Here is a 72089-nt window from a genome sequence, read left to right as displayed (position 1 = left end):
GCTTATCAATAACCTAAAATAATGTCAAGAATGAGGAGCTGTCCTAAATTAAAGGTGACCAAATAATAACTAATGCCATAGGAATCCTGGTTTGGGATGACCTGTGGGGAAGTTGTAAGTGGAATTGGGAACTGTAAGAAACATTGTAGGGCAGTTGACATTCAAATATGGCATATGAAAGAACTTCAATACCCCGATTTTGATATTATATTGTGGTGTTGTAACAAAACTTGCTCTTAGGAAAAGCACAGCAAAGTACTTGGTGGTAAAGGCTCAGATTTTTATCAACTTAACCTCAAATGATGGAGGAAAAGGCAGATGTAAGAAAGAATCAAAAGGAGGGAGATAGATTGATAAAGATGAGAGAAGTGGGGAGAGATAGGATGGAAGAGGAGAGGAAGAGAGAATGCAGAGCACAGTCTGGTAATGGATCTGGGTAAATGGCATATGATCCTTACAACTCTGGTCCTGACTCACCACCTCTCTTTGGTATACTAAGCTTACCAACCCAGGATGGTTATTCTCACCTTTTAATGCAAACAGGTAGGCATGCTACTAGATAGGATATTGCTAAGATGCAGAATCTGATTCAGTAAGCATGGGGCAGACCCTGATGCTTTTCATTTCTGACAAGCTTCCAGGTAACATTGATGAAAATTGTTCTGTGGACCCTAGAAGAGTATCATGGTGCTAGGAAATAGAATCACAATAACTAGGATCTATGTACTGGATATTCTTCTTCAGTATCCAGGCTTTCATTTAGGTACTGCCTTGTCAGCACTGTCATTCTTCCTGGGGATGCAAGAATATCTATTACTTCTTGCTGTACACCTATCTATTTACCAACTGAGCTAGACTCACATCCAAGTTCATACCATACCTAACACTGTGTCTGGAAGAAGGTATGCCAATATGTGAGCAGAGATCATTTATTCATGGTGGAAGTCAGGATGTTTAATGTTATTTATATATTTCAGTTTACAAACTTCTCTTCATTGAAACTTCAATTTTCTAACTAAAATGTTGTATATTATAAACATTTAAGCTTGATATACTGGTGGAAACCAATAATCACAGGTACTCCAAAGGATGAATCAGGGAGATTTCAAGTTTGAGGTCAGCCTGGACAATTTAGGGAGACACTGTCCCAAAATAAAAATAAGAAGGACTGGACTGGGGGTGTAGCTCAGTAATAGAGTACCCTGGGTTCAATCCCTTGTATAAATAAATAAATAAATAAATAAATAAATAAATAAATAAAATAAACAAATGAATAAAAATAAATGTTTAGAAAATTTTATATAAATATATCCATGAAAATAAATAAATAAATAAATAAATAAATAGATCAAGTCATGTTTAAAAAAAAATATCATTTTGATGACATTGGTTGGAAAAAGTGAGAACAAAAAACCTAGCTATTGAGGAAGCAAAATAATCTTTTAACAAAAGTATTTAAAACAATTCATAATTTTGTGTTTATCACTATAATAAAAATCAACTAATATCTCAAAAACACTTTTTCCAATAGATGATATGATTCTCAAGAGTATATGATTTAACTTTTCACCTTATACACTGTACATATTTAGTAGGCAAAATTGCTAGGTCATATATGCTTAGTGAATGAATGAATAAATAAATTAAAATTTTTATTTAGTATTCTTGGCAACAACCAACATAATCAATAATATTAGTGACCCCATTAAAATGACTGAAAATTCCGGGTTTATTTTACAGGTTGTTACCATGACCTGAAAGACAACAACATGCTATTCATTCCAACTCCTAAAGATCTTTGGCACATAAACTTACACAATCTGTCTTTGGGGATCTCCAACACTGACCCAAAGTTTATTTTTATAAATTTTTTAAACTTAAAACACTGCTCATGAAATATGCTCAGTTTATCTGAAAACATAAAGTAATATTACTCCACTTTTTCCATGAAATCTTAATGGAAATTCTTTTTATCACCTCAATTTATTACAGAGTGGTGATATTTTCTCCATTAACTCATATTTTAACTTTCAGTATGTGTATATTTTTTCCTAAGTCTTTATCCGATCATCCATCAGGCTTTGATAGTTATAAATGCTAGCTTAAATCCAAATAATTTGAACAGAAAAGAAAATAAAAATCCATAATTTTAGACCGGACAAATATATTTTGCTTAGCACCCAAGATCACATGTAACTGAATACTATAGTATGTCATCACAACAAAAAATGCTGTGTGTGTGTATATGTACACATATATATGCATACATATATATAAAACAACTTTGAAGTTTTTGAAGTTTTAATGTTCTCTTTGTGCTATGCCTTTAAAAAATTTATTTATAACCAGTATATGACATATAAACAATGGAAAGCTTTCAAAGTTGAATTCATTACAGGTATTAAATGCACCCATAATTATACCTTTCTCCATTCACTTGAGGTGACCTGTTATTTGGCACTTTTTGGATGGAAATATTCTCATTCAATTCATGGAATGTTTTCAACTATATTAGTGCTAGTATGTAGTAACTGCCTTATCCAGACATATAATTCTTACAGAAATACTGGAATGGAACACCATGAAAATTAATATTCTGCGTTTCCCCTGCAGACCCTTAGAAAGAGGAATTTTATATGATTTTTGTAGAAACCTGATATAAGCCTGTATAACTTAAGGATCACATTCACGTTATTTCCCATAATTACTTAGCACCAGGCCAACACCCTGTATACAATACAATATTTATTTTAGGTGAACTATAGTTTTGAGGTTTTATAATTTCTTTGCGTAATGTGTATATTTAGAAAATATATACATACGGTTGACAGACGTTATAACCATTCCTGCTGTACAATATAGCCATTGAGCCTTTGTCTTGGAGTCATATAAACATAATCTTATGAACTGTTTTAAACTTCAGGAAATAGATTACTTTATCCTGTATTTTAAATTTAAATTTTTTTATGGCCATATGTACATATACTATATTTATGTACGTGAAAGTGATTCATAATTGCCTATGTAAGTCTGTCTCAATTAATTTATTCACATATTTCCCCTGAAAATCTCCATGACTATTCCCTGAGTGATGAGAAATATGATGTCATAGAGTGCCTGTGACCTGACTACTAAGAATAAAATCATTTTATACAATTAAATCATTTAAAAATGCAGTGTTTTAAAAAATTATGTAAAATTTGAAATGTAAAAAGAACATATGAAACATATATCTAAGTTATGAAAAATAAAAGGAGATCCTTGTGATTCTACCACCCAACTTAAGAATTAGAATATTACTGGTAGAGTTTCATCAATTTGCATGTTCTTATTTCTCTTTCTCCCCAGGTGAAATCACTATTCTGAATTTTATACTTATCTTTCTAATTCTTTCAAAAATAATTTTGTCACCAAATATATGCTATTTAGATTTGTTGATTTGTTTGCTTTTGAGTTTACCCCCCCAAAAAATAAATTATAGCATCTGATCACCACTGATCATCAGATTTTATGTTACGTAGCAGGAATTGGCAGCCTAGCCTGATGGTGCACACTTTCATGCCTTTAATCCCAGCTACTCAGGAGGCTGAGACAGGAGGGTTTAGAGTTCAAAGCCAGCCTCAGCAATGGTGAGGTGCTAAGCAACTCAGTGAGACCCTGTCTCTCAATAAAATACAAAATAAAGTGGGGGATGTTGCTCAGCGATTGAGTACCCTGGGTTCAATCCCTAGTACAAAAAAACAAAAAACAAGCAAACAAAAAAGGATTTGGCAGTTTATGGCTCATGGATCAAATCAGACTCCTGGTTATATCCAACAACCCACCTGTTTTTGTAAGGTCCATGTTATGGTTAACATATGAGGTGTCCCCCAAAAGCTAATGTGTGAGATGATGCAAAAACATTTGGAAGTAAAATTAATGCAGTGGGTTAATGCACTCATGTGTGGTGAGAGGAAAGTGGGTCCCTGGGAGTGTGCTTTTAGGGTTTGTATTTTGTATCTAGCAGGGCTCTCTATTTCTGCTTCCTGGTTGCCATGTCCTGCTTTTCTTCACCAGGCTCCTCCCCCATGATATTTTGCTTGACCTTGTGCCCAAAGCTATAAAGTCAGTGGACCATGGACCAAACCTCTGAAACCACCAGCCAAAATAAACTTTCCTCCCTTAAGTTGTTCTTATCAGGCATTTTGGTCATAGGAATGGAAAACTAACTAAAACAGCCTATAACAATTACATTTTATATCTTAAAACTGTAAATATATATATATATATATATATATATGTATATATACATATATATATATATGATACACAAGCCTAAATTAATTCATATCTGAACCTTTACAGAAAATATTTGCCAAATCCTACTCTAGATTATTCACAATTTATCACTTTTCCTGACCATGGATTTGGCCTCTCATTTTCCAAGTTTTTTGCCATTTTAGGTGATGCTACTGTAAATTCTGTCCTGGTATATATTTTCAAGAATTTCTTTTGTATTAGTCTAGGAATGCTGGGTCATAATTTGTTATATTTCTTGGCTTTGTAAGTCACACAATCTCTTTACCATACAATTCAACCATTGTAGCACACACTAGATATGTGAGTTGGATCTGTAATATTTTTGTTCTAAGATGGTAAAACACATATAGTTCTAAGATAATTGGAATTACATTGACTTATATCTCTATGCTTATATAAATAAATGATTAAAATTTTATCTCATTAAAACTTTTTTCCCAAGAGCAGGAATCAGACCTTTGAGCACAGTCTGTAGACGCTTGCTTTAATCTTTCAAAAAATGCTTTTTGCATTTGTTTTGAGGTATGTTATGATTTGGATATGAAGTATCCCCTAAAGACTCATGTCTCAAAGACTTGGTTCCCAGTGCAGCAAGTTTTAATGGTAGGCCTTTGGGGAAGTGATTGGGTCATAAGATCTCTGAACTCATCCATGGACTAATCCATTGAGGGATACATAGATGTTAATATGATTGGGAGATGGTAGAAACTATAGGAGGACCCAGTTAGAGGGAGTGAGATCTTCGGGGTGTTCCCATGATACTTTATCTTCTCCTGGACACCCTACTGTCTCTTTTTCTCTTCTTTCTCTTCTTCTCCTTCTCTTCCCTCCCCTCCCTATCTTTCTTTCTCATCACTGGCTGTCATGAGGTGAACTTCTTTCCTCTGCCATGCCCTTCTGCTATGAGTTCTGTCTTATGTCAGGCCCAAAGCAATGGAGTTAAACAACCATGGAGTGAAACCTCTGAAACTGCAAGCAAAAATAAATCTTTTCTCTTCCAAGGTATTTTTTTCTCTGGTATTTTGTCCTAGTGATGAAATACTAATACAAGGTGGAAATATAATTTCATTTTCCTTTGTTCTCTTTTAAAATCTTCTACCTATAAATTTGCTTTTTCTTTTTCTAAATCACATGCTGTAACTTCCCATGCTGAAAGTAGCAGAGATTAATGGTCATCCTGTTCTTGCTTTGCACGTTACAGTATTAAGAAGGATATTTTCTGTAAGGTTTTGAAAATTAACCTTCATTCACATTTTTATACATATTAAACTTTGTATTTTAAATCATTTTATTTTTGCATGTAATATAATTCTTACATTTAATTATTTTTTTAGGTACCAGAAATGGAACCACTTTACTCCTGATCCACATTCCCAGTCCTTTTTATTTTTTATTTTGAGACAGGGTGTTACTAAGTTACTCAGGGACTCTAAGTTGCAGAGGCTGGTTTGGACTTTCAATCCTCCTGCCTCAGACATCTGAGCTGCTGGTATTACAGACATGCACCACTGCGCAAAGGTCATTCCTAGAATTTTCTTAAGAGAGATGCTCTTGCTAGAAAATTGGCTATCCCAGTTTTTCTTTGTCTAATGATTGTTTGTGTTTTGCCTTTATTATTGAACGAATTTTATTGTGAATAGATTTGATGGTTGTTTTCCCTTTGTTACTCTATAGATATCATTGCACTCACTGTCTTTTGGGTTGAGTTGTTGCTATTTAGAAATCTGCTCAGTATTCTGGTTGTTCTTCAGTAGGAGATCATTTTTTTCCTCCATACGATGTCTCTTTGCTTTGGGAACACTTCAGTGTGGTTAAATGCTGGTAGGCGTAGATTTCTTTAGAGTGGGATTGATATGTGTTGTTATTTGCATTTCTGTGAATTAATATTTCAATTCTGGAAAACATTTAAGGATTGATATCTTCTCTTCCATTTTCCCAGTACTTTTATGTTGAGATGTTAACTTAAACCCATGCTAGGCACTCTCAATTCCAAGTCTATTAGGCAAGATAAATAAAATAAGGTGCTAGAACAACTCCAAAATATCAGGGGTGTATCTTTATGAAAGTTTTTTTTTTCCCCCCTTTGGCTAAGTCAAGTGTGGACAGCCCTATGTGGTTGCACTACTGGACTGCTTTACTGTAAGTATTGCTTCAGGGATCCAGGCTACCTTCTCTGTGACACCTCAATTTTGTGTCTTTAAGGATGATATCCTGGAATCATCCACTCAAAAGGAAGAGAGAATGTGTAAGTGACACAGAACACTTCTGGACTTCTATCCACATTTATTTTCCATAAAACTGCCATATGCACAGGCCAGAACATATATTCTCATTAAATACAAGGGAGAAAATAAGATGAGGAGGCTAGAAATATAGTTACTGAATGCCTGGGAGGAACGAATTCTCCTTTTGCAAAAAGTTTCTCCTTATTTTTTATTTTCTTAATTCTCTGTGAAGCAATTGGTCAGTTTATTCAGATATACATTCAAGTTCAGAGATTATCTTCATAAGTGTATTTTATATACTGATTAACTCTACCTTAGTCTGTTCATACTACTATACCAGTGCCACACTGGTTAATGCATAAAGAACAAAATCTATCTCTCTGACTTCTAGAGATTGGGAAGTTCAAGATCAGGGAAATGGTATTATCCTGTCTGAAGAAGATTTTTTTTTTCTTCCTATATCCACACATGGCAGAAGAGTGAATCATAGGAGAATCAACCTATTTTAAAAGTCTTTTTAATAATAGTAACAGCAGAGCCCCCATGCTATACATACCTTCCTAAAGAACTCACTTCCCAACACTGTTATGAAGATTAAGTTTACAGCACATGAATTTGTGGTGGGAGACTTTGAGATCATACCAAATCCAATTTATTTATTTATTTATTATTTTAAAATTATGAATATTATGTTGTTATGTTTTTAGATCAGATTGTTTTTAAAATAATGTATTTGGCCTTTTTTCTTATTTAATCTATTATTTACTCAAATATTTCATAGAAATACTTTTTAGTTTAAAGATAATCATCCCAGTGTATGAAGGTTTGCTCTCTAAATATATTGCTAGTTCTTCTACTGTTAGTTATGGTGCCTCACCCCTTGGGTATCATGGCCCACAGTTAAGAGCTCATATTTAATTGATCTTTAGCTATGAAAAAAATCATGAGACAATTTTATCAAAAGAGTTCATGATCATTTTTTCTCCTTGGATTCAAAGGGAGCTACATAAATAAACATGTCAGTCTCTCTGTGGCTTAGTCTAGGGGTCTCAGTTTTAGCCCCCACCCCTCCTGTCCCTTACAGTTCTCAGTGCTGACATTAACATGGTAGGTTGTGTAAATCCACCTTCAGGGACTCCTTATCACTCACTATTTAGGTTTCAGCTTACAGGGTGATAGTGGTCAAAGGAAAGTGGTGGAAACATCAAGCTTTTCTTACTGCCTATGAACCAAGAATACCACAAGCATTATATTTTATGCAAGATCTAGTTCTAGTCTGGGAAAGAAGTCTGTCAGAATATCTAGTGTGCCTTACAGTCAGGAACAGGCTCCAATAATTGCTTAAATTATCAGAAACTAGTAATTTGGTAATTATGTCATAAAACTCTAAAGGACTAAAAATGTCTTCTAAATTTTTTAAAAAATTTTTGCTTTAAGGAACATTTATTTTATGAAAGAGTATGTTAAATAAATTAATTCTGTAAAAGAGATTTCCTGGGGAAATTTAAAGTGGTAATTCCCAAATCTTGCTGATCATCAGACTCTTCTAAATTCCTTTAAAATGAAAAAAAGAAGTTGTTTCAGACTTATTGTCAGTTTCTAGAACAAAATACCACAGAACAGGAACTTCACGTGATAGAATTTGTTTTTCTCACAGTACTAAAAGCTGGAAAGTTCAAGACTCAAAGTGTAGGTGTGATTGGCATTTAAGTCAGCTTTCTGTTATGATAAATAAATAACTGAGATAATTAAAATTTTAAAAAGGTTTATTTTGGGCTCACTCTTTTGGGGATTTCTGTGCAAGATCCAGTGGCCTGGTTGCACTGGGCCTATAGTGAAGTAGCACATTATAGTGAGAGCAGGTGCAAAACACAGCTGTTCACCTCCTCACCAAGTGGTGAAAAAGAGAAAGAGGAAGGAACCAGGGTTCTGTATTCTCCTTCAATGGCACACCCCACAGTGACCTAAAGAACCCTCAGGAGGAACTACCTAATACTTTGCTCAACTTCCCAACAGCGCCACCTTGAGGACCAAGCCTTTACTACATGGACCCATGGGGCACATGGTGTTTGGTGAGGGCATTCTTCTTGGTTAATAGACAGCTTCTTTCTCACTGTGTCCTCACGGGCTGGAAGAGAGAACAAGCTCTCTGATATCTCTTCTTACTTGGGCACTAGTTCTATCGTGCCCTTACCAAAGGATTTGACATTCCCTCACCTATACCTTATTATCTCTCAAATATCTTGTATACCATATTTTGAAGGGTTAGTGCTTCAATATATGAATTTGGAGGAGAATATTCCCCTCAAAATATAGTGTGCCTAATATATATTTTCCAAAGCAGTGCAATCTATTGAATATTTTTAACTAATAATCTTATCCTTAGTAGCAAACTGGAAGTCAAAAATAATCACCTTATGTCATGAAATGCTTTTTGCCAAATGCCAATGTCTCGGCTTGGCACAGAATCAGGAGCCACCACACAGCTTTGTAGGTTCAAACATCAATTCTTTATTCCCGATCTCACACCGCCTCCACACAGGTTCAGGGGCAATCCCCATCCTCTGCACAATTCTTGTCCTAAATACTTTCTCTCCAGGAGAACTCAGCGGGAACTCAGGCAGCAGGCACGCCCTACTCCCAGCAGGAATAACCTCCAACTTCCCAAAAACTCCTATTGTCACGCCCTAAACCCAAGGACGGGGATACTTCCTGCAGGATACACCCTAATCCTGGATCCACCCTGGTCATTGAGCAGGGTCACCTTTCTCAAACATACAAGCAAGGTCGCAGCAAATTTCCAAGGCAAGTCCATTTAACATGGGGTACGCTGGCAAGGATTACGATGCGTCATTCCTACTTGGTAATGGCTCTCAGCAGCTTTTCACAATATTTTATTCATGATTAACTCTGCTATGGTGGTGGGGTAGCAGTCATGAAAAATGCCTTTTTCTGTGTCAAGTATTTTTGTTTAATTTAGAAACAGAAGCAATTATCTCTGGGATCCCATATGTTTATAATAAGTAACTGAGTTTATGTTCTTTTACCCCTTTATCACGTCATTTATCACTTTCCCTATCAAGTAGGGGAATGGCCCTCAATTTTTAAACTCTTTCCTCTATTAATTAATTCAGGAACTTAATGAAGTTTCCTTTGACCAAATCATTCATCTCATAATAATTTGCCCCATTAACACTAAAAATTGTGTGACATAAATGTTTCTAATTGTCATTTTCACCTATGTATTTGACTTACCCTTATCTAATGTACAATTTAATTAATTAACATAAAGGTATTGATGCTCATTTAAAAGTTATGCAAAAAGTAAGGGTGAATTAATTAATGGAATATAAACATCATCTGTTAAAAAATGAATTTCTTACCTCTACAGGAAAATCTTTCCCCATTTTTACCACCAGAATATGTAATATCATAGAGAAATACATTTTGATGTTCCATCTCCTAAGAAGATTAAACCATCCTAAGAAAATAAAAAGAGTCTATACAAATTTTAATTTACAAAGCTATTATTGACACAGAACTTTCAGGGAATTTTTAAAAATTCCATTTTTATGTGTCCCTAATATAGTCTCCAACAATATAAACTTTAGTAACTGCTAGAAGCATGACTAGAAGTAAACTCTTTTAACATTTTCCCTCTGGTCACCAAACACTTTAGTTTGCTCATCTGTAATATGAAGATCTTGGATCAAAACCCCAAATATTGAAAGTAAGTTTTGATTCATGCAAGAGAAAGCAAAGAATTATATTTTTTTCTTTGAAATGTTTACATGCCAGATAGAACCAGAATTTTTTGTTAAAAATTAATGAGCTAGTTGGTGAAAAAGAGCCTCCCAAGTGTTTCGTACTTTCCTGAACCAACTAAATTCTTAAAGTCATGCTAGCTTTACTCTGGAAGAAACAGTTTGGCTCCTAGACAGTATAGAATTTTACTATATTTCTTCTGATTATTTTGGATTAGAAAACAGGAATAACATGGGAATAAAATTATTCAAGGCACTTAAAATCCGCTGCAAAATCTATTTTTCTATCAGTTTGTAAACCCCACTAGGATGCATGTTAACTGAAGTATAGAAATGCATTAAAATATTAGAGATGGGAGTGGTTCATCTAACAACTGTATCGTGTCTCATTTTCCATTCCTTTGTTTCTAGTTGCTATTGGAAAGCAGAAGTACTACAAAGATACAAGTTGAAAGAAACAGGGAAGAAACCAAACTGTGTGTAGGTCTCCAGTTGGACAAATAGATTTTAATTTATCACAGAAGAATCTGGACCCATTTCCCAATATATACAAAAATCACTCTAATATATATATATATATATATATATATATATATATATATATATATATGGAGAAAGAGAGAGAAAGAAAGAGAGAATATTGTGGAAAATTATTTCTAATAAGTTCCCAAATAATGCTGATGCGGCTGCTTTGAGGAGGACCACTCTAAAGAACACTTTTTCAAGTCTTCTTGTTTTTTTTCATAAACCAAATGATTTCCATGAAATAATCCAAGTCACAAAAAGTAACCAAATGTTGTGTTTATTGTTGGTGGTGTAGCATTCATGAAAATGCCTTTTTCTGTGTCAAGTATTTTTGTTTCATCTAGAAACAGAAGCAATTAATCCTGGGATCCCCATATGTTTACTATAAATAACTGAGCTTATGTCCTTTTACCCCCTTTGTCACTTCCCCTATCAAGTACTTATGCCACCAGGCCATATTGATATATTTTAAGAAAGTAAATGAATCTGTTTTAGATTTATTTTAGGAATGTTGGCGGCACATGATCTGCATTGATAGGCCACATTTCTGTCTATACTATATGGGATCTTTCTGCACATAAGAACACAGCAGAGAAATTTCATTCAATCATTAAGATTGTTTGTATTTTTTAAATTGTTTGTTCAGTCACTGACCATGTTTCTCTTTGCACTGGTTCCTAGGAAGCTCAGAGGAAAATTTACAGTCAAATTGCAGCAGAGTATATGAGCGATTATATTTGGTACCTGTGTATTAATTTTACACTTGGCTTTTTCTTATGTTATTTACTTTAAGTTTTCCTACCCATTCCATCAATAATAATAGATACATTTTGATTTATTATCCTTTTGAATCTGTTATTTTTCTATAAAGAAGGTGGCAGTAAAATTAAATGGCTAAGTAAGCAAACAGATATGTACAAAACAGCACCAAGGATTTTAAAATGAAGTTCTAACAAATTCATTTAGTATAACAGAATAGATTTGGGAATATGTTGTATGCATTTCTTGTGTTACAGTGTTATACTTATGAACTGGTTATATTTCCATTTATTATTTAACAGAGTCAAGTCAGTTATATGTCACTGTTAACTAAGGTTCAGCATGAGCTTCACACAACATAAGCAACAATTGTTTAAATATGAAAACATAGCCCACCAGGTCCAGAGCTTATTCTTTGCAAAGAAAATAGGAGAATACTTCATAAATCTACATGATTCTATTTCCTGTTATACATCTGGAAAGTTGTATTTATTATTGTACAGAAAACCAGAAAAAGTGCGGGGGGGGGGGCGCTATTTACAGTAGATTTTTTTTTTTTTTTTACTTGTTCAAGTGTACCATGTTTAAATAGCAGAAGGAAAAATTGCCAAGACAAACAATGAAAAGGATTCATTTTTGTCGTTGTTGTTCAAGGTCTTCTTGTTCACCACAGTGTCAGTGAAATATTCTCCACATATTTCTCCCGTCTTGTTGATTCTTTTAAATAAACATTGAATCCGACAGAGGGAAATCATTTCCATATTTCATGCAGAAAATACATATGTTTTCTATTAAAATTTTGGAAGGTTTTTTGTTTTAATTGAGGAGATTAATTTACTAAAATGTTCAATGTTTCTCTACATTGTAATTTGTTTTTAATTACACATGAATACCATATGTAGTTCATTGACACTCTTTATTAATTCTTGAAAGTAAATTTACTCACCACTCATGTCATTTGTATCATGGGGTGTGTGTTCCTTGTTAAGTGATTCCTTTATAATTTCTAAATAATTAGCTAATTAAGGGCATGATCCTGGGGTTCTTATGCAAGGATAACACCCACCGGCTTAAAGACAGCAGGGTTTGCTTTTATTGTGGATCACAGGGCTGAGTATCTCCATCATGTTGCTTTTCCTAATTAAAGTAGTATTCGTGTTCATGAATGTTCACCTGTTAATATAATCTTGCTAAACAAGTTTGCTGATTTCTGTATTGCAAAGTGGATAGCTCCATGACGATGGATTCTTGAGCAGCTCTGTGGATTCCAACCAGCAGCACTATGATATGCAGTCATCTCTCTATCCAACACTGTGGCAAATATCTGTTGCAAAATCACAAGAGGTGCTGTGTTAAAGAGCAGTGTCTGACCAGACCAAACATCTCAGCCCAGGGGCCTAACACTACTAATAATAAGAATAATAATGATGATAGCTAATATTTCTCTGGCACTTCATATTTGCCACATACCACTACAAAAAAAAAAGAGGGGGCTCCATCAATCGTCGTCATTAAAACCTTTCAAAATTTGTTCACATCTTAGTGATAGGGTATTCTACCAACAGCTCCAATCCAAGCAAGCAGTTCCTCATAGAACTGCCATAGCTTTCAAGTGGAGATCCCACGCATTACTGACACGTTCAGACACCTTCCCAGCTTGGATTTCACTGACCCATTTGATTTTTATCTCCCACTCTTCACCTTTACTTACAATTCTTCACCACATTCCCCTTCAATTCATCTGCACAAGAATCTATGGAGTTCACTGAAGTTAACCTGGATAATCCATCTCTTTGACTCTAAATTTGCTTCTGCTCTGAACTTCCTCTTGCTCAGGTCACTGCATGGTGTAGTGCTACCACCTCTACATCTAATACATTGTCCCCACCACCATGAAGTTCTTCCAGAATACCAGCCTTAGCAAAATTCTTCATGTCTATGATTCTATTGTACTTTTAAAAATGTGTAGTATTTAATTTATTGTTTAAGCTATACACATCTAAGATTAGTTAGAAATATTGTTTTTTTCCTAATTCCCCATTTCATAGAATAATTTTATTCCATTACTTTCTTTGCTCAGTATGCTTATTACCTCTGAAGATGGTTCCTATGTAAACTAGATCACTTTCTGGATCACATAATCTTTATTTTCGTCTCAAATGTTGGTGATATAGCACTTCGTGAGCTTATATGATGCTGTTGCAAGACATTTTATCCATGAGGTCCCTTTTCACTAAATGGTACAGCAGATGGTTTTCCCTTTTGTCCTATAAGTTTGTGTTCATGATCACAATACCCTAACATGTAATGTATTATTTATTTATTGACAAATAAAAATTACATATACTAATGGTGTACATATTGATATTTTCATCTACACATACTTCATAGCATGGCTATATAGAGCTAATTAACATACATTACTTGGTATACATATTTATTGCACTTTAATTTATTGATCCCAGTACTTATTCTAATCTCTGATGTTTTTATTTATTTATGTGAATGACTTATTATCAGATTAGAAATTCATTGAGGACAGGAAGTGGCCCCAACCCTCCCACACCCACAGAAGCACATGCCTCTACCTAACTTTACATGGCTTCATCCCAACAGAGGTTCCACAGTCATCTGTGGGTTAGCATCATTGTCTTCCATTTAGACAGGATCTTTTATCTGTATTTTTTCAAAATATTTTTGTCTTCTTTCATCTTCTAACATTACTATTTTACTTATAAGCAATTCTTAAGTATTACATTAGTAGTAATGAATTCTTCTGCTTTTAGATAACATCCTCTCAAATATAAACTTCTTAAACATAGAGTCCTTGTCTTTTCTATCATATATTTATTTTGTGTTCTCTGCATACCAGAAGGCTAAAGAGTGCTATGGAGCCAGACTGTCTGGCTTCACGTCTCCACTCCTCTGGCACCTAACTTTGTAGCCCTGGGCAAGTTCTTTAACCTCTGTGGCCTCTACATGACATCTGTAAACTGAAGAAAATACCCATCTATACTTCCCAGGGTTGTGAGAATTACATAGTTACATAGTGCTGCTGTAGAATTATGCCTGGTTTGGAGCGAACCCTTGGTAAGTAGCAATTATTGTTATTATGACTTGTCCCTCCCCCAGAGAGTAACTTGTCTTAGATTCCTTCTGGTCCCAAGGTAATGGAAACCTCGTAAAGACTGGATTAGATGCTCCTCTAAGACAATTCTTGATCAGTTTTGGTGAAATGCATCGGTCTGTTAAATAGACCTGTGTGAATGTTCAAAAGTGATTTTTCTTATAATTATTTCTTAAAATTCCTCTATCCCATCTCACTACAACCCTTCTGTGTTGCTCAGGCTCCAAGGAAAGCCTGAGCAAACAGGTAGGCCTTTCAACTTGTACCCTGAATGCACAACTAAATCCAAAGCTAATGAAGTTCATTCAGATTAAAAGCACTTCATATGCCTACGACAGCTCTTTATATAATGCAGTTAGGGGTAGAAAATTCATGGTATTTCATGCCTACTTATATGCTTTTCATGTGAAAAGATACAGTATAATAAAAGTCGAGGATTACTCATGTTAATTTATTATATTTTGCTGATATAGTCACATCAAGGGCTTAAGAAATATACTTCAACAGCAGTACAAACGCGGGAAGGGTGGTTTAAGACATGGTGCATCAACGCTCTCTTTCCTGCCGCTTTTAATGACACTTCATTTAGAAATACAGCCTCTTTCATTTGTATAACACTCTATTTTAGAGTTAGACTTCTTTAAGTGAAGAAACTATGAAATTCACAAGGCAGATTGTTTAGTAAAAAAAAAAAAAAATCCAGTAAAATCGTTTCCTTTTACGTGTATTGAAATGTACCGAAAATGAAAGGTGGGTGCCCCATAATTCTCAGGAGCAGTAACTTTTAGAGAAAATGTATTATGCATACCAATTTCTTTTACCTAATACATTTTGCATAGCATGTGACTAAGAAGTGCTTTATTTAATTTTAATTGAGTAGGTTTAGTGTTTTTGAAAGTACAATTGGAACAATTTATAATTAAATAAAACAATAAAATCTGTGCCGTCTTTTTAAAATATCTTTTCATTTGTAGATGGAACAATACCTTTTTTATTTATTTATTTTTATATGGTGCTGAGGATAGAACCCAATGCCTAACAAGTGCTAGGAAAGCACTCTACTACTGAGCCACAACCCCAGCCAAAACCCAGTTGTCTTTTTAATAAAAAAAGATGATGGTAATATCATACTTGATAGAAATCAACAAATAAATACTGTATACCTATGTACATAAAACATTCAAATACCCAGGGAATTTGTAATCAAATGAGGCATTTTATAAACTACAGAGGCATGTCAACTTAAGTAATTATATATAAATATGTAACACAGACTAAGTGAGGTGTGCTAATGATAAGCATTAGAAGAATAAGCAGAGAAAAAGGAAATCATACAGCAAATTCAATGATTTAGAGGGCCAAGGTGAATTTACGGGAATCAAGGAAAGCATAAAGGGCATGGGTTCTTCCAAAGTCTATCACTACATTATATTTACAATATTCCATCCTCCCTGATTCCTCCCTTCCTTCCTTTCTTCCAAATGTGCAAGTTGCACTGTGAATTCACACTTAAAGTCACATAAATGTGCAATCCCTCAAAATCTCAATGTTTATCTGGTAAGAAACCAAAATTAATCAAAGGAAATGATTTACTGCTAGGACAATAAATGAATAAGTCTGGATTGAACATAGGGTTCATGATAACGTGATTCAGGGGATCCAGTGGAAGGGTAGATCAGGACAAATTGCACAGGTCATTCCTCTTCACATGAATGTTTTAAATCATTTGAAAATTTAGTCCTATATATTGTAGAAAAACCACCAAAACATTTTAAGTGAGTATTTATTGAGCTCTTACTATATATCCCAGAGACGGGGAATTACATATCACATGTAAGACAGACACAGTATTCTAATTTTAAGGACTTGAGGTTCAAAGAAGCTTCTCCAAGGTCATGAAGTAAGTAAATGATGGATCTGGGAATTTGGAAAGACATCCTTCTGCCTCTAATAATAAGCCTTCTTTCTCTCCATGTAACCGAGGAGTGGGAAGATGAATAAGTTGCATAAGAGAAGAGGAAAGAAGGAAGAAACAGGAAGCACAAGAACAAGAATGGGAGCTAGAGAATAGGAATGTCAACAGCTATGTGACATTGGTGCTTCACCTGTTGTTTGCAACATGATAAAATAGGAAGAAGAAAGAAAAGCTTTCAGAAAAACAACATTTCATAGTTGTAAAAACCATTCTGGGTTAAATCTGAACATATCACTGCAGTACACAACAAAAAGAATCAAAAAGAAGAAAAGGAGCAAAAAAAAGGTGAAGATTAATTTTTATTTCTATCTAATATAGTTACTTCATTTTTCCATGTTTTTAAATATGGAAAATGTGACAGTTTCTTTTTAATAATATAACATTACTTCCAATTATGATTTGATATTTTTAATATTTACTTGTATTATAATTATTTTGAACATATTTTATTAGATTATAACATCCTTGAGGGAAAGACCTGTTACTAATATGTTTAATAGACATGAACTCATCACACCATGTTAGCATCTGCTGAAATATCCTCTCTCTTATACATACTCATATACACACAACACACACACACAATATCATTAGATATTTTATGTCTAAAAAATTACTTTCTTTCTTTTTTTGGGGGGAAAAGGTACCCAGGAGCATGTGACCACTGAGCCCCATCTCCAGCCCTATTTTTTAATCTTATTTAGAGACAGTATGTCACTGAGTTGCTTAGAGCCTTGTCTTTGCTGAGGTTGGTTTTGAACTTGTGATCTTCCTGTCTCAGCCTCCAGGGCTGCTGGGATTATAGGCATGCACCACAGCACCTGACCAAAAATAACTTACTTCCATTGTTTTTGAATACTGGAGTGCTAGGAAGAAATGGAAGAACAAGAAAATAGGATTATATGCAATCATTCATCAAGGAAGATAGTTACAGGGAAACAAAGCACACTTGTTTGGCTGAAAAGAAGCCATTTAACAGTCAAATGACATGCAGTTGTCAAATGGCACCATTTGGCTAGGAGGGGTGTGCTCTTATTTATTTTTTAATCAAAATAATTTTTAAAAACTCACTGGTTTCCAAGATATAGCTCATTTTCATGAGGATGTATCTTCCTAATACTAAGATTAAATTTTAGTATCCCCATTTGACTATTTTTTATTGGTCCCAGAAACTTTTATTCTAAGCAAGTAGTATAGTGATTAAGAGGGAAGGCCTTGGCATTACACAAAATGAGGATTGATTCACAGCTCAACCTCTATTAACCATGCTAAGTCAGTCTTAATTTTTATTTTATCTGTTTTGGTTTCTGTTTGTACTTCATTGATATGAATATGATTGTACTGAAGTGATAATGAGGAAAAAGTCAAATGAGCCATGAGATTGTGTTCCGTACAGCTCATACCTGCAATGTGTTAGTCTTAGTTATCAGTAAGAGTTTTACATGGAAACAAACCAGTAGAAGAAGAAAGAAGAAGAAGAAGAAGAGAGAGAGAGAGAAACAGATAGAGACAGAATGAAAGAGACAGGCACACTGAAAGAGACATACTTTAAGGAACTGATTATGGAGGCTGAGAAGAAATTTGTAGGACAACCAGGTATATTGGAGACCGAGGCAGAATTTCCTAGTGTTGAGGCAGTATTATATTTTCTTTGGGAAGTCTCAGTTTGGGCTCTTAAGGTCTTCATCTGATTGGTTGAAACTCATCACCTTACAGAGAGTAATCAAATGAAAATACTTTTGCAGGAACATTAAGACTAGAGTTTGACCAAAAACTGGGCCCCATAGCCCATCAAAGTCAGCACATAAAATTAACTATACTTATACATTACTAAGGAAAAGACCAGACATGCTTATCATTAGTCAATAGCACACAGATTTTCATGCCTCTGTGTCTTCTTCATATGCTATCTCCCTCCTTATTATTGAACAGTCCTCCAATTTCTCTACATGATAAACTGATTTCTAATCTTACTGGTCTTAGGTAGTTCCATAACTTTTCTGCTATATTTTTTATACCACTTCAAGCAAATTTTCATGCATTTCTTATATTCATACAGTGCTTTATACACATCCTCTTGAATATAACTTTATGTTAGGAATACATAAATACATGTGACATTCTGTTTGCATGTTCTTGGTACCTACAACTGGTATATAGCAGAGATTTGAATGTTTGAATGAAGTTTCCAAAGATAATTTGAATAACAAATGATAAAAAGAACAAAAGAGGGATGGAAGAAAGCAAAGAAAGGAGGAAAACGAAGCAAGCAAAGTCATGTTGATTTTCTTCTACAGTCTACTTTGAACATCTTTAGGTGCCTACAATAATATTTATGCTGCCTATTAATTTAACTCAAGCGGCTGGAACAAGGTAAAATATTTGCCTATAGTCTTCTTAAACTTGAAAGCCAGCAATATACACTTATGTATACACATATACATGCATATTTATATTTATGTATGTAACATATAAACATATATATGATCCATGTTTATATGTACCATAAGCATTTTACATAAAAGTAGATCTCATGATTGTGTGAGAGAATTGGAGATGAGTAAAAAGCTGACTGAGTCTTAAAGGGTTTTTTTTTAAAACAAGTTTTTATGAAAAATTAGGTGACTCTAATATATTTTATTGGATATCCCATCATGTGTTACATGTCTTTATTATGTTGATGTGAGAATCAAGTTCAGACCACCATTCTATCTTCTCATCAATGCCTTCATGCAGATAATTCCTGCATATCCTACAAAGAAGAGGTCATGAAAACCATTTTCTGGAAGGATGTTATTATTTCTCAAATGAAAAGACATCACTTATGGGTAGATAATTCATGCTACTGCCTTCTGAACAGATTTTTCAGCCTGTTTAAACCTTGGTCACCTCTTCTTCAAAGATGTGATTTTTATATTTAACCCCACATAGTTGACAATGACACATGGGAAATCAAAATCACTGATATCATTTATACTTTCAGAGTAGTGGCAATATCTTTTATACTTCCAGAGCAGATGACATGATTTCCATAACAGGGACTGTTCAGTAGGAAAGCTTAGGGTACCTTTGTTTTAAATTGTTATTACACATCTGTAGACAGGCCATGGGCAAAACACTTTAAGATTATATAAATCACAATATAATTCAAGATTTAACCTTGTCCTCAAAACAAGAAATAAATGAGGCTAATCATTAAGTCAAAAAAGAAGTAGAACTCTTTTTTCTTTTTTGAGGAGGGAGATATTCGATTTAGAATTAGACTTTATTTTCAAGCCTTAATTTCATCTCCGTTTGCTATTTCAGAAAAATAATGCCCTCTTTTTTAGATATTATGGTAAAATATTTGTTATTATTACTGAATTCTGATTAGGTGATATCATAGAATCATTATGTAGAGTTATGATACATATATAAGAATCCTGAGCAGGACCTTGGAGAATGTGTGATGGTTATTAAGGGTAGGGTAGGGAGAGCAAGACTGAGACAGAGATCATTTTACTTTCTAGGCCTGTGGAATTAGCATAATAAACATGTTGTGACCTCCTTTCTATTATTTTTATCGGAAGTGTATTCATGTTTTAATTGTTGATTATTTTGGCTGTCCTTCTTTGCATGAGATTTTCTCATGCATTTCAGATTAAAAGTATGTAGGTCATTTGGAGTGAGAACTTTTTGGCTTGGTGGGTTGGTTTGAGTAAGATTTTGCTTTGATTTTTTTTTTCCTTTTTCTTGGCTTAGTTCTTGATTACAAGATGTTTCTTTGTCCTTCTGCCTGCCTAAGCTCATAATTTGCATAGAACCATAATTTGGATCCTTGAATAACAACTTCGTTCATGAGCCCAGAGGCCTGGCCAACACCTTTTTCAAGTGGTGTTAGACCCAGGATCTGGGACTCTACGCCTAATTCCAGCTTTTGGTTCAAAGTCACATATATTCAGTCACACTTTACAATTTGAATTCATCTTCCTTTTCTAGTCCAAAGATATATTGGTTTGATTTTTAAGCCTGGTCTTGTGTTGTTCGATTTTTGTTTCTTTTTATGTTTTATCTTTCAATGTTAAATGTTTGGAGCAGAATGTGCTTCAAAACAGCTACTAATGGAGACAATGTGACCTCATGTATCCAGGATACTTACATTGTTAAGGGCTCTTTGATATTGAACCACAGATTGCAAATAGTTCAAATATACTTAAATATCCTTCAGTGAGTCCATATTTCTCAGGTTTTAATATGCCTAAGAGTCAATATGGGCCTTTGTTATAAAACACATACCCAAACTCCACCTCGAGACTGGGATTCTATGGTGGGGGTGGGACAGAGCCCAAACATCCAGTGTTGGAATAATCCATCCAACTGAATAGTTGGTTCCAACAAAAGACAGCTGAGAGTTGCTTAGAAACCAATAGCCAGAACACATTATAATTCTAGCATAAAGAAGGCTGGTCATGGTGGTAGAGATTTCTTTGATGTGCATTGTTTAACTATTTGTTCGACCTTCCAAGATTCAGGGCATTCAATGACGAAAAAGAAAAAGTAAAGAAGAGATATAACTGAATGCTGGTCCAATGTGAGCCATAGAGAGGCAAAGCCAGCCATTCAGTTGAGTCCTATGTAGCACAGGTACCACAAGGAAATCTCTGATCAGAGATGCAACACAAAGGGAAAAAACTCTGTGGGCTTAATGTAATGTTTCATATTAATTAAACATCTTAATATAACTTTGTAGTAAGAGTGTTTGTCCTATATTCCAGAAATTCCCATGACTACTGGGAAAGGCCGGAAAGGAATATGCCACTCAAAAATATTCTGAGAAATAATCACCTGTGGGAATTCATTAAAAAATGGATGGATTAAAGTATTAAATTTACACTGAAAAGAACTTGACTAATAAGTGGCTTAATGACAGTGTTATGAAACAATGAAAAAATAGTAGATAACAGGCAGCTGATGAATTCTTTTTTTTTTTTTTTTTAAAGAGAGAGTGAGAGGGGAGAGAGAGAGAGAGAGAGAGAGAGAGAGAGAGAGAGAGAGAGAGAGAGAGAGAGAGAGAGAATTTTTAATCTTTATTTTTTTTTTTTTAGTTCTCGGCGGACACAACATCTTTGTTGGTATGTGGTGCTGAGGATCGAACCCGGGCCGCACGCATGCCAGGCGAGCGCGCTACCGCTTGAGCCACATCCCCAGCCCAGCTGATGAATTCTTAACTGTATTGATGTGGAAGTTCTTAACCACCAAAAAAGAAAAAGCCTTCTTTATCCATTTTCATGTCACTCCATTTTGTACATTATAAAATGAGTAAATAACAAGTGTGTCAGGATGTTGTTTAGAGTGGTAAATAGATCTGATCCCATATGATGAGATATTAGTATAAAAGAACAGTACTCAACCCTGAGAATCCAAAATTAGATATTTCTGCCCCCCCTCTCTTTTTCTCTCTCTCTCCACCTTCCTTGCATATTTTTGCCAAAAGATATACCAAAGAGCTCTAAAACTGAGCAAATTGTGATTTTTATATAAAATAGACATTTATACTTGCTAATCAAAAATAATTTTAGAATATAAATGAGATAAAGATCTCAAAATTTGCTTACCGTTTCTGTTGCTGTCTTTAAATGGGCCAGGATTGATGGGTGGACATTAACTTGTGGAAAATTAGAGAACTTTCTTCCAACGCTGCAGTTGGAGTCTCCACTGGAGCATAGACACACTCTGAACACATCTGTTGTCATTTCCTGAAAATTTTGATAGGAAAAGACAGAATAACAGGTGTTTTAAAACTGGTGTTTATAATTTTTTTAGGTTGAGATAATAGCAGCTGAAAGAGAAACTAAGGATGATTATGTATAATAGAATATCTGACCAAATGTAAGGGCCTACATGGGGGAATTTCAATTTCATAGAAGTGTTATATTTTAAAGACTACTTTTCAGAAATGTATTGTCAAGAAAAAGATACAAAAAGATGTCAAACCTTTTAGTAAAGTCGGCACAGTGCTTGAGACTGAAATTTACCTGCAGTATTAAGAAATGCAAATCATCTTTTACGGGCAGATACTACATACACTCCAGTGCTTCACTCCTTTTTAAAATAGCAATACACATCTGATAACTATTGTCCCCCCATTTTTTTTTTACAAATGTGGCCAGATATTGTAAAAATATCTGCTGATTAACCAAGGAAGTGAAAAGTCAAGTTAGATAATATATAATGTCTTTTGATAGATTGGTCCTAAAATTATGGTGCCAATATATGAAAGGTCCCAAGAAAAATATTGATTTTTATGGATGTAATATTTGAGTGACTTGGTATGAAGACAATACAGTTCTGTGACTAAGGTATGCAATTTACAGAACTTAGACCATTTGAGTTTAAGCTCAATGTAATTCAAATGGCCAATAGACATATGAAATAAATGTTCAAAATTATTAATCAGAAAAATAATGACTTATTAAAAATGGGATGACTTATTAAAAACATGAATGATAATAAGTGTTGAAGAAGGCATGGAGAAAAAGGAACTCTTGTATACTTTTAACAAAAAGACAAATTAGTATGATCATATGGAAAATAGTATGGAGTTTTCAAAAAAATAAAAATAGAATTACCATATCATCCAACAATCTGGCTATTGGGACTATATCCAAAGAAATTGAAATCAGAAATATGATTTCTGCACTCACATGTTTGTTTCTATGACTTTCCAATAGACAAGATATAGGATCAAAATAAATGTCTAATAACATACAAATGGATTAAAACTGATGTAAGTAGACAATAAAATATTATTATTTTTCAGCCTTAAAAAAAGGAAGTTCTGCTATCTATAAGGACACAGATGAATCAGAGAACATTTTGTTAAGTGAAATAAACCAAGAACAGACATATGTGATCTTACTCATATGAAGAATCTAAATTGAACTCATGGAAGTAAAGTGTAAAATCGTAGATACCAGTGGTCATTAATAGATAGATTGGGGAGAGGTTGGTCAAAGGACTTAAGATTTCAGTAAAAAGTGAAGAATAAATTCAAAAGATCAGTTGTACAATGTGGTGACTGTAATTATTAACAATATATTTTATACTTGAAAATGCTAAGAGATTAGATTTTAAGTGTTTTCAATTAAAAAAAAGATAAGTGTGTGAAATAATGCACCTGTTTATTAGCTTGACTAAGCCTTCTATATTGCACATGTATTTCATAGCAACATGTGTATGAAAAATAAATAATATTTGAATTTTTGATTAGTAGATAAATAAAATTTTAAATGGAAAATAAGCACTGAGAGAATAGTGATGACACACATTCAAAAGAAGGGCATATAGGGGTTTATAAATGATATGGTGTACCAAACTCTTGTGAATGCTTGTCTATGTGTGGAGCAGAACCACCACAAAGTTATGTCTCTTTAGTCAGCTTATGTAGATAGTGGCTAGGTTCATAAACAAAGGGTCACCATGAAACAAAGATAAATGGGAACTATTGTAGGGCAATCATTTTGAGAAATCTTTTTCCCAATAGCAGTGATAGATTTGCATCTATTCATTGTGTTCTTTTTCTTTTTTGTCTTCTGAATTGCATTTTTTTTCTTTTCCTTCTGTTTTCAAGTATAGACACTTGGTAGATTCCATTCTGCATTGGGGCTATGATCTCTGATCAAGGAACAGTTGATGACCTCCATCAGTCATTGGGTGATTATTTTTCTAGGTGGGCTGTATGACTCCACTGATCACTTTTTGGGGGAGCTTCTCTGACAGTCCTTTCGTAGAACAGAGTGAATGTTGTTATTTTATAAATTATAAAAGATGTAATAAAACATTTGTGTATCCATATTATAAAGTTAACCAAGAGGATTTGGACTTCTGTTTGTTTAGTACAGCAGAATTAATTGAAGTCAGAGTGTACTATAGAGTCATGGGTATCAAGGTAAATCATCAACTATCAGAAGGGAAGGTGGGGTTTCAGGCTGGGTTTGGCAGACGAAGATCATGTTCTTACTGAACAGAAGATAAATTTAGAAGGAATCGAAGTAATGAAGGTAATAACTAAATAACTAAATTTGGTCAATGAATCTAATTTGAAGTTGGGAAACTAGAGAGAGAGATCAAAGAAGGGTAACTATATTATATGTTCACAGATAGGTCAATGTAGTCATAATGAATGACAATGACAATAATGACATTGAATAAGTATCTAGTATGTGCTGTTCACCAGGATAAGCACCGAACATGGATGATATAACTGTTATTATTAATGCTGTTTCACTGGGCTTGGAGAGGCTAATTGATTTGTTCAGTGACCCAGCTAATACGTGGAAACTGGATTCTAACTGGTGAATATATTCTAGGACCCATATGCACCAGTGCTTCTCCATAGAGCACTCTGAGAAATTGTTCACCAGGAGAGTGAAGATGTAAACATTTTAGGGGACTTTCAATAACCAACTCTACGTGGCAGTGATATTTGTTACTCAACAGATTTTCATTACACAAAATTGTTGCTTAACTGGTCCCACTCCAAATCACTTGCTATGTTTCTAGGTAAATAGTTATTTTTTGATGTAGTAGGATAAATCATTTATAGCTAATGTATTATGCTTCATGAAGTTAATAATACATTAGCTATAAATGATTTATCCTACTACATCAAAAAATAACTATTTACCACCCATTTTACAATTACTACAAACAACTGTAATTTAAATTACTTAGATTAAATCATGTTCTATGATGAACCTCCCATACCAAAAGGTATAAAACCACACACCAAATTTAGTTTTTTTTTTTTTTGGAATCCATCCTAGATTCCCAATTCTAGCTCTGGTCCAAATGAATGGTCCAACCACCAGTCAGCTAAACACTCACATAAAATATAAAAGAACATTTAAAGACCATCTTACCTCAGGTTTATGATGCTCATATGATCCATTCCATTCCACAGACTCTTTGTGTGTGTGCATGTGCTCATGTGCCATGTGCAGACACATATAAACATTGGGGGTGGAAATAAATATTGAGGGCTGTGTCCCCTATTCCATTCCATTCAATTCATTCTCTCAACTTCTATTTGGACTTTGAATGTCTGGGTCCCTTGAGTGACTACATCTTGCAATCTCAGACAAGCCTCTCCAGTTCTTATTTTCCTCCCTGGTCTCTTGGTCTGTTTAAGTCATGGGCATACTCCCATCCCCATTCCTCATCCCTCTGTCCTCTCACACAGACACACCTTTTTAATTTTTCCTCAGTTACAGCTTTCTTGTCTTCTATTGCCACTGAGCCACAGTGGTTCCAGATCCTGATGGACAGTTCTCTGGGTAAATTAATTAAGACCTAAGCAAATAATGTAGCTTTCATGAGTAGTAGTGAAAGAGTCCCTATCTTACCATCATACCCGGAGCAGGTTCCCAAGTCTCTGCCTGAGCTACAGCAATAACAAGGGCATCTTATGTCTTTTGTTGAGTCTATGCCCTAAGTGGGCTCTCCATTAAGCAGAAACATTGGCTCTTGTAACACCTGTTAAAAAACCAAACCAAATAATGAGCAACCTCTATGCATATAAAATATTAGGGAGATCACTGTTTAAACATTTTATATTCACTCTTTTAAGGAGGGGAAGGTGGATGTGAAGCTAACGCTTGTTCTACACAAATTGCTTCAATCAAACCTTTAAAAAAGATTTAAAAAGGAAAATGATGGGTTTAAAACCTTATATTAATAGAATTTCTTCTTGTGAAAAAGTATTTTTAATCACTTTCTATGGGTTCACTCATTTGCAAAATGGAGAGGAAAAAGGAAAAGTTGGTATGAGGTCATGGTTCTATCTAGTGCTAAGACCCTGTGATAATAAAACACCTTGTGAGTGTTGCTGAAACACTAGCAAAAAATTCAGAACTCAATGAACTTCTTCTATTCACTTTTTAAAATCATTTTACATTTGAACTGTTGAGATGAATTACTAGGTAATACCTTTTTGTATTATGTAATCACTGACTTTATTAGAAACCACCGTATGGGTTCTGGTGAACATGTGCCCATATTGTGAAGTCATCATACAATTTGGCACAGTGGACACTTTATACTAGAAGAAATTTAGGAATGCAACCATATTTCAGGCCATAACTAATATATTTTGGCAAATATATGTTTAAATATTTAATCTTATTTTATTAAAAAATCACAGATTTACAGTAGGCCAGAAAGGTGCTGAGTCTATATTTGTTTTGTAACAAAAAGTCATTATACTACCATGCTTTTCTCAAACTAGTATACTAAAGTTCTCTGAATTAGAAAGTTGTATCCAAAGGACTTACATAAATATTTTTTAAGTGATTTCTAGTGGAAATATACATATAGGAAGAATTTTGGTTTTTTTGCCTACCAGTATGATACTCTCTCTTGTTACAATCAAATATGGTGAAAAACACTCATGCATTCTCTGTCTCACTCCCTCTCTCTCTCACACACACACAAACACACACACACACACACACACACACACACACACACACACACGCGCGCACACACACAGGCCATATCTCCATAGCATCCATTGTAAATTGAGTCTTCTTGCATGCAAGAAGCTAGTGATTGCATGGTTTTGATTAACTGAAAAAGTTCATAAGTATGCTGGTATAAACATGATTATATTTATGTGTCTAGAAAGAATATGTGCCATTTTATTACTTATAAGGGGTAGTGGCAGAACAATTAGAGATATATTTTGAAAGAGTATATGTGAGGCTAGCAGCATGACTCCCATTAAAGTCAATGAGAATCACACCGTTAAAACACCACACCATTTTGAAAAATTATCTCAGAAGGCTCTAACATGGCTTTTATGAGTTACACACACAAATCCTTTTATTTTCCAATAGATCTTCTCAGTGGCAGAATAAAGCAGATGAATGTGGAGCATTAATCTTTAAAAAACAAAACCTACCCCTTTAAGAATCTCTGAGACAGCTGAGTTATGGTGAGACTCTTTTTATCCTGGATTTCTAATATGAGAGAAGTAATTTTTCATATACTTTAATTAGAACAAAATGCTTCATTCAATTGATGAGAACGAGAATGGCTAAGGTATTTTAGAAATGTGAATCGTGTTTGTCAATTTAATTCAATCCTGTCTATTCTTTCTGAGCTTATGCCAAAGTATTGTTTTAATGCTGAATTTGACTATAAAACAAAGTCCCTGCTCTCTTAAGTAGCTTATATTATAATGTGGGGGGTGAGCTATAATAAATGAAGTAAAAAGAAAAATTGATATTGTTTGAGTATTCTATTTGTCATAAAATCATGAATTTCCTATTCAAAAGAGATTTGTTTTTGGCAGTGCCTTGAATTAGATTCAGGGCTTTGTGCATGCTAGGCTACATCCCTGAACAACATCCCCAGCCCTTTTTATTTTATTTTGAGATAGAGTCTTGGGAAGTAGCCCAAGTTAGCCTGGAACTTGGAGTTCTCCTGCCTCAGCTTCCCAAATAGCTGGGATTAGAAGCATATGCCCCTGGGCCCAGCTTTCCAAAAGGGAATCAATGGCTACCTTTTTAACAAAATCTATTTTTTAATACTCAAATATTATTTTAATATTTAGACAAAACATTCTTATTTTATAACAGAAGTACTATAGTCCAGTCAAGTTAACATATTTGACCAGAATCAAATGCAAGTCTGGGCTTATTTTCACCTAATATCACCTAATATGTAGTGTGAGACTGGTGTTTTCAAAGCAATTTTGAGAGAGTACATTAAAAAAGTAATTTACATGTAAGAACTTAAAAAAGAAAATTTCATGAATGTTATGGTTAAGGACAAGGTCGAGGTAAATATTAACAAATTCAACCACCAATATCTGCAAGGGGAGAGGAAGAAGTAAAATACAACAGTGGAATATAAGAAACACGTACTGTGTAGAAAATAGAATGATTTTATTTAAGTGAAACTTTTGACTCACGATTTTTCCTTGTATTCTTATTGTCCAGAAATTACTTGGGATAGTGAAACTTTCCACATCAGGGCTGTGTTTGTTTAATGCTTTGCATATTCTCATTTTTAGAGGACTTTACAGAGTCCCTGATGGCAGTTGCTTCCCACAGGGGGGAAAAAAAACTGGAAGAATTAAACACCAGCAACAGCTAAAAGGAAACAAAAAAATAGATCACAAAAATGTGATCAATCTAATTCAATGGGTGAAGATAAACAATTATTATGAAGAAAATCATAGAGATATTTGGTAACAAATAGGAATTAAAGTAACTTATATAAGAAGCATCATCTTGGTTTACTACTGAATGAGTCAAATTACTGGTCTAAGATGAACCAAAAACTTTCAGATTTTATTTTTTTTATTATTCCCTATAACTGAGGGCAAATTTTGGTAGAGCAAAGAGGTTGTACATTGCATACATTTATCAGGGTTTTTTTTTTCTTTTTTTGGTGTGACTTTCTTTTCTTTTCTTTTTTTTTTTATTTAGTTCATTGCCAATTCTTAAATGATTGATAAAAAATGTTAAATAAGGCAAATACTGTACATGCTGCAGTGTAATGAGGCCTATCAAGCAGGGGAATACTACTCATCATGATATTAAAATTAAATGTAGCATTTTTAAAATCCTTGACATAAATAAAGAAGTTATTTCTCTGGACCAATGCTTTTTCCATAAACTCAATGTTCTGTATAAGTCACTGTTATAGGATATATTTTATTTTGAGGCAACCCAGTCATTTTATCCCATAAATAAGTATCAAATCAAGTATCATTTATATAAAAATGTTTTCTGAGGTCTATGATATGTCAAAGATACTAGTTAGGAGGGCTGAGTTAGGTTGTGGTAAAGTATACATACCTTTTAAGCTGACACTAATTCCTTCAGAAATGCATGTGATATATCCAGTTTGAAGGCTAATTGAGACAGCATATCAGAACATCTGACGAACAACTCAGTTATTGTTTGAAACTCAGGCTCCTGGCTAGGTTATCTATAAAGTTTTTTCTTTGGAAATGTGTGAAAAGGGTGAAAATGAATGAGGATTTCAGTCAAGAAATCAGTGAGCAATTGTGATAGAGGGAAAACAGTCCTGCATCTTACCAATCAGGTAAAATTCTCTTCCGTATGCTTTTAAATGTTGGTCGCTTGTTAAAGAAATGTTTTTAATTGAGTGATGGAGACAAAGTCTAGTCTTAATTCTTCTAGTTCCCAGCCTAGAATGTTTTGGATTGAACTCTCTAGTTGAGGAACTTTGTAATCAGAATGTTTGGTCATGCTAGAATTTAAAAACACCAAATATTAAAAATAGCATGATAAAGAGATTTAAAAAAATCAAATCACTATTCTCAGTTGTTGAAAAGTATCCAGTGTGTAGAAACCTTGCAGAATCACAGTTACAATTAATTTTGTTCATCTGCCTTTAAAAGCTAATTAAAATTGCATTTATTTAGTTTTCCCCAAAGACAAAAGTACTATAAATTCAAATTTGGAGAATATAAAAGTATGAAATAAAACATAAGATATAATTCCATTGATGTGAAATTATAATTTAATCTTTGTTACATGATTTTTCTTTTTTCTACACATCTCTATATATACATGCATACTTTAATACTAGAAAATTTATTATTCAAATACAGGGAAGATAAGACAATTTTAAAAACTTTAATATAGTCTATTATATCAATATTTTATTGTAATACCTTTTTCCTTTAGAAATTCCATTTATAAACTGAAAAACAAAAATTTACCATATATAGTCAAAAATTAATATTTTTACTATACCAAGCCCATTTATGAGCCTACAAGAAAAGTGAGAACACAGAAGTTAAAGAATGAGTAAACATCATAGCTAATTCACAGATGAATAAAAATACATGTTTAATAATGATATATGTTAAATATATTTTGTTAACAAAGGAAGGTTGACTAATACAATAGTGTTTAATAAAAGCAAAACAAGAGTGAAGTAAAAGTAATGGCAAGAGCAAGAGAGATGACCAATGCAAGAAGCATTAATGAGAACATCATGAAGGAGGCAGCTTGATTTGCTGCTAGTTGGAGTTCCTGAACAATTACATTGGATTGGTGACTGTGAAGATAAATGGGAAAAATATAAAGCCCAGAGTGATATTATCAGGAAACTCATTCAGGACAGCAGCAGTAGGAGCAGAAAGGAATGACAATATTGCTCATTAATTTCATATTAAATGACAGATATTGTATTGCATTTTCCCCATTAATGTTTTCTTATTTAATCTTCATAAGGACTTTTTGAAAATTTTTCATTTTAAATGATAGAAAATTCAGACTCAGAAATAGAAGTTGCCTAATGTAATGCTGCTAAAACAAAGCAAAGCCAGGACTGCAGTGAATTTTTTTTTTTAATTTCGAATTTATTTTGTACTGTCTGTTCTGTTTTATCAGGTAGGATGTAACATATAATAGCATGAAAAATAAACTATATGGGTAAGGATAAACAAAGAAATTGTTTCTTAGAATTTATTTTCTTAAAAATTCTTCTGTTTCTACATCTGTGAACATCAATTTGGGAGCCTGAAAGCCTGGAAGAATAGTAGCTCAAACAGAATCTAGTGTTTCAGAGGACATTGGAAGCAAATGTACAGTAACTAGTTTGGATTTAGGGTCTTGAATTAAGAAGAGCAGAGAGGTCTGGAAGAGCTTCCTAGTGTTGATAATAAACACATAAGAATATACACGATAGCTAAGGGAAAGAGTAGGAAAAAGGGGCAGAGCAGAGCTTAGAAAGTTCACATTTAAGGAATTGCAATTTTTTTAAAAAAAATGAAAGAAAACCTTGGTTAAATAGTGTAAGGACGTTTTTCATGACTTTATTGCCACCTCTTCCATCATCACTCAAATCTCACAGTTTCATCCCTTCTAAGGTTCAGGGTGCTGACTCATCTCGCTATTCCTTGCATTCCTTTTCTCAGTTTCATATCTCTTTCATACAACCAGATAGTCATCTTGAATTCTCCTCTGACATGTAGTGCTTATGGGAAATTAGAGCAGTTAGCCTCAAGCAGGAGGGACATATACCATCAAGGAATGCTTCTTAATGTCTAGAGACTGTTTTGGTTGTCACAGTTCAGGAGAGCAAGGTGTCTCCACTGAAACCTGGTGAAAAGAAGCCAAGGATGCTGCAAAACATTCTATAATAGACAAAAATACCTTGCTAATTTTTCCTATAACAAAGAATTGTGTGTTCAAAGGTAAGAAAAGACCCAAGGTTAAGAATTGTTGGTTTAGATTAAGATAGGCCACATAGCTCCCAGCTCGAGTGCTGTTTTCTAGGAACAGAGGAGATGATAGGTTAATAGGTGAGGACATCCCTATGTATAGATTCAGTTCTTACATTTAATAGTAGAAGAGCCCAATAGTGAGACCCATTTAGCAAATTCATGAGAACCACAGAAATGCTTGACATAACGATGCATTATCTCATGTCTTCTTGTGAAGCCAACTTGTCCAGGGTTTTCTTTTACTCTCTCTCTTTTTTTTTTTTTTGTTTTACACATTAAAAAAAAAAACTAAGCAGGATTGACTTTGAAATAAAACCCACCATGTTTTTGAGTTGATTTTGATTTAAACGAGGCCTTTGGTAGAGTGCCTCGGGGTGTACTGGCTATGGCTATTTATCTTTATCCTGGGTAGTTTATATATTTTAAGAAAATGATGAATGGAAGCTTTAAAAAAACTCATTATGGTAATTGATTATTATAGAAAAACCTTGGGAACTTTACAAAAGAGAACTGTATTCTCTTGGTATCTTAGTTTGAAACCAGACATGTAATTAGAAGAATCCATAAACATTTGTCACAGTAAGAGAAGCCTGGTCACTAAGTTTAGAAGGAAACTCTAGAGTCACTTTATTGTCCTGTATAGAGATGACACACAGTAGTGGCTGTCATGTATAACAGGAGATTAATATGCCCTGTGAAATAAAAGGCCACCCACATGGAACCAATGTAAAAAGTAGAGCTAGAAAAACTGGGTTCATTTCTACAGAAAGATTCAATGTGAGCCTTCCCTTGCAGTAATTCAGCATTCATGAACCAAGAAAAATATTTAGTCAAAAGACTATTGCCATTTAAAAAATAATTTTTTAATTTTTGTTTTTACTTTCCCCACACCTTAAAGAAACAATAGAAATATTAAATAAGAAAATCATGTAAATATACCTATTTTCACATGCTCATCTACACACACACACACACACACACACACACACACACACACACAATTGCACCAAGGAAATAGAAATCCATTTACCATCTAAATAGAGAACAAAGTGGATGTTTCTTATTCTTATATGTACAGTACAATGTTAATACTTCTGAAAGATTAACAAATGAGTATAGAAAAGCCCAAGTAAGTTCAACATTAGAAAAGGAAAAGCAAAGCTGCAAACAATGGTTATGATTGTGAAATGTGATTATATAGGAGTGGATCATTTTTAGTCTTTAAAACTTACACTTGGCTAAGGTGGGTGGAAAAACCTGGCTTTTGCTTCTTGACCCTCTTGAGCTAATATGACTTCTAAAGGGAGGGTGCCTAGGTCCCATCCATCAATCCTGCCCCTAAGTCACAGGACGAAATTTTTCACATCTTTTTCAGGAAAGCCTCAAGTCTTGTCTCCACCACCTATTCCAGGTAGAAAGCACGTACAACCTCTACAAGTTTCATCTCTTACCAGTTGAGGAGAACTCCACCCAATGTGCATTTTATCCTGGATCTAAGAAACATCTCAAGTTATAGCCCAGAGCCATATGCTGCCCACCATATTCTGAGCATGGGGCTAGAGTAGATCATTCTGAAATCCCCATAATCTTCCAAACAGAAAAATCACATGAGGACTCAGCCTCCAAGATTCACAGAAATTATTATGGATTAGGGGAATTGTCTCCAAAAGATGTTAGAAAACTTTCTCAGGAACATGCTTTTCTGAGTGTTGAGCAGCTAATCTGGGGCTCATAAATTATTCTTCAACCCAATAGCTTCCAAAAAGTAACCACAACCACACTCTTAAACCTGTCACTTTGGCTACTTTTCCAAATGCAAAACCTATTGGTTACCTATCATATCAGGTACTGATTAAATTCCTTCTAAAAGTGCCAAATAAAGATAATATGACTCAGTACAGAAAGTTAGACAACAGGAGAAATATATAAAAGAAAACATTCACTAAGTCCCAGCAGCTGGGAAACCCTATTCAGGGTGGTTTTGGTCAATTTTCTTCTCCTACTCTTTCCCAATTAATTCTTTAATTTGCTTCCTCTTCTATTGCTTCCTCTTCTATTTCAATGCCTATTTCCACTGACCTTCCTAAATTATCATTTCAATAAAACCAAACTCTCCTATCTCCCATGTCTGTTGTTTCTATTCTCCCATGTCTTTTCTTTTAAAATTAAGATTTGGGTCTAAGTCAGGACACTACTTTCTCTGAAACCTCTCTATTTCTCTCTTTGATAATTCTGTTGTTTAAAATTTAAATGTGTTTTTTAAACTGAAACAGAACAACATAAAAATTGTAAATATTTATGGGGGGCCATGTGATGCTTTGAAATATCTATGTATTGCAAAGTGTGTCTCTTAGAATATTCAAACTCTTTCTTCTAGCTTTTTGAGATATAGCATGCACTGTCATTATCTAAAGTACCCTTCTGGCCACTCTAGAACTTCTTACTCCAATCTTGAGCATAGACTGATCATTGCCTCAAAACCTACATTTTGTGGATCTTGTGGGTGCCAAAGACAATATCCTAACTTTATTGTCATCAAGCTTGTTGCTGCCTTGTGAATGCTCCAAACCTTCATAAGCTTCAAGAGTTTTAATCAAGGTACAAAATTTGCATTTGCTATTGAGTTTGCTTTTTGTAATAGCAGTTTCTGTGAGACTTTTGAGAGCCATTAGGATTTGTGGTTTAGTGCATGGTACAACTTTCAATCATTCATACAATTGGTATTGATTAAATGGCTATTATATTTGAGGCAGTGTTATAGGTATTGAGGATATATTGGAAGTAGGAGAAAAACAAAACAAAACAACAAAAAAAAAACCTCCTGCCCTCATGTAATTTATAGTTTGAGGAACTGGTAGAGAAGTAAGCCTGACATCTATGTTCCCTTCCTCCCTACCTCACATGCAGACTAGAAAAAACATGCAGAGGGAAGGAAAGGTTTTGTTCCTGTAATAAGGAGTGTTGAAGGGAAAGCAAGGGGGATTCTGGATGCTTCCATTAGCATTGAGATAAGGCTGTGCAAAAGATAGTCATTTTGTATAATCTCTTAGTCCCTTCAAGTCTGCTGCCAAAATTTTTGGATTTGAAAGTGGGTCAAGAACAACCAAAAAGTTGAGAACCACTACCCTAGCTCATTATTTTTTTTAATTTTTAATACTTGATCATTTTATTTCCACTCAAGAAAGAGCTAAGAAAAAATTGATTTTTTTCCCTTCCCCTAACTCTGATTCTCCATTATTATCCATCTTAATAAGAGGTGGCATAATCCATATAGCTACTCAGACCAGAAACCTGTGAATCATCCTTGACTCTTCTCTTTTCCTCAGCTATCACTTCAAATCCTTCAACAAAACTTGTTGATCTTCCATTTTAGGTTCCATGTCTGAGAGCTTCTCTATTGCTGTCATCCCAGTATCATTCCTTGCCAAGGACTTCTACAATTTTCACCAAACCAATTTTAACAGGTCTTGTTTTTCCCTGCTTTCACTCATGGGCTTGTACACTAATTAGACATTCAGAACAATCTTTTAAAGAAAATATATATATATATATATATATATATATATATATATATATATATATATATATGTATATATATATTCACATCCTTCTCCAAAACCTTGTGATGCCTTCCAGTTACACTAAAAAAACCCCTAAATACTTGCATAGCTTTTTTGTTTCAGAATTTTATTTCTGATAAATTTTAACAAAGTACCTATTAGTGGCAAAAGGTCTTATTCTGAAAACCTCTTTGAATTTGCATTCTCTAATATCACTATGATGTCTATTTATTTTCATCTATTGTCCCTAGGACTTAACACTTCTCAAGTCTGATGAGTCATTTTTAATGGGGAAAATATTCTGTTATTATCTCTGAATAGGGATAATATTTTTTAGAGGCACATTTAAGAAAGGACAGAACTACTAATTAGTATCTGTGTTTCAACTCTTTAAGCTTTTTATCTTTTTATTTTTTCTGTATTGCTTTGTGAGTTATTTGTGCTTAGAAACATTTTTTTAGTACATAATCTCTCTCTTCACATGTGCCCAATCTATTGTTAATGCATACTTTAAATTTTAAAATTCCTGTAAATATATTTATTCTTTCTAGAAATTCCAACTGGTTATTTTAAACATCAATGCTCCCTGTTCTTCACCCATAGAGCCTTACTCTTTTCTTGTGATTTGATTACTTTTATTACTATTTTAAACACATTAGTATTATTTTTGCATTTTCCTACTAGATCTACTAAGTTCTTGGAGTCTAATTCTGCGAGTATGTTTTCTGTGCTACATTCACGTGTTTTGTAATTTCAGGTTATGAGTATATATTCAGTGGAGCATTCATGAAGTAATATCATGAATCACTGAAAACTCATTAGGTTGCTTCTGCTAAGGTCACTGGGATTCAGTGGGCCCTTTTTTATACTAGGAGTTGAAGACAATGCAAGTAATACAAAACAAAACAAAAGCCATCAGAGGTATAGTTCTATTCTTACACTCTCAGGCCAATATTTTGTGCCAATCTGAGGTCAGTTTAAAACAGAATTCTTGTCTCCCTATGTTGTTGACTACTTTTTCAATATACTATTTTATCAGGCAGGTAGAGCTTACTTAGTGTCAGTGGTCTTGGTCATAATGCACTTTGATTTTTGCAGGCCTAAGGTGTTATCACTCATCCTTTTCTGGACGCTAGAACCCAGTCCTCTGGGTCCCCATGTGCAGAATACTGTCCAAAGATGCCTCAGTCACAGGATCATTTCCAGTTTGCTGTACACTCTCACTTTGGGTTGTTGGCAATTTTTCTTTCTTTTGATCTTTCTAGCCATACATTTTTGTTTGTAGTCTATCCAGCATTCAAAGGTCTTTTGTAATAGAGGTTATTTCACTGAACAGGTAGTATATCAAAAGTTTGAAGTCCATTGTTTACAGATATTCTTTCCCCCACTTGCCACAACTATTCCAATCATTTCATTTCTCTCAATTAAATAACCTGTGTGATCTTAGGATACAGTTCAGTATACGAGTGCCTGCATATTTCTCTCTTTACCATTATTCAAATTAAAAGAAAAAAATGTTCTCAGGCTTTTCTTTTCTTATTTTTTTTCATTTTTTGATTATATTATTTAGAAAAGTAGAAGTAAAATGATGATATGTGTATCTATTTGGATGAAACTAATGCTTTCAACTTTACTACTTGTATTCATAACTTCCCTTTTGTTGAATATAGAGAACTAATCTATATTTTATCATTTCAATATGGTATATAAACTAGAGTTTGTATGGCTCTTCTTATGTTTGTCCTTTGGTCAAAATAAAAGATAACTTAAGGTCAAGAATGTGTATATTGAAAATCTGAACTGTTTCACATGCTTTAGCTCATAAAACTTTATCTTTGATGTAAAAAATGCAGGGAAGACTGTTTTATGTTTTGGACTGAAGATTCTTAAGGACAAGAATATACCTTATATTATGGAAACTAATATATATATAATTTTACCTTTAAAATAGCCTGATTATATAGAAGTATAAAATTCTGGTCATATTGAGCTGCAAACTATGTTGGGTTCTAGATTTGCTGGCAGATCTAGATGGCAGATCCCTAATGGTCGGTATTAGGTCTATTTGAGGCCATCTCCATTTACCCTCCTACTCCATTCTCCTTTCACTTGAAGTATTAAACTATATTATTTTTCTATTTTATATATTTGGGAGATCTGTCATTCTCAGAAGATAAAACTTATAATATTTTCTTTTTTAATAAATTTTATTGAGGTGTAACACAAATAAGTAGGTGAACAAATCATAAATATACAACTCATTTAATTTTCATAAGGAAAAAACCTGTGTAATTATCCTCAGTTTAGGAAATGGACTAATCTCAGAATCATAGGCACCTCTTTTTATTCCTTTCCTCGTACTTATCCTTCAGAAGGGTAACCACAATCTTGACTTCTGACACCAAAAATTTAACTAGTTTTCAGTGCTCAAAAATAAATTGTATTTACCTTCACATATGTGCCTGCTTTTACTTCTGACAACCATGTGTGAGGTCAACAGCCAAGAATTCTTTCATTTTATTGGATGAGAAACTGATGCTTATGAAACTCAGGTAACTGAGGAAAGCTCTCAGAAGTTGTCAGAGGCAGACCAAATAATTAATCCTAGGCATTCAGACTTTAGTTCCAATGTTTCACTCTCTTTTGGTCTTCCAATGCTTTTATCTTTTGTATGAACCACAGAGACTTATGCACTGTGAGCAAGAAAAAAATATGAGACTCTTCTTGTTAAAGGCAATTTATTAAGTTTCCTGTCTAATTGCAGGATATAGTCTGGACTGATTAAGATTTAAGTAATAATAATATATGTCAATACAGGACATTATGAATATCAAATCTATAACACAATGAGTACTTGTTTATACAGGCAGCTAAACATTCCCACTTAGATGTCTAATTGGCATCTCAAACCAAATTCAAAACCATTCTCTTTCACTCCATGTCTCATAAACCTCTTTCCCATTTACTCTTTGATATCTCAGCTTGGCTTTTCAACTTTTTAATGGCCAAAACAAATTGTTGTCTCTTCGCTTACTGTTATATTGATATCAAAATCATCACCAAATTCTACTTGTAATATTTTCAAAGTATATTTAGAATTCAACACGCTCACCAACTCACTTCCATTTTTCCAGGGCCCAGTGCATTATTTTTTATTTTTATTTATTTATCTATTTTGGTACCAGAGAATGAACCCAGGGACACTCAACCACTGAGCCATGCCCCCGCTTTTTGTGTGTGTTCTTATTTAGAGACAGGGTCTCGCTAAGTTGCTGAGAGAATGGCTTTGAACTCACAATCCTCCTGCCTCAGCCTCCCAAGCCACTGGGATTATAGGCATTTGCCACTGCATCTGGCACCCAGTGCACTTTTAGATCATGAACACTAACAAGTATATCATGACTAAGCTAATGCACAGTGTAGTTTTCCTTATTACATGATCAGATGTGTATTTAAGTACATTCTATGCTTGTTTATGGCTTTCTTTTTGATTACAAAAAGATGATCTTGAATTTACTTATAAATTTAATAAATTATAGCACATATCTCTTTGATAAAATTTTTTCTCAATGTAAACTAAAGAGCATATAACATTTAGTGTTCTTGACTTAAAATTACAGAATTTTTAAACTACTTTATTGAGTTATGATTTATGCATAAAATGCTATATATACTTAATTGATAGAACTTATTTTGGGGATAAGTATACACCCATAAAAGCAAAAGGCATCATTATGTTAACCAGTGAATAAATTTATTAGAAATACATATGTCTTTAAAACTCAGGAGGAAATATGGAGAAACAGGTTCTGAAAATAAGTGGGATTCAGTTCAGCTGCAATATCTAAACTTTGCTCATTATAGTATTAGTGCTATAAATCTATTGAACAAATAAACAGGTTGGGCATTATTTTTTTTTCCTTTTCTCTATGATGACTGTATGATTCCTAGGATGTTCTTCCTAACAAGTATTAATTTTAAATAGCAACCATTTTGAATGTATCTCATTACTAATTTAGGGAAGGAACACAACCAGTCATAAACAAAATTGCACAAAAGGTAAGTACACATGATTGAGATTTATTAGAACTCCTATTTAATACTCTTTTAATCTCTGAAATTTCCATCACATTAAAACAAATGTTGCACTATATTTGCATTTCCTCTTATGTAGAGGTATGTTGATTACAAGGAAAAGCTAAAAATTATATGTGATATTTTTGAATTCTGATTACCACAATATCAAATGTTTTTGAAAATTAAAATGTTAAATATTCAAGTAATTCCCTTTGAAAGACGTGGAAACCAAAGGACAAGACATGGTTCTTAGTTCTTCCCAGTTGAAATGCTCTTCATATGAGATTATGTTTATTCTAAACAGATAAACACAGTGTGGCTCCATCCTAGCTTGCAATGCATGTGACTCACATAGTTAATAGTAGTGGGTCAAACAGTATTGACTAATAAGTCTAATAAGACTTATTCTGTGTTGGCGCTAACAAATCCTTTATCAGTATACTTCAACCACTCTGCTCATGTGGCCTCATTGTTAAGATTATGCCTTTCATCTATGGAAACCAATCCCTTTCATATACAATTTCAGCAAGAAGCTTATAAAATGTGTATTAAAGCAGTATCGACTTGTCTAACAATAAAAAGTACAATTAGGCTTCCAACACAGAGCATTTCTAATTTGCATAAAAACCTCTCTAACCTATTCCTTTTACTGCAGAATATAACCAAAAGGTTATATTCCATTCCATGCACCAGTAATTACTCTAAAATCACTAGATAGATGTACCTATGTAATATTGTTCAGTTCTTTATGCAGATCATTAAAACTGAATTTATATGCAAGATGTATCAATAGGAAAATACTATTAAAATCATTAGAAAAAATGACCAAACACAATGGCTTCCTTTTACTTGATATCACATAATGTAATAATTTAAGGTAGCTTCTTATTGAGAGTCACTTTTGATAAAAATTATCCCAAGGGTAAGACTAAAGACATACTGTTATCACATCTTTTAATTGGGGCTTCTAATTTACACAATGTATAATTTTAGAAGGTAACTTTGAATTATAAGAAAAAAAGTAATTGGGAACAGTCTTTATGTAAAAAGCAGGTAAACCAATTGGAAAGCTTAAGTGATTATTTTTAAGAATATTGGAAACAGTTTTAATAAAAAATTTTTATTTCAGTGTACACTTTGTTTTCTGGCCATGTCTTATTCTTGTCACACAAAATGCATATTTGTCTTGTGTACATGAGAATTTGAATTTAAAAATTTTAAAACAATGAACACTTGTGTGATTCTCATAGTTCTCATGTTCTTTGATTTCTCTGAACGATTCCTAGGAGAAACAGTTCAGAATGTAGCTGGTTCTCCACTTCTTTGCAAAGGTGGCATGAAAGTGCATCATAAGTACTGTGGATGGGCCTTCCCCATGGTTGTTTAATAGAGAGCAACACGGCTCCACCAGGGTAACACAGAATGACATTGCCTCAGGTCACTGCAGGGCATGTCACATCATGTAACACAACATAACCTGATCCAACAGGTCAGGTGCCTGTTGCCTATTTGTAGGAAATACCTTTTATTTTTCCTCCAGCAGAGAGGCCATGTCACCATGTATAATGAAATGTCAGTTCTAGCTCTGGGTCCAAGGAATACCAATGGAAATAATTTCCTTCCCAATTACAGTGGACTCTGTTCAGCACTGAGTTACTTAGAGTGCATGTCATTAGCACGAATGTAGTTATGATTATTGAAAGTGAGTTGAAGAAAATCTGCCTTACTTAGCACAAATTTAAAACTGGACATAAGTTGTGGTATAGGCACAATGCCATGTTTTCTCAGCAGTAGGAAAAACAGAAAAGGAAGGAGAAAAATTTATGAAGAAAATGATAGTGAATAAAGCAAATTATCTTACAAAAGAAAATTATATATTTAAAGAAAAACAAATGTATAAATGGTCAAGCAAGTTTTTTTTTAATAAAATTCCTAATTACCAATAAAATTGTTTAGGAAGTTACTTGCATTCCTCCCTTCCTGCATTAATCACTTTGGTTATTCACTGTGCTGAATGCATTTAAACATATGTCAGAGGTGTACTACCTGATTGATGCCTGTCTTCCATGTGCTTAGCTGAATGAAGAAATAAAATGGATCTAAACTGTGCATCTATGAATGAGTAAATCCAATCTCCAGTCTGTTCTCTGTGAATTGTAGCAAGAGTAGAGAAAGAATTTCTCACATTGCTTGCAGTAGGAAAGGAGGTCTCAAGGATTTGAACTTAACTATTGCTTGGAGTTTAATTTTTTAATCTCACAAGGAAACTCAAATCTAGGTGAAATCTGAAAGGTGAAAAACATACTAGGAATGGTGAACTCCAAAAGCATCTAATGAGGTTTATCTATAAAGGTAAAGGAAATCTCCTTTAAAATATGTTTTAGGTTGTAAAAGAATTATTCATGAATAAAACTATAAAATTTCTATCAGTAGAAATTTTGACAAAAATTATAAAATGGCAGTATAAAAATTCACACTTAGAAAGTTAACATTTATCTAAAAAAAATCCTCCACAAAATCAGTTCTCTTTAATTAATTGCCTAGTTGGCATAAACCTTATCTTATTTGACTATAATCTTCTAGGGAAATAATTGAGTAAAAAGAACACCTTAAGAAAGATAGGAACCAGCCATTTTGCAAGACGAAAGTGCTTCAAATTTATGTTAACTCACAGGTGATGCTCCTTCTCCCTTGGTCTGGAAAGGGAGATGAGAAAAACATGGAAGAGGGGTAAACACCGGCAGACCTTTATATTTTTACAGCAGAGTTTGCTATTTCATCAGTACTTCCATAGATTTTTCATATTAAAGATAAAATAAATATTAAATTTACTAATATGTTGTAATCTAAGTCAAATATGAATCATTGCAGAATTTTCCATCACTTCAAATAATTTGCCACATTATTCACAAATTTCCTCCATTACTTCAAATAATCAAGATTTGACTGTGCATATATTATAGGTAACAGGCAGAAACTAATATATGCATCAAGAAAGAACCATTAATAAACAGAGTTGTCAGAATTCACTTCATAATTTCTTTTCAAAGGACAATTGGTTTTCAGTTTAAATAAAACCTAAAACTCCAATACAAATGTTATAAATTTAAAATATTTGAAGTCTCAGATATAACTGAAGTACAGATAGGTTTTCTTGTCTTGCAATGAAAATTAAAAGCCTTAATCCAAATAAGCAAATTTTCAAAATTGAAAAAAAAAAGAACCACTTGAAGTAATGGAATGTTGTAGCTATTATCTTCTAATTTGTCTCTATTGTGCCGATGTTCGTAACTATGTGTACAATTTTAAGAAGTTACATAAATAACTCAATTTAAATTGACATGATGAAAATAAAAATAAAATAATGTTCTTCTTCTTTACTGCAAGCAACCTGGCACTCATTAAAGGCTACTGAGCTATCTAAACTTGATTTCTTTTAGCTCAAAACTGAACAGAAAGCTAAATATTACTAGGTGAATTTTGGGTGCTCCTGTTTCACTGATATATTTCAATCCATGTGATACCTTTGTGGTTCACTCACTCTTTTTTCCTCTTTCCTGTTTTATTTTGTTTCGTTTTGTCTTCCAGAATGTCCAAAGAGGGAGGTGAGTCAGAGTGCTTTTAAGGACACCATTAGGACTCCCCTGGTCATTTAATCGTCTAACTTTCCACTGCCATGAAGATTGATAACTCACACTTTTGATTATTTGACAAATTACTAAGCAGGTTGAAACTATAAAATGGCAGCTCCTAAAAATAACTAGTAATTAATATTTGACAAAATAGAGCCAAAACCATTCTTAGATGATGATCAAGCTAATGAGTCCATGCCGCTCTATTCCACTGTCTTCAAATGGACTAGAGGAAGAACTGCATATTCCCTTCTAAATCTCACACACACACACACACACACACACACACACACACACACACACACACACACACAGAAACAACTTTTCTTTGGCACAGCAGAACAGTGGAAGAATATGAGGGAGGCTGTTGTATTTTTCTTTGGCTTTTAACTTAGCTTGCAAAGAAAGTTCACACTATGTAAAGATTTTCACAGTTATGTACTAACAAGTCTGCAGGATTTGTTACACTTATACCAGGAAGTCAGATTTGAAAATAAAACTGTGTTTCTGTTTGTGGATGCAACGATGAACATATGGTCAACACCTGGAATTTATAGAGGCTTTTACCTAATAAAACCTTCTGAGACATTCCAAGAATGACAGCAAAGTGATGGCATGGAGCAAAACTGCCAAAAGTAATCTTCTTCACCTCCTGGTTCTTTTAAGGCAGAAAACATAAAACTAACAACTTAGTGCCCCTCAACTGCTTATGAAATGTGCATTAAAGAGGTGGGAACCCAAGTCCCCTGACAAAGGTGCCATTATATCATGGCTGCAAGTGTCTTTCTGGATTGTCTCAAAAAGATCTGGTATATGAGGAAGAGGACAGTTGGTAAGCATGCCATTATGAAGTAGAGTAAGACCCAGTGCAAGATCAAGTTCAAAGTTTATAAAGTTCTACTTAGAATGTTTTTATAATGGAATGCATTCTCAAGTGATAAAACCACATACAAAAACTTATGATTTTTTAAAAAATATATTAAATTTAGCTGCAACTTAGGGAAATGTCATTTGCAAGGTAACTCAAGTTCAACATAAACTTTAAAACTAAAATATTCAGTAAGAAGAAGAAAAGTTGATGAGATCCAGATTTGGGGGACGGGGATCATTAAAACATCAGGATAAGACAGCTTAAAAGAATATAAAAGCAGTTACAAATGTAAATCAAAATAATATAGTAAAATATTTTCTATATTTTGCAAAAAAAAACATTTTTCAAGTAATAATTTTTATTTTCCACCAAAATCATAATTAACCAAAATCCTCAGATTCTCTTTACGCCACTACAGGCCTTAGACTTTTATAATAACTATAAAGTTTCAGTATATTTTCTACATCTCTCCAAGCCTTTTAGTTCTAACACCCTACTCCTTCTTTCTAAAATTAAAGTCAGGCAGAAGAAAGACATTATTTCCCCAACAAAATACATAAAAACAAATATGTGCTGTACCTTCCAGGCACCAAAAAAAAAAAAAAAAAAAAAAAAAAAAAAGAAAGAAAGAAAGAAACAAGGAAAACTCTCCTCTATTGTGCTTCTTAGAAAATCAGTCAGTTGATTCTGTCTACAAATGTAAGATAATGGACCACCACCAACGTAGTAATGATAATAGTAATAAATGAAATGTTGCTGCAGCATGGAGAAGAGAAAAAAAAACACAGTCCATTCAGAATGACTTTACTATATTTAAGGTACAGAAAAATCTGAGGATTAGCTGGGGTACAGATGGTAAGGGCAGAAATGCAGAAATGGTTCCTGGTGTTGGAGAAGACTATTGGGGAAGAGACAATGGGAGTGAATACTAACGGTGGTGCATATATCCTTAAGTTACTTTTTCTTAGACTTGTTTTTAAACAATAATCTTAATATTTAGAATAATATCTCAATTCCACCAGACTGTAAAGTAATAGATTTTTTATCATGTATTATGGCTTATCCTTATACAAAGAATCTATAAAAATTACTGACTCAGGAAATCACCATTTGAGACCTTCATTTTATTATTAGTCAAATCACAATAGATATTAGCTCACTGATGTTAGAATGATTATTATCAAAAAGTGAACAGATAAAAAGTCTTGCCAAGGGTTTGGAGAAGAGGGAACACTTACACCCTGTTGGGAATTTGAGTTGGTGCAGGCATTATGGAAAAGAGTATGGAAGTTCCTTGAAAGATTGAAATAGGATTACCATATAATTTAGTAACCCTTGCTGGGAAAATATCCATAAAAAATGAAATCAGCACCCTGCAGAGATATCTGAATATTTGTTGCAGCATTATTTGTAAAAAATAAGATATGGTACCAGATTTACTTAGTGTCCACTGATAGATGAATGGATAAAAACAATTTTGTATACATAAACAGTAAAATACTACTTAGCCTTTAAAAAGAAGATGACACTGACATTTGTGATAAAATGAATGAACCTGGAAGACATTTCACTAATGTAATTTATCAGTCATAGAAAAATACCATCTGATTTTACTTTCATTCAGAGTCTAAAAGCAACAAAAATAATTGGAATCAGAAGGAAAAACAGTGGTTACTAGGGGAAGAGATGAAAAATTTGAAATAGACCTGAAGGTATTGTAGGTTGGTAGGATAAATCATTCTAGACGATTAATGTTCAACATGAGGACCACAGTCAAAAATACTGTTTCATACTGAAAATCTGCTAAAAGCGTCAACTTCAGGTACCCTCACCACAAAATAGTAATTACAGAAGATGATGGATATGTAAATTTAACTGTGATAATTATTTCAATATGTATATGTAAAACAAAACATTTTGTAAACATTAAATATGCACAAAAATCAATGTAACCCAGATCAAAAAAAAAAAAAGAATATAAATGTTCACTACTAACCCAATTATATCTCTGACTCCCAGGGAATAAACAAATAGTATAATGACATATAGCATTCATTTTAACTCATCAATCATAAATCATTGCCGGACAGCTGGTATCTAATAAATAGCCAATTTAGAACTAGTTCAGAGCTGGAATTTTGTTCATCAAATATTCAGTAGAACTTAAGCCTTGTATTTTTTTAATGTCTTTCATTACAAATATTTACTACATTTAGAATTCCTTTGTTGTGCATGTTTTAGTTGATTTGGCTTGGATTTAAATATATTTCTAACTAAAAAGAATGAAGACTTCAGGGGAAGTGCTGAGCACTATTTGGCAAAATTTTTGAGTTCTAGCTACTCACTAAAATTAAGATAAAATAACAAGAAATAGAACCCAAAGTAAAATAGCAAAGAGTGACTGAAGAATTAGGAGGAGAGTTTTTAGCAAATACAGGTCATAGAAAGCACTAAAAATTCTCAGCCCATGCCAATCATTAAAGTTAATGGGAAACTCATAGGAACTGCTAATAATTGAAGTCAATAGAGAATTGATAGCACATGCTGATCAGCAATGTTAATGGAAAAATTCTCACTCCAAACTGCTCGTTTTCAGATGTCATCTCAGAATAGCAAAAAGCTGTAAGTGTGAGTTTTGACTCTTATGTTGACATTTTCCATTTCTTTGTATTAATCACATGTCTGTGATGTGAAATAGGCACAGCCTATTGTGGCAACAGGGGTTTAATTATGACTCCAAATGTATTTGCAAAAGTGTATTTCTTATGACTTTGGTGCCCCGAAAATGGAAGTGATCACCTGCTAATTATGCCCAGGATCCCTGAGAGCTGTCTAGCATGATAATCTGGTCTGCAGATTTGAAATTGTGAAAGGCCCTTTTCTTCTTAGTACCAAATGCCACTGGTTTTCTCAGTGCATAAAGAAATCAACAAACCCACAGATAATAGTAAGAAAATGTAACATTTCCTATCTTCTCTCTAAATAAACAAAGAGCCTTTCTGCACTAGATCATCACCCCCACATTTATTCCTGTTATTTAAACTTTGCCTAGTTCAATTAATAAATAGCATAAACTGCCCAGTGACCGTGATGACCATTCAGGTATTATGCCTTAGACGATCAGAAATCCAGCATGCAAACATGGGACAGAGCTAAGGACATGCAGCCAGTGTACCTTATACTGCAGTCGCAAAGCTTTATTTTCTCTAAATATTCTTGTAGCTTCCAGGTTATGTGCTTTTACCTCTCCTGTCCTTCTTCCTGCTGTGCTGTTCTTCATTCTATTTGTGCACCCCAAACTTATATATCCTTCAGTGCCCAATCCTAATTCCACCTCCATTATGGGTCATCATCTAATAATTGGCTGATTTCACTTCTGTAAATAAACAAGCACACATTGTCTGTGTTGCAGATTTGATAATCACAATAACCTGTATTATTTGACATAGATTATTATTTAATTCCTTATTGGTCTAACCTATATCCCAAGACTAGATAGCAAACTCTTTTTAACAATAGAAGTCTCATATTTCTTTGTCAAGCCCATAGTGCATAAGTCTCTATGATTTCTACAAAGGAAAGAGCATTAAAAAACGAAAAAGGAGAGGAACATTGCAACTAGAGTCTGAATTCCTAGGACTAATTAGTAGATCTGGCATTGATAATCCCTGAAAGCTTTCCCAAGTTTCCTGAGCACCATGAGCATCAGTTTTCTCGTCCGGTGAAATGGGAGAGATTTTAGGCTGCTGACCTCACACATGGTCGTCAGAAGTAAATGGAGGCACACAAGTGAAGGCAAATACAGTTCATAATTGTAAAAAGTGCCTAATAAAGATTTTTTTATTGAAAACTTAACTTTTAGTTTCTTCTGAGGGAAGACAGGTGAGAGCCTGTAGTAGGTAGAACAATGGTCTCTCAAAACCATCTGTGTCCTGATCCTCAGAAATTATAAATATATTAGTTTGCACAGCAAGGGGAAATTGGTGTTTGCAGATGGAAGCAAGATTGCTAATTTTCTGACCAAGAATAAGAAAACTGTCCTGGACTACCTGGATGGATCCACTGTAATCACAAAAGTCTATGAGTGTAGAACTGGGAGGCAGAGGAGTGGTCCCTGGAGAGCTGCACTGTGAGAAGGACTCCACAAGCCATGGCTGCTTATGAAGAGAAACCCGGGGTAGGGCGTGAGACATAGACTATGGGAGGCTTCAGAAGCTGGAAAAGCCAGGAAAACAAATTCTGTCCTACAGCCACAGGATGGGGAGACAACCAGGGTTGACACCCAGATGTTAGCCCAGCAAGACCCATTTCAGACTTCCATCTTCTAGAACTATAAAACAATTTTGAATTTTAAGACATTAAATTCATGACAATTCATGACAGAAGCCATAGAAAACTAGTACAGAGCCAAATGTTTAATTTTAGAAATGTTACAAGCTGGTTGCCAATGTAGGCTTTCTTAAAAATTAAATTATGTAAAGTCACATTACTAAGTTCCCTTAAAATAAAATTCATAGATAACCAAAACATCACTTTCCAGCTTTTTACTGAATTGAAGTTATTCTATTTCATCTATGAAGGTGAAAACACCACACAATGGTATACTAGTATGTATGTTTTCTCAACCCCACATTGAGCCCTGTGACATTTGTAGTTTGAAATTGGCTCCCCTGGGAGTATTGACACCATGAATATTAGCACCTACTACAAATCAGAATGTTATCTGGCATTTTGTTGATTGTTTAGACTTTAGGAAATAATAAAAAAAAAGTTAGTCATTTATATTAAACTTAAAAGTTTATAATTTCAGTAGCTGTTAAGTTTTGACTACCACAAGGAAACAAAATCAGGAAAATAGGCTTGCAGTATTTTAAAAGTATTTTGTTTCAACAAAGAAATTGCTTTCAGAACTGATGAAGGCATGAAAGTCTGACCCAAGTCTTCATTGCTGTTTTTATTGGGCTTTGCTTCTGTGTTACTCACTAATGTAATCAGAAGCATCCACCAGTGTTCATGTTGCACCTATACTCCATCACCAGTTGCAGCCGTGACTTTAATGTTGACACAAGAATTCAGCAAAATCACTGCAAACATTCAATGAGAATAAATTGGCTGTATGGAATTCAAAATTTGTAATTGGATTATCTTATTATTATCCATGAATTGTGCTACATATATTCTGGATCAGTAAAATGTACACAAAACTATGAGCGTTTATACATGTATATATTTTTTACTGTGGAAAGTTGATTGATAAACAGAACACTCCTGGATATACAACACTGAAGTTCAGAAAGGAGTTGGAGCTAAGATATACATGGAAGAGCCCTTACTCTATAAACTAAATTTAGAAGGGCAGGTTTGAATACAATCAATTAATTATGATTGAGATAAAGAGAAAGGTGTAAAAACTCAGAGAATTGTATAAAACCTTCTAAAATAAGAAGACTAAGTGAAAAAAATCAAGAAATAAGCAAGTTAAAACACTTACTTAGAAATATGAAGACAGCTACAGAATAAAATAACTACATGATTTGAAAGTGATCACTGTGGGAAATGGCACTTTTGTATTTCATTATAGATTTAGGACTACATGTTTTCTTAAAGCTACAATTGTACCTTTTTTAAAGCTACATTTTTAAAGCTACATTTACAACTAACATTTGTATAAAATGAAAATTATTTTTAAAGAGTTTAGTCAAATATAAAGAGGGTAAATAAATATTAGAGTCTGCTGCCACTAGAGGGCAAATATTTCCTGGAGATTAATAGAGGCTAAGAAGAGAATGTAAAGGCCTCCATAGGGATGGGCTGGGCCAGCCCTAGTTGAAATTATCTAACAAGCCAATATCTAAAATAACACATCGAAACAATATGAACAGTATCTAAATTTTAAATAGTTTAATTTGCAACATTCTCATAAAAATGACAATGATGGAAATGGTGGAAAACCCTCTTAGAAAGATAATTTATTCTCCATCGTAGATACGAAAGTACATCTTATGACATATTTTAAGAAAGTTATTTGTTTTATACCTAAAAGTAATTGTCTATATCTTTATAAAGAATGAGGTCACTTGATCCCCTTGTTGTAGGGGAGACATTGATTCAAAGAGGGAAAGGTCCTCTTTGAACATGTGCTTTACCAATCAAATAAGGCAGCTGCAGATAGAGTCTCAAAGAGGAGAAAGAGCAAGAAAGAATTAAGGGAGGACATTGGAAAGCTGCTCTGTAAATAGTAGCATGAGATGCAGGGGTAAGTTGGGTAAAAGTAACTCACCAATTTATGAATCAGTGCTTCAGCAGCATCAGACTAAATGTAATCTAGACACCTTGCTAAATTAAATTCTCTTGATCTAGAATTTAATGATTTTCAGAGGCAAGGGCTATTTTGTGTACGATGTTAATATCAACTTCCCACTGCTATAGGCCAAGACCTATGTCTAATTTCATTTGTATAGTGCATGAAAAAGCATGACAAATAGGTAGGATGCCCATGCGATTTATTGTAGAAACTAAGATATTTTGAAAGAGAGAAGAGGATGATATAAATAATTATAAGTCTAGATCGTGAGTGGTCAAGAGCAAATGGAATGTATGCTTACCCTACATGGATATGAATTATGGTATGTAACAACACCTCAGCCACTGGATAGCCAGCAGCTGTGTTGATTTTTAAAGCATCCCTAATTGATGAACATCTGGTGGTGGGTAGCCAGCCTATTAAAAATCAATTATACTCAACGACTTGCATCTGAGCCATACTGCACCAATCTCCTAACACTCATCAGATCCACATGTTCCTAAATAAACACACACACCACTCAGGCCAGTGCCTTTGAACTTTGGATGGTTAGAAGTGAATTTCATCAGTAGATTGCCCCTGATCCACAGAGAAGAGAAGAGTTCCTGTTGATCCAACCCTGACTGTTGACAGGTCATGAGACCAGGTAGTGGTTGGAAGAAAGCTCTAAATTCAAAGGTAACTGGAGCCAGAGCCACTGTGTCCCATTTAAGATAGTATAAGTCCTACCATGAATAGCAGAAGCTGGATTATAAAACAATAAGGAGGAATTGTGATCAGGGACTAGATTTAGGGTGTCATAAGGGAATTAGAAATTAATAATTAAAAAGAAAATTCAAGTTTAGACTGATGTGTGGAAATTTTCTACTCAAATTTCACCTCAAATCTAGATAACTGTTTCTATGTTCAGGATTTTAATCTGCAGCATAAATACCAGAGAGTGATAAGTAAAAAAGCCAGCCTCCTCTTAGGAGTCATATAAAACAAAGAGTTATTGCACTAGAGAAAAAATGGGTTGGGGGAGATAGTGGACCTGGTTCCAAAATACACCCAAGGAAAGTCAGAGGCTCCTCATCAGTGTCATCTGTGGACCGTAATGGTCAAAAACATCAGGGATATCTAAAATGAGTTCTTGATCCTTCATGCCAAGAGAACTATCATGTTGGGCTCATTTAAATAGAAGATTATATATATATATATATATATATATATATATACACACATATATATATATATATATATAAATGATGCTGGGCATTGAACACAGGATGTCTTGCTTGCTTTGCCACTGAGCTATATCCCCAGCCGATGAAGATAATTTAAAAAAATAATGTTATAATTATCATCAAACAACTATGTCAGTAGCCCAAACCATTCAGTTAATTAAGCATTGAAAGTATAAGAATATGGTTGTGATGGGATCAGGGGCATCTTCTTATCCTTTACCTGCCCAATAGACAATAGACTGTCAAAAAGATGGTCTTTCTCCTTTCTCTCTCTCTCTCTCTCTCTCTCTCTCTCTCTCTCTCTCTCTCTCTCTCTCTCTCTCTCTCTCTCTCTCTTTAGGACAGTGAACTACAAATTATGTGATGCCATGAAACTGCTATACAGAAAAAATATTAGATCTGCTCTTCTATGGGTATACTTTAATACAAATTTCCTATAGTTCAGTGTATAGTTTTAAACATACAATTTATAAAATAAATGAGTTCCTTAATTATCTTGACTTTGTATTTCAAGCAGCTCCTTTCTCATTTTAAATTGTGGCTTAATGATTGCCTATTTGTAATTAGAATTCAATTCTTAGATTTGGAAAGAATTTTTAAGATCCCTTTGTCCAATCCCCATTCTTTTTGAGGCTCTGAAGAATGACCAAAGTTCAGACTTCCTTTAGGTCATGCACCTTGAAAATGCAGACAGGACACTCAAACCAGTGGTCCTGGCTCCAAGTCCACTGCTGTATTTTTTCAACTGTTTTTAAATGTAAAGTTTATATTTTATATTGATATGTTTATGAAGAGCTAAGCCTGATTATGGCACAATATAACTTAAAACCATATTGAATCTTTGGAACTAAAATATAAGCAAACTTTTACTTGTTAAACTAGATAACTATTCTTCCTTCTAATGGGTTTAAGAATCCATTATTTGACCATTGTAATTTCTTGTAATGCTTACTTTTGTAGCACATATATACAAACTTAGAGTTATGTACATAACGGCAATATGTGAGCATGTATATATATTTGTAAATGTATAGTTAGATTCTACAGCATAAAATATAATTCTATATCAGAGTTACAGAAAAATGAGGTCAAACATACTCAGTGTATATTCAGTACAGTTTGGCAAATATATAATTGTATAAATTATAATTTTTAAACATTTATAATTTGAATTGATATTAAATAGCCTGAGAGTTTTGTATAGCATAGTAGCAGCATTTCTAGCTCTATTTTAAATACAACCTGCTCACTCATTAGAAGTCGCCATTTCAGTTTCATTATAGCCTTAGAAAATAATCATTCAGGCACTTTATTGTATGGTGTGACTTTTTCTGACAACATCTGTTGCTCTGAAACAGAAAAGTACCCAGAGTGACAAAGAGGGTGTTTTCTACTATTTTACCCATGCTGAAAAGATGGGCCAGAGAGCTGTACGGCCCATAACAATGTGAAAATCTTTATATGAAGTTGTTCACCAGAGACTTGTCAATAGGCTGAGCCATATTGGATCTGGCAGTCTTTCTACTGGGACAGTATTTGCCTTGAAGTACTATCTTTTCTCTTTTTCAATGTCAGCCTGAAGGCTCTTAGACAACATATGTTCATTTCATGTCTTAGAGATATTGCTTCTGGTATTGCAAATGCATTACCACATTGAGCTTTTTTGTAAAACAGATGGTACATATTAAGGTCTCTGTTTCTTGTACGATTTCTGTAACAATGGCACTGCATTCTTCACGTTGACAAAAGTATCATCAGCATCATGCAGTGCGCCCTAGATTGTGTCAGGATGGTAAATGAACACTTCAAACAGAAAGATCAATGATGAAGGTGAACCATCCCCCTCAGAGAACTCTAAATTGAAAGTGGTCATTTCTTGAAACTGTTCTTGTAAAACTTTGGCTAAGAAATACCCTGTTCTTCTACTCTTCAGAGACCCTCTGTCAAATGGCTTTTCAAATAAACACAATGGCATATATACAGAAGAGTCGACTTTCAGAAATGAGGTTTTGAAGCAGATGTCCCCGACCTCTCAGCCAGCCTGATGTTTCACTATAAGGGATGTCTTAAGAATTAAACTGTTGTGTGATTCTTAGGAAGGTCACTTTCCACTGACTGTGCAATCACTCTAAGAACTGAGCTATTATCAGAGTGGAAAATCGGATTTGGATAAACCTAAATAAGCTTATGGCATATGCTGTGATTCACAATCATGTATTTGGAGTATTCCATAATGTTCCCTAAAGGAAAGTACTACTAAAAGAAACTTTTGGATTCAACAAATCTGTGAATTTGGAAATTTATACTCTGCCACCCACTTAACTTGATCTACAAAAATGACTTCCAATTTCTGCTTCCTGGTTGGATAACAATGTTAAGAACTGATTTTTCTTATGGATGGGAAGACTTTAAAATACATTTCCTTTTATAGTGTTCTCATTTTTTGTTTCTTTTTATTTTCTGTACTTTTTTCTAGATAAATTATTTTTAATGTAAAGAATATAACCGCATATACCTAAAGAACACAATCTTTTCAATAATTGGACAGATACTTAATATTTATCAAATCCCTATTTTGATAGTTTTCTAGAAACTAGGCATTTAACTGAGAAGGAGACAGAGAGAGCTGGAGGGCAGGGAGAGGAGAGGGAGATGGAGAGAGAGAAAGGCTATCTCTATGAAATTATATTCTAGTGGAGATAAAGGATAAATGTTTCTTTAACCAGACTGTATTGTTAGAACTTAGTAATGCAAACTATAAAAAGGAAAAGGAGCAACTAATTCTCTTAATCAACATAAAAATAACTTATTCTGCTTTTAAATTTTTATTATTTTTTAATTGAATAAAATTATGTATATCTCATGCTCTACAATGTGATACTTTTACATATGTATATATTGTGTAATGACTAAATCACGGTATTTATAACATGTATTACTTCTATATTTATTTTTTTGGGGGGGGTGGAGAGAGCATTTAAATCTACTTAGGTTCCCACCAAGAAAGTATGGGGGCTCCCTTTTGTTCAAATGCTTGCTAGGATTGTTATTTTTTTTTCTTCAAAAGATAACATGTCAGGTGATTATCTCATTTATAGATTTAATTTTTATTTCTCTGATGATAAGTGATTGTGAGCATTTTTGTCATATACATGAGAAAATCTGTATGTCTTTATTTAAGAAATTGTCTATTCAGGTCCTTTGCTTATTTTTTAATACGTTTTTTTTGTTGTTGTTGTTGTTGAATTCCTTGAGGTCCTTTCATATTTTAGTACTAATGCCTTATTGGTTGTATGGCTTTTAAACACGTTTATATCCTCCTTAGATTGCTCTTTATTGATTATTTTCTTTAGTGTGCATAAACTTTTCAGTTTGATGTAGCTTCATTGGTCTAGTTTTGCATTTATTGCCTGTATATTGAGGTTCATTTCCAAATATTCATCAGCCAGACTAATATCAAAGGACTTTTCCCTTATGTATTCCTCTATCAATTTTACAGTTTCAGGTCTTGTGTTTAAGATTATAATCCATTTAGAGCTGATTTTTGTACATGGTATGAGATGACTGTCCATTTCCATTCTTCTACATGTGGGTATCCAGTTTTTTAAGCATCATTTGTTGAAAAGACTAGTCTTTTCCTACTGAGTCTTAGTGGCATCTTTGTTAAAAATCAATTGACTGTAAAATGTGAGGATTTATTTATGGGAGCTCTATGATCTATATTCTAATCCATTGTTCTATGTGAGTGTTTTCATGGCAGTACCCTGTTGTTTTGGATTCTATAACTTTGTTGTAGGTCCTGAAATTGTGCAAAGTGATGCCTCTGACTTTTTCTTCTTGCTTAAGGTTGCTTTAGCTGTTCAGGTCTTTTGTAGTTTCATACACACTTTAGAGTCATTTTTCCTATTTTTATGGAATGACACTGGAGTTTTGATAGGAACTGCACTGACTCTGTAGATCATTTTGGATATTATGAAGTTTTAAGAATTCTTCCAATCAATGAACATAAAGTGTTTTTCCATTTACTTTCTCAAATTTTTTCATCCACCTTTTGTTTTCCATATACAGATTCTTCACCTCCATGATTAAATTTTTATTTCATATGTTATTTTTCATACTTATTATAGATGCATTTGCATTCTTAATTCTTTTTCAGTTCATTATTGGTGTATAGAAAGACTGCTGCTTTGTGTGTGTTTATTTTGTATCCTGTAACTTTATGGAATTCAGTTACTTGTTCTCCTGGAGTGTGTGTGTGTGTGTGTGTGTGTGTGTGTGTGTGTGTGTGTGTGTGTTGTAATAGTAGTAGTAGTAGTAGTAGTAGTAGTAGTTAAGGTTGTTAAACTATATGATAATGTTATCTGCAAATGGAGATAATTTAATTACTTCCTTTCCAGTTTGGGTGCCTTTTCATTTCCGTCTCTTGACTAATTGCTCTAAAACCTCCAGTACCATATTGCAAAGAAGTAGTGAGAGTTGGCATGTTTTTCTTATTCCTGACCTTAGCGAAAGGAAAACTTTTAAATTATTCACTGATAAATCTGATGTTAGTTATGGTTTGTCATATATATATATATATATATATATATATATATATATATATATGTATGTATCAATGTATATTTTACCTATACCTGCTTTGTTGAGAAGTTGAGAGTTTTTTATTATAAAAAGATACTACTTTTTCAAATCCTCCTATGCATCTGTTTGGATGATCATATGGTTTTGATCCTTCATTCTGTTAATGTGGTATATCACATTTATTGGTGTTCCTATGTTGAAATATCCTTGCATCTGAGGGATAAATCCCACTTAATTATATAGGTGGTCCTTCTGAAGTGATGCTCGATTTGGTTTGCTCATTCTTTTTAGAGAATTTTTGCATCTGTGTCATTAGGGGTGTTAGCCTATCATTTTCTTTACTTGTGTCCTTGTCTGGCTTTATTCATCAGAGTAATGCAAGTTTTATAAAATAATTTTTGAAACATTCCCTCCTCTTCATTTTTTTGAAATAATTAAATGCCCACAAAAGAAAAACAAGAATTTGAGAAATATTGGTATTAGTTTTTCTTTAAATTATTGGCAGAAGTAAGAAGTGAAGCCACCAAGTCCCTGACTTTTCTATTATGGGAGCCTTTTTCTTCACCGATTCTACCTCCTTGCTCATCATTAGTCTGTTGATTTTCTATTCCTTCATGATTTAATTCCTTTATTCTTGGCTAAATCATTTGTTGATGTACAATTGGTCATGGTCATCTCTTATGATTCTTTGTATTTCTATGGTATTAATGTCTATTGTTTGAATACATTTATTTTTGAATTTTTCCTTTTTTTTACTCTTGCTGAAGATTTTATCATTTCAGATAATCAACTTTTTTGCCCACTGATTTTTGTAGTCTCTTTTTTTATTTTTCTGTTTCTTAAATTTTTGTGTGATTTTTGCTAGTAGTATGCTTTAATTTCTTACTTTCGAATTTTGTATATCTTCATTTCCTTCCTCAAAATGTATTTGTATTTATGTTTTTTCTTCTTCTTCTTTTGCCTATTCCTTTAAGTATAATATTTGGTTCTTCATTTGGAATCTTCCTTTGGGATATAACCGTTTATTCTTATTAAATTCCCTCTCAGAAGGTTTTTGCTCTATCACACAAGTTGTGGTAAGTTGAGTTCAATTTTCATTTGTTGCAGTATATTTTTAAAATTTCCTTTTAATTTTCACTTTGGTCTATTTAGGAATATTTTCTTTTAATGTTCATGTATTTGTGAACTTTTCAAAAATCCTTCTTTGATTTCTAGTTTCATAGCATTGTGATCAGAAAATATAATTGATATTATATTTAGTGTTAGGCTTCATTGCCTAATATCTGGTCTTTCCTACGGAAAGTTCTACGTGCACTTGAGAAGAAGAATATGTTCCCTGCTGCTTTGGGATGGATGTTCTATATGTCCTGTAGGCCTAGATGGTCTAAAGTGCAGTTCAGGTCTAAAGTTTCTTTATTGATTTTCTGTCTGGATGAACTATCTATTGTTAAAAATTGGGTATTGAAATATTTACTGTTATTGTATTTCAGTCTATCTCTCTGTTCATGTTTATTAATATTTGTGTTTTATATTTAAGTGTTCCTATGTTAGATGTATATATAATTTTACAACCTTTTGAATTGATCCTTTCATCATGATATAATGATTTTCTATGTCTCATATGAGATTTTGACCTAAAGACTGCTTTATCTCGTTTAATAATACATACGTTGCTCACTTTTTATTTCTATTTGCATGGAATATTTGTTTCTATTCTTTCATTTTCAATCCATGTGTACCCTGAAATGTAAAGTGGATCTTTGGTAGGCAGCTTCATTCTTTTACATTCCGTTTCTCTTTTTCTTCAATTACAGAATTTAGTCAATTTACATTCAAGGTAATTTTGGGGTAATTATTGATAGATAAGAACTTACTATTGCCACTATGTTAATTGTTTTCTGATTTTTTTGTAGATCTCTGTTCCTGTCTTTTTTTCTTTTCCTTTTTCTTTTTCTTTCTTTGTTTCCTTTTTGTGTGTGTGTGTGTGTGTGTGTGTGTGTGTGTATGTGTGATTATCTTTTTTTCTAGTGGTGTGTTTTCTTACTTGTTACTTTTTGTGCATCCACTATAGGATTTTGTTTTGTGGTTATTAAGAAATTTACATAACACAGCTTGCAGTTATAACAGAATATTTTAATCTGATAATAACAATTTTGATGACATAAATAAACTCTTTTTACTTCACCTTTTCCAATATTTTATGTTTTGATGTTATAATTAATATCTTTCTTTAGTGTGTATCCTTTAAATTATTGTAGTTTTTATTTTTAATAGTCTTTCTTTTAACTTTCATAATGAAAGTTAACCACCATCAAATATTAGGATATTCTGGGTTTCACTGTGTACTTATTTACCAGTGAGTTTTTTATTTTCATATTTTTTTCTTACTAAAAAGCATTCTGTTCTTTCAGTTTGAAGAATTCCCTTTAACATTTCTTGAAATATAGGTATGGTGGTGGTGAATTTCTTTAGATTTTGATAGTCTTAACTCTCTCTTAATTCTGAAGGACAGCTTTACTGGTTAAAGTATTCTGGGTTGGTAGTTGTTTTACTTTTTCTTTTAGAACTTCAGTGAACTTCCTTTAATAAGGTTTGATCTGAAATATCCTCCAAATGCTCATGAGTTGAAGGTTTGGTCTCCAGTGTAGCAATGTTCAGAGGTGGGGCTTTTAGGAACTCTTTGGATCATGAGGACTCTAACCTCATCAATGGATTAATCCATTGATAGATTCATAACTTGATAGCATTAATGGGCATTGGTAGAATGTAGGAAGAGGGCCTTTTTGAAGGAATTGGGTCACTGGAGGCATGCCCTGAAAAGCTATATCTTATCCCTAGCCTTCATTGCTCTCTCTCTGCTTTCAGCTACCATGAGGTAGTACCTCTCCTCCACCACATTCTTCCACTATAGGCCTCAAAACAGGCCTAGAGACAATGGAGTGAGAAGAGTATAAACTAAAATATCTGAAGTATAATTTCCCATTCCTGTTATTGTTTTTCTGACATATTGGATTATGTTTCTGTTTGCTAAGCTTTTTAACAATTATTTTGAGTTCTTTGTTAGGCAGTTCATATATCTCCAATTCATCAGGATAAGATTCTGAGAAATTATTATGGTGTTGATATGTCTATTTAACTTTTCAAATTTACTGCTACCTTATATTGACATGTGTATATTTAATAAAGCAGTCACCTCCAGAATTGATAAGCTAGTTATACTATGAAGACCTTTCTCTGTTGTGGATGGTTCAAGCACACTTAATAAGTAGATATAATGGTTTTGGCACAGTGAGGCCATAGCTTTGTATTTTCTGTGCACCAGTGTCAATGACTTTTCTTCATAATTATCTAAAATTTACAGAAAATAAAAATGAAGACTGATGGGATCCTCAGCTCCAACACTGTGGATATCACACTAGTGATGAGGGTTGTTGGAATATTTGACAGTGATAGATATTAAGGTGTGTGATTTTTTTCCATCAAAGAAATTGTGGGAGACCTCTTAGTACTGGATCTGATTCACATGGAACTGCCTGAGATGGTGCTACTACTGGTGTCTGAGTGGCACTCATTTATCATCTATGGAGTTGATGCTTGAAGCATAAGTGTAAATGAAATGACTCTGAGTGTAAAAACTCAGAGGTAGTAACCCTGGTAATGGAGATACAGACACCCCACTGTCATGTTGTTAAAATTTGTGTGGGGTGAGTGCCAGTTAAGCATTTGGAGACACAAGAATTGGAGTACAGATGTGTGCAGAGTTATTGAAGTTCTGGGTTAGGGAGCGGCTCAGGTTTCTATGAAATGAAGAAGTACTCAAAGAATGAACACATACATTAAGAGCTTGATCCAGAGCTCCATCTGTGAGCTAGTTTATAATTATAATGGCTCTAGTGTATGAGATATGGCCAGGTGCTGTACAGTGGCATGACCTGGATCTGGAGTGTGGGCACTTCCAGGGAAACAATGACTCATGGGTAGAGACATGCATGGGGCTGGAAGTGATGGCAGCTCTATTCCAAAAGTGGGTAAATAGCAGCTACTTCTAAGAGCAGAACAGGTATTAAGCCAAATCTCTCTATATAGCATTGTCCAGTGAAAGTGGCTATTATTTATCTCATTGGCAAAAGATACTTATGTCCCCTGTTCAGTAGGCCACAGGGGACTATATGGTTCCACCATGTAGTTTGTAGCAGGAGCCTCTATGTTAGTTCTTTGTTCTTAACCATCTTCTGATGCATCAGTTATGCTGATCTCATTAGTTATCCTTCCTACATGGATATTCCCTAATTTTTTTAAACCACTATGTTGATAGTCTTTAATATATCCTCAAACCCTTTCAGGACTAGGAATATTATAGTTTGTGTGTAGACTTATTTTATAGGGGGAATAAAAGTTGGTATCTATTTGCCTGCATCTTGTTGATGTCATTCCTATTTTTTCAAGTATGGTTATTATTATAATTTAATTTTAATGCAGAAGCAAATGTATATACATAATATATATGTAAAAATAGACATGCATATACAAAATATGTAATACATATACCATAAAAATATGTCAGTATTCTACAAGGTATACCATGAAAAGTTCTGTTTTTTGTACTTCCCAAGAATTGTTACCTTAAGCTCTTTTAGATATTTTTTCTATTTAGGTACATAATTCCTTCCTGAACATATGCTTATACATTTGTAATTCCTACTTTAAAAAAATAAATATTTCATATATAATTATGCAAGTGATAGGAAAAGTAATATAATAAGATCATATAGGTATCCAAATTTGATTGCTGTTATACTGTATTAAGATTTTAGTTGTGAATGAAAGAGATTTTTAATTCATTTCATCCAATTCTATACTTTTCAAAAAACTTCTTGTAAAAAAGATTTGATTGGAAGGCTTGGTGTTTGGAATGACCTTTGGATTTATATGCAGTTTTAGAGCTCTGGAAAAATGATTATGGCTAATGTTTACCTCATTGGCAAAACACTCTTTCATTATATTTCTTGTACAAAATATTCTTCTGGACCAAGGAAACCAAAGAGAGAAAAGATCATACTTAAGAGGTTCAAAATGCAATAGTACAGCAGAAAACACACATAAAAGGCTGTATAATAGAATAATATCGTAAGTGCTAAGATAATTTAAATAGTATCAAAATGAAAATGCTATGAATGCAAAGGAAGTAATAATTATAATAGACAGGTATTAAAGATTTTTTCCTGGAAAAAGTCAGAATTAAGGTGGATCTTAAAGACTATAAATTATATGGTCAACAGTCTACTGTCTTCTTATTTTATGTATCTTTTTTTAAGACAAGTGGCATAGGCTACAATTATAATAATGCATAGGACACTTTAAAGTTTCCATATGCTTATTTGAGAAGACACACAAATATCAGAGAAAAACAATTCAATACCAAATGCAAGTTTACTCTTAAGAAGACGACCCACTTTCAATTTTACCCTGAAAAAACCCCCAATATATTTAACCTACTATCAGATTCTCATGTATATAATGCCATAATTGGTGTGAAGTGTTAGTCATTGCTCATAAATTCTGTATTTCATGCACACCACAATGAAGTCATCTTTGCTACAGAATCCCCATATTGTTGACCTGTGTATGATTTTTATTCTGTTTCCTTAAAATGTTTCTTATGAATTCATTGAGTTAAATAACTTCACAAAGAAAGTGACCAGTATCCAAAACAGGACCCTCTGGGATCTTTTTAATAGAATCTCATACACAATACCAACATCTGTGGACAGTGAATCACTTTGAGTAGGCCATTTATTGATCCTGTCTTAAGTTTTTCTTGATACTAATATTTTGGTTTTTCTCCTTCCAAAGTTGTCATCATCAAGATAGATTATTATAAAGTGAGAAGTAATCTTTGTAGCCCTTGACCTCACAGTATTTTTCTCCTTCTGGGTGGAAAAAAATCTTTTTAAATTTTCACCCACAGAGAGCATTTACATGTTTTTTATTCAATTGCAACCCAGTTCTAGGTGGAGCTGATATATGAGGCAACAACTACTATAGATTTTCACCTTCAATCCAATAGTGAATAGAAAAAAAAGCATGATATCAAAAGCATGGCTTGAAAGAAAGAGTGATGTCTCTGAAATAGGGACCTTGTGGCAAAACTTTTTGTTTTAAAAGACAGTTGCACAGGTATTTATTCCAAAAGCATTTCTGAGAAAAGCAACAGAACTTTTAAATTGCTAAATAATCAAAATTTAGCCCATGAAACACATGGCTACATTATGTCTGAACAAACTTCAATTCTGTTAGAACTGATTATTGTAAAAAAAACCTATGGTGTACCATAGTACCTATAAATGAGAAATTAGGAAGATAAAAAAAATTGTCTGGCTTCTTTTGCTGAAGTAACTTAAATTTATATCCACAAAATTTCTTCACTTGTTGAATTAAATTACCAAATCTACAATTCTCTATTAAGCATAGTTATTTTATTTTATTATGATTATGCATATACTTTCCAGGGTATGTCAAGTTAAAATTTTAGTCATAACAATATAATGAGTTAGTGCAAATTATTGTCTTCTTTCTGAAAGACACAAGAAAGAACATTTCGGAGAAGCATACAGGTTGGATTTTCAAGTTCCTCATGAATTTTTCTCTTTCTATTTGGATGCCACTTTTACCCTACTCATGTCATTTATGTTATCAACCTGATGAGGGACAAAATTACTGTTACCACTCAGTAAACCATCAATACATTTTAAATTAGTTTTTTTCATGGTCTTAGCCTAACTGCTCCAATCAGTAAAATAGTTTTTCCATGCAATTACATTATGGCTTCTAGTTTTCTTCCATGACTTGAAATATATTTTTGAAATTATAGTCTACTACTTTTCAGTCTAATTAACCAAGATTGGGAGGAAAAATAAAACCTAACAAAAGATTGATATTACACATTTGATTTTCAGTTAAAGGAGAGGGGACAGTTACCAATTTAAATAATAAACGGATTTAACATCTTTTAGTAAATATTCAGTGCTACTATTTGATCAATTTAAATGCATTAGAACATGGAGGTGAAGAATATTGGATTAAGAATAAAAGAAATACATCCAGCATCACCACTTGTTAGAGTTTAACATTGGACAAGTTATTGAAATAAACAGGTCATTTTCCTCACCTATAAAAACAGGAATAACAAGACTGAATTCAGAATTCAGTGGGGAAAATTAAGCATTACTGCATATAAAGTACTTCAAACAGTGCATGGCATATAGTGAAATTGCAATAAATTATTATTATTGTTAACACTATGTTTAATAAATAAGTGAATATGACAATTTAAAATTAATCTCCAAATGAGGCAAACTAAATCTGTTTTCCTATATGTAAGATAAAGAGAATATGAATTACTGATTGAATGCTACTTTTGGGATTTCTTCTAAAATTATTTTTGTAGTGCAGGCCTGCTAGCAATGAATAGCTTAGTTTTCTTTTCTTTGAAAACATCTTTATTTCACCTTCATTCTGAAAGGATAATTTTGTTTGATGCAGAAGTACTGTGGTGACAGTTTTGACTTTGAGTACTTTCATAATGTTTTCTGGTCCCCATAGTTTCTCAGTCAGCCAGCCTTTAAATTGTTGTTCCCTTGTAAATAAAGCATCAGTTTACTCTTACTGCTTTTAAGATGTTTCTCCTTTCTGTTTCAACGGTTTGACTGTGATGTGCCTTCAGGAGATTGTCTTTGTAATTTTCCAGAGTGGATTTGCAGATTCTTGAATGTCTACATTTTTGTCTTCACCAAATTTGGAAAAGTTTCAGCTGTTCTTTCTTTATGTTTATCCAGTTTATATTTTTCTTCTCTTTCTGAAATTTCAATTTCATGTACATTAAACATGTTGGTAATGTCCCTAAGGATGCAATCTTTTTTTTTTTTTGCCTATTTATAGCTTTTCAGATGTTATTTTCTATTGAAATATCTTCTGGTTCACTGTCTCCTACCTTTGCTACAAATAGTCTTAAATTAAAGTCTTAAGTTTCTATGTTTTTATTTTTTGATACAGTATATTTTTATTTATCTGCTGAGATGTTGTATCTTTCTCCATATTGTCAACATAATTTCCCTCATGGTCTGGAGCATAATTACCATAATTGCCTGAAAATTCTACTTCAAATTCCAGAATCCAACCATTTGAGAATTGGTTTCCATATTTATTTTTGTTTCTCTTGAGAATATTTCATGTTTTCCTTTTTGTTTCATGTCTAGTAACTTTGGATACTGTACTGGACATTTTGATATTGTATTTTACATATTATGGATTCTGTTATAATCTTTCAAAGGGTGGTGAAGTATTTTTTATGTGGAAAATTAACTTGGTTGACCTCAATAAAAGAAATATATATCTCATGGGCAATAGCTCAAGTGAAAGTTTAGTTCTTTTATATCAAGTTTTAGTATATTTTGTGCATGCAGGATTTTGTGGTTTAGCCAGACATCTGAGCTGAGTTAAAATCCAGAATGTTGGACTTCTGTTTTCTGGCTTTCTTCCTTCTGTGATTTCTTCTTCAGTTTCTGGAAGATTGTTGTCCAAAAATCTGTCTTCTAGTTTTTCAGACAAGAAAAGCTGCAAATTTTCTACCAGCCTGCCCTTAGGCTAAAAGTTAAAGAAAATCGCTAACCATCTGTTGTTCCAGTCTTAGAAGAGTCCCTTTATAATATGCCTGCTTTTGATAAGTCTTCAGTGTCTCCTAGTTATTGGCTTTTATATTTTAATACTGTTTATAGTTATTTTTGTGGGGAATATTGAAAGTTAACTGCTTATTGCATGATAGTTAAAGTGAAATTTCTGAGCATAGTGAACTATCTGAGTTTCCCATAGAAATAGAGAAAGGCATAAAAAAATGGACAGAAAATGTAAAACAAAACAAACAACAAAATATTATTTACAAAAATATTTGGTGATAAGTTATTTTTTTGAATAGGAAAATTTGAGCAGGTAGAGAAAAATATCAATAGCTCTAAGAATATGGCACCAGTTGTGGCAGAAAGAAAAGCGACAAACTGACCCCAAAGTATTCAAAAGGCATGTATTAGGAAGACAGCAAAAAAATTTTTGAAAAGAACAACTACAACTGAGAAAACTTGGTGCACACTAAATACACTGTGAGAATATGGGATTTACATAGAGTGAGACGAAGTAATCTTGAGGACAAAAACTCTCCAAACTGAACACACACACACACACACACACACACACACACACACACACACACACATACACACACACACCCTTGAGCTCCTTTACTGGTGAAAGCCCCATTCAAAAGATAACCTACTCCAACTAGAATGCAAGTATTATAGAAAGAATAAGAGCAAACAAAAGAGATTATTCAAATAAAAAGGAGGAAAGAAAGCAGAGGAAGGAAATATTGGAAAATGTTATGATCTTTCTGAACATCAACTTAATTGAGCAAAGTCTCTGTAGACATGAACATGAAAAATTATTGTTACTTCTTCTTTCTAAATATGTACATGGATGAATTTTATGTAAAATGGGCAAAATAAAATAAAAACCATAAAACCTTATTATAAAAAAGAGGATAAAGACAAATTTTTTTTCTTGGATGATAAAGCTTACCATAAAAACACACCCACAAAATAGAAATTGTAACTAAATATTTTAGAATGAGCTCAATGAAAATAAATAAAAGTAATGAAAGGCTACCATGAATGAAACTTTGCAACACAGAGAAAGTTAAATAACTCTGTAAAAAATCTAAAATAATATCAAGAAAAATATTTAAGAAAGAAAAGTTAAGTGAGAAAGAACACAAGAATGAATAAACAACAGATAATATCTCAAGAGAAATGGAAGCTGAAAAGAAACAAAAATTTTAAAATCCAAAGAAATGATATGAAAGTCTTTGACTGTGGTGGCGTGTAGAAGTGAGAGAATCTATTCTTGGGGAGATAGGTAAACAATATCAAGCTGAACAAAATTTCCCAAAACATTTATTCCAGGACATTATAACTGACCAAAGTTATAAATCAAATAGATGAGTATTGGCTAAGAATAGCAGTAATATGTGTTCCTTCTGTTCATAGGAACCATACTTCCTCACCACACAAACATACTCCTTTGAGCTTAATTTCTTTTTTAAAAATTTGTTTTTATTAGTAATATATGACAGTAGAATGTATTTTGACCTGTTATACATATAAAGAGTCTAATTTCTCATTGATTCTTGATTTCACTTCTTGCAAGATGTAGAATTACATTGGTTGTGCAATCATATATGCACATAGAAAAGTAATGTGCAATCCATTCCACTATGTTTTCTATTCCCATTCCCTTCCCTTCATTCTAATTGGTCTAATTTAAAGTACTTCTACTATTCTTTAACTCTTGTATTGTGAGTTAGCATCCACATATCAGAGAGAGTATTTGGCCTTTGTTTTTTTGGGGGGGGGTGGATTGGCCTATTTCAATTAGCATGATATTCCCCAGTTCCATCAATTTACAAGCATTTCATTTCTCTTTATGGCTGAGTAATGTTCCATTGTGTATATATACCACATTTATTTTATCTATTTATCTGTTTAATGGCACCTAGGCTGGTTCCATAGTGTAGCTATTGTGAATTGAGCTGCTATGAACATTGATATGGCTGCATCACTGAAGCATGTTGATTTTAAGTCTTGTAGGTATAAATCGAGTAGTGAAATAGCGGGTCAAATGGTCATTCCATTCATGGAATCTCCATGCTGCTTTCCATAGTGGTTGCACCAATTTGAAGTCCCATCAGCAATGTATGAGTGTATCTTTTTCCCCACATTCCTGCCAACATTTATTGTTGCTTCTATTCTTGATAATTTCCATTCTGCCTGGAGTGAGAGAAAATCTCAGTGTAGTTTTATTTTGCATTTCTCTAATTGCAAGAGATGTAAAATATTTTTATGTATTTGTTCACTGATTATATTTATTCTCTGATGTTTGTTTAGTCCCTTTGCCGATTACTGATTGGGTTATTTGTTTTTACAGTGTGAAGTTTCTTGAGTTCTTTATATATCCTGGAGATTAATGCTGTATCTGAAGTTCAGATGGCAAAGATTTTCTCCCATTCTGTAGGCTCTATATTCACATTCTTGATTGTTTCCTCTTTTGGGAAGAAGATTTTAGTTTTATTCCATCCCATTTGTTGATTATTGATTTCACTTCTTGCACTTTAAGAGTCTTGTTAAAGAAGTTGGTTCCTAAGACAACATGATCCAGATTTGGGCCTATATTTTCTTCTGGTAGGTTCCAGGCTCTGTTCTAATGCCTAAGTTCTAATGCCTAAGTTCTAAGTCCTTGATCCACTTTGAGTTGAGTTTTGTGCAGAGTCAGAGACAGGGGTTCATTTTCATTCTGCTACATGTGGATTTCCAGTTTTTCCAGTATCATTTGTTGAAGAAGCTATCTTTTCTACAATGTATTTTTTTTTTATTTGTCTAGTATGAGATAACTGTATTCATGTGGGTTTTTCTCTGTGTATTCTATTCTGTACCATTTTTCTACAAGTCTGTTTTGGTGTCAATATGATGCTGTTTTTGTTACTATAGCTTTACAATATAATTTAAGGTCTGATATTGTAATACCTTCTGCTTCATTTTTCTTGCTAAGGATTGCTTTGATTATTCTGGGTCTCTTATTTTTACATATGAATTTCATGACTGCCTTTTCTATTTCTATGAAGAACAGAATTGGGATTTTAATAGGAATTGCATTAAATCTGTATAGAACTTTTGGTAGTATGACCATTTTGACAATGTTAATTCTGTCTATCCAAGAACATGGGAGATCTGTCCATCTTCTAAGGTCTTCTTCAATTTCTTTCTTTAGTGTTCTGTAGTTTTCATTGTAGAGGTCTTTCACCTCTTTTGTTAGATAGATTCACAAATATTTAAAAATTTTTGAGGCTATTATAATTGGAATACTTTTTCTAATTTCTCTTTCAGTATATTCATCACTGATGTATAACAATGCTAATTGATTTGTGGGGGTTCATTTTATGAGTTCTTGAAGTTTTCTGGTAGAGTTTTTGTTGTTGTTGTTGTTGTTTTGTTTTGGGGTTTTTTTTTTTTTTTTTTTTTTGGTCTTCTACATATAGAACCCTGTCATCAGCAATTAGGGATAGTTTGAGTTCTTATTTTCCTATTCTTATCTCTTTAATTTCTTTATTCTGCCTAATAGCTCTGGTTAGGTTTCAAGGCCATTTTTAATAGAAGTGGTGAAAGAGGGCATTCTTATTTTGTTCCCACTTTTTAGAAGGAATGCTTTCAATTTTTCTCCATTTAGAATGATGTTGGCCTTGGGTTTAGCATAGCTTTTGCAATGTTGAGATATTTTCCTACTTTCCCATTTTTTTTTCTAGTGTTTTAAACATGAAGTGTTGCTATATTTTGACAAATGCTTTTTCCAAATCTATTGAGATAATCCTGTGATTCTTGTCTTTAAGTCTGTTGATGTGATGAATTGCATTTATTGATTTCCATATTTTGAACCTTGTATCCCTGTGATGAGCCCCACTTGACTATGGTACACTATCTTTTAATTATGTTTTATATGTGATTTACCAGAATTTTATTGATAATTTTTGCATCTATGTTGATCAGAGACATTGGTCTGGATTTTTTTCCCTTGATTTGTCTTTGTCTGGTTTTGGAATAAGGGTAATACTAGCTTCATAGAATAAGTTGGAAGTGTGTTCTTCTTTTCTATTTCATGGAATAATTTGAGGAGTATTGATATAAGTTGTTCTTTGAAGGTCTGATAGAACTCCACTAAGAATCCATCTTGGCCTAGGTTTTTTTTAATTGGTTGGCTTTTGATGATGACTTCTATTTTATTGCTTGAAATTGATCTGTTTAAATTGTCTGCATCCTTCTGTTTTAGTTTGAGTAGGTCAGATGTGTCTATAAATTTGTCATGTCCTCAAGATTTTCTATTTTATTCTATTTTATTTCTATTTTCAAAATTTTCAATATCATTTCTGATTATCATCTGTATTTTAGTAGTGTATTTTGTGATATTTTCTTTTTCATCATAAATTTTAGTTACTTGAGTTTTTGTTCTCTTTCTCTTCATGAGTGTGGCTAAATATTTATCAATTTTATTTATTTTTTTCAAATAAACAACTTTTTGTTTTTTTGATTTTTAAATTTTTGTTGTTGTTTCAATTGCATTGATTTAAGCTCTGATTTTATTTCCTGTCTTCTACTACTTTTGGTGTTGATTTGTTCTTCTTTTTCTAGGACTTTGAGATGTAATGTTAGGTTAATTATTTGGTGATTTCTATTATTTTAATAAATGAGCTCAATGCAATGAACTTTTACTTAGATCTGCCTTCACGGAGTCCCAGAGATTATTTAAAATTATTTTTTATTATTTTTTTAATTGTAGATGAACATACAGTATCTTTATTTATTTTGATGTGATGCTGAGGATTGAACCCAGTGCCTCACACATGTGAGGCAAGCACTTTACCACTGAGCTACAGCCATAGCCCAGTCCCAGAGATTTTGATATGTTGTGCTGCTTTTCTCATTGACCTGTAAGTACATTTTTTATTTCATCCTTGAATTCTTCTTCTATCCATTGGTCATTCAATAGTATATTATATAGTCTCCAGCTGTTAGAGACAGATTCTATTTTTATTTTATTGTTGATTTCTAATTTTGTTCCTTTATAATCTGATAGAATACTAGGTAGTATCACTAACTCTTTGTATTTGTTAAGAGTTGCTTTGTGGCCTAAGACATGGTCTATTTTAGAGAAAGATATGTGTGCTGCTGAGAAGAAAGTGTATTTAATCATTGATGGATGAAATACTATATATATATAGTTTAAATTATTGATTTTATTATTTAGTTATAGAGTTTCTTTGTTTATTTATTTATTTACTTTTAGAGCATCTATCCAGTGGTGAAAGAGATATGTTAAAGTCACCCATATTATTGTGTTGTGATCTATTTGATTCTTGAAATTGAAAAGGGTTTGTTTGATTTATGTAGAAGCTTCATTGTTTGAGACATAAGTATTTATAATTGTTATGTCATGTTAATATGTAATTCCTTTAAGCAGTTGAAATGTCCTTCTTTGTTGCTTCTGATTAACTATTGCTTGAATTCCACTTTATCTGCTATGAGGATAGAAACCCTTGATTGTTTACAAGATCTATGTGAGTAATATAATTTTTCCCATCTTTTAATCTTCAGTCTTGGATGTATTTGTCTATGAGGTGAGTCTCTTGGATATAGCATATTGTTAGGTCTTATTTTTTAATCCAATCTGCTAGTTTTTTTTTAATTGATGAGTTTAGGCCATTTACATTTAAAGTTATTATTGAGATATGATTTGTAGTCCCAGTTATTTTGGTTGTACTGATTGTTAGCATTTATCTAATTAATTTTTAGAAACTCTTTATATATTTTTGATTAATGTATATAGTTAACCTTGCATCACTAAAATATTTCTTTATAATGGTTGTTTTTTATTTGAGTGCAGATTTTTTTCTGAGTAATTTTCATTATTATCAAGATTTTTGATTAATTTTTGATTAATGTCTATAGTTAATCTTCATTATTATCAAGATTTTTGATTAATGTCTATAGTTAATCTTGCATCACTAAAATATTTCTTTATAGTGGTTGTTTTGATTTTAGTGCAGATTTTTTTCTGAGTAATTTTCATTATTATCAAGATTTTTTAAATAAAATTTAATCTTGAAATAACTTGAGATTTACAGAAATTTGTGAAGAAATCATAGTCACTTCATATTCTTTACTGAACTTCTTCTAATACAGTTTCTTATGTAATTTTTGTTTATTTCTCAAAACTAAGAAGTTGACACTGTTATTTTATTCTGATTTTTCCCTATAGAAAACTGTTTCAAGATCCCATCTAGGACACATGTGCATTTGATCATTTGCCTTTTCTAAAGTTTTTTTTTTTTTTAACTAATTCTCCATCATTTTTTGTTTTTCAAGACACAGACACTTTTGAAGAGTACTTATAGGCATTGTGTATATTGTTCCTCAGTTTGGGTTGATGTGATATTTTCTCACATATAGACTGAAGTTATGGATTTGGGGGAAGTACACTATAACATGAAGCATGGTGAAGAACAGAAGACCCAACTTGTCAGGAAGTCAATCAGAGAAACAGTCATAAGCCCCATATTAGTATTCATATGATTTTATCTAGATTTCTAGACCACAGGAAAAACTGAAGTTCATAGTGAGTAATTAAATGCAAAGCTTAGTTTATGGCCAGAGCAGTTTTTAAATATGTGAAGACTAGCCCATGAATCTTGGGAAACAATAGAAGAGCTCTAATTTCCACATGTTAGTAGATTCCTCCTTTCTTTGTGGACAGTATCAACCTCAATATAAATTATATTTGAAAAACACTGTTTATTCAAACATGTAAATGTTTATATTTTAAATTTCTCACCATTTCAGGGACTACCCAAAGGATTCCAAATAATTTATTTTGATGTGTTTAAAATGCAAGCCAACATACACATTAATGTTGCTAATGAAATTTGGGAATCCTGTGTTTATGCATTTAAAGCTGCACAGATCCTAAATCCTATATTCAAAACTACTTCCAATCCACATCTAGGTTATGTCTCCAGACACGAATCAATTACCCTGTAACTCCCTTGATTACACAAAACCTTGTTTACCTAAATGTTTTGCTGCCCCAGAACATTTCTGAAAAACAGCGTCATACAGTCTAATGTGTACAAGTGTACCTCAAGTTACATGCATTATGAATCAGAGTAATCTCAAGCACACCTGTCTCCCTCCCATTATCTAGCTGTGATGAGCAGGCAGCATTGACTGGAAATGCAAATAATTGTAGTGCCCAAGACATGATTG

Source organism: Ictidomys tridecemlineatus, chromosome 2 (genome assembly GCF_052094955.1).
Source record: "Ictidomys tridecemlineatus isolate mIctTri1 chromosome 2, mIctTri1.hap1, whole genome shotgun sequence".
NCBI lineage: Eukaryota > Metazoa > Chordata > Mammalia > Rodentia > Sciuridae > Ictidomys > Ictidomys tridecemlineatus.
The sequence above is the reverse complement of the archived record's forward strand: the minus strand, read 5'-3'. Positions refer to the sequence as shown.